General features: G+C 37.3%; 1 protein-coding gene and 1 pseudogene across 1 annotated transcript; both read left to right on the top strand.

Moving 5' to 3' along the window:
• The first annotated feature begins 39075 nt into the window (after positions 1-39075).
• LOC128116990 (hexokinase-2-like) lies at positions 39076-41936 on the top strand. The gene is given in 3 exon segments (XM_052748741.1): positions 39076-40665; positions 40667-40792; positions 40794-41936. Coding segments are annotated over 3 exon segments (2814 nt in total). The 5' UTR covers positions 39076-39120.
• Positions 41937-42183: 247 nt separating this feature from the next.
• LOC128116984 (B-cell CLL/lymphoma 9 protein-like) lies at positions 42184-60966 on the top strand (annotated as a pseudogene).
• Positions 60967-72089: the final 11123 nt, after the last annotated feature.

Raw genomic sequence — 72089 nt, 5'->3', positions numbered from 1 at the left:
GGGCCTCCAATTCCTACTCTTCGCTGAAGCTGTTGAAAGTTGATAGCTTCTGGTGGGGAAAATAATTGTTTTTTAGAATGTGGCCATTGGTAGGTATCTCAAACTTCAGTTGATGACCAACACCCATACACGTATTGGCTGTGGGAACTAGACTTAGTGGGTTACCAAGCCAGTAGGAAATATGAATTTGGGAGAGGAACATGTTGATGTAGAGAATATGGAAGGAGATGAAGAAAGAAATTGGGAATGGATATTATCATATTTCCTTCTATATACATATGAAATTCTCAGTAATAAAGAATGATATTTTTAGAAGTTTGAATCTGAAAGTAGAAAGGATTGAGTTGAGTATCTTCCAATTGTCACTGTAAATTTTGTAAAATTATTCTTTATTTTTTCTTTAAACTATGCATTTTATTCCCAGTACTCTGGGCCTAATAAGATTAGAAACTCATGCCTCATATTTTAATGATGGGATAAATTTTAAATGAACTTTCCAGTATGCTTGTATGAGCTATAGAGCTTTTTCCTAGTATCTACATTCCTATGCAAATATCTGGTTATTTACTAAATGAAAAGAAATAATGTTTAATAGTTGGGAATATAAAGCCTATGGAAGAAAATAAAATATAGCTCTTGATCCCTTACAGGTTAAGGAGATTTTTAGAAACATTATGACCTATATGCCTCATTAAATGGTTCATGTTCACATAAGGAAGAACCTCCAGTATGCCTGGTACCATTAACTGGGCCCCAAAATCAAAAATGGGTAGGTCATAGGGCTTAGGTTAGAGCCTACTACTATTACTTTGCTAAAAGGCCACAACAATAAACTGCCTAAGTAATTATTTTTGTATCCACAAATCAGAGCATTTCTTAAACCTCATCAGAGAAACTTCTTTTTGCAATACATTGTGATTAATACAGAAAACTATTCAATGTGCTGAAAGAAAAAAAACTGGAATACTCTTTTCTAAGTGGGAAATCTTTAACACACCTGTTCCCTCTAACACTTATAAATCATCAGGGAAGAGGTCTAGAAAGAGTGTAAGAACCAAAGGGAGTAGATATCTTAGCAAAATAATATTTGCCAGACAGGACAGTGGAATTGATGACCTCAACTTAGAGCAACTAGGAATAAATGCAAGATTTTCACATGATCACATCAGCCAATATCCTGTCATAAATGAGGGAGGGACTGATGAAGTTCTACCCCTATCTAGAGGTCTGTTTGTACCAAATGACTTTTCTTCAGGGAAGAAAACCCTAAGGGGCTACCCAAGCTCCAGTAGACAGTCCCAGATCTTTGTACATAAAAGCAACACTAAATGAACTCTGTGGGTATTTAAAAATAACACACACACACACACACACATACCTACACACATACACACTGAGAGAGAGAGAGAGAGAGAGAGAGAGAGAGAGAGAGAGAGAGAGAGAGAGAGAGAGAGAGGAATACAAGTTGATGAATCTGGAGGAAAAATAGTAATGGAATAGGGAGGAACTAGAGAGGATGGGATGGGGTAATTTTGATCAAAACATTATATACACGCATAAATATGAAATAAAATATTTTTAAACTTACACAATCTTGCTGGAAGAAATACTCCAATTCTCATTTCATTTAGAATCTTTTGTATGAGGGTTGAAAGTTTATAACAGAGAAAATTCTACTGAAATATTCTATACCTATAAATAACACAAAGGCAAGTTTTATAAACACAAATATATTTACTGAAATTCTGGATCGTCATAAGGGTAGAGGTATTTAGATAAATAGTTCATCTGTTCAGGTTAGTTACTATTATGAAATTAACTGCTTTATAGATTTGGGAACTGATCATGCATGCTCAATACCTACAACAGATTACCTTTTTTATACTTCATATTGACAACTTTAATGTAACACCACTTTAAGTAATTTGTAGCTTATGAACAGATGTTTTACATTATATCTGATTGGATTTGGTGCTCATTAGCATGCTGTAAGTTTTATCATTACCCATTCAAGAAATAATACATATTAACAGAAACTTATTTATCTCCAGAAATATGGGCAAATCACACCTCACCTAACTTCGAATTTGTATTACTGTTGGAAATGGTATACATCTGAGACAGAATGAAAAAGAAATATTTACTGGAACATTACTGAATACAGAATTTTTAGGAGATACTCTTTCAGTAAGGTACTCACACTATGTGGAGAATAAAATATTTTTATTTTCTTCCCATTAAAATTTCCTTTTACTTGTTTTGGTAAACTGCAAAAAACATTTCTCCTTTCTGCTACTTGATCCCCTTTGGTTTTCTTCCTTTTTATGTTGAACTTCATACAAGCTTTGAATTTTAAAAATATAACAGAGCAACCATTCAGAAATAATAGGGCACCCTAAGGTGGAATTCCATCTGTGAGAAAACACCTGCACAACTGCTTTTATACATTTTATATACATCAGTTGCACATCTGGCTGTTAATGCATTGAAGGAGGTTTTAAAATGTACCAATGTCCTCTCACAAAGAAGATACACATTTTAAGTAATTCATTCTTCAACATCAATGTTCGTGGACAGTTTGTATCATTATCATAGAAGATATTTCTCCTGTTTTTTCTTGTATTAATTAGATTTTCATCTTGTCTGTAAGGTATTACTTAACACTTAAAATTTTCACCTATCATACCCAAATTTCTAATGTATTCTATACCAGCTGACAAATATATTCAAACTGTGAGAGAATATTTTTGTTAAAGGGTTTCTTAATGTAAGTGTATACATATATATGCATATATATTTGTTTATGTTCATATACATATACAGATACATGTAAAGAGAGACATATATATTTATATAGACATAGATATATGTCTCAATATCTTTCTAGAAATATTACTATATTATAGAGGTACTAATTACTATAAAACCTCACCTTTTCTAACAGGCCACAATTGCTCCTATCTAACATTAATAATTTTTCTTTTAGTTTTCTATAATTTTACCTCTGTTGATATCTTTCTCAATTTTTTCAGTTGCTTTCCCATTCATAAGCCTATATTTTGAAATATCTAAAATTTCCCCCTGTGTATCAATTTCTTTATCTCAATCTATAATTTGAATTTGCCATTATCTTTCCTCTCTTTTCATGGCTCACTTAATAATGAGATGCTGTTTACCTATGAAAACATCCTAGCATAAAAACAGTCCCACAGAATTAATAAAACATCCAACAAAATTCTATATAGATGACTGAACATCATCATTATAATAAACTCATGAAATAGCAATGAAACTTGGATCATGGAACTTTCTGAGATTTTTTTGATCAAATAAAATGTTGTGATCATTTGAATAGTAACTGCCCCCATAGGCTCAAATATGTGAATGCTTGTTCAGTAGAGAGTGGTGCTATATGATAGATATCATGAGGTGTGGCCCTGGGGGTGGGCTTTGGGGTTGCAAAGACTCAAGTCAAGCCCAGTGTATCTCTCTCCTACTGCTGTATGATGATTCAGATGTAGAACTCTCAATTTCTCCAGCACCATGGTGTCTGCCTGTGTACTACCATGCTTCCAGCCATGCTGATAATGGACTAAGACTTTGAAACTCTAAGTCATCCCCAATTAAATGTTCTCTTTTGTAAAAGTTCCTGTGGCCATGGTGTCTTTTCAAAGAAATATAGTACTGATTAAGATAGATATATACATAAAATTCATAATGAAAAAAATCAATAATTTTACCAAAGAGAAGTATTTAAAAATAGATAAGCAGAATAAGAGGCCCAATAACAATTATTATGTGGAAAAATACAAACCTTAATCAGCTTATCAAGTCATACAAAATAAAGAATAATGAAGAATTATTAAGAATATGCCTTATGAGAATTTCAATATTAAGGTCATTAGTGGAATGAAAATTCAAATACTGTGAGCTAACAGAAGCAACCTTTCTTTCTACAAGTAATTTTTCCAGCTATATTGTTAAAATGACGAAAAACTGGCCCTATTAACTTCTTTCTAATTTTGATAAGATTTAGTGTTTGTAGTGTTATTTCGTTCACAGCATGGCAACTGCATTTATACTGATATACAGAAGACAGTATTTTGAGTTTTATACTTCCAGTTTTGTATTGGTATTACATTCAAAATACATGAAAATATCTTTCAGTAAAATATGTTTTTCACTAATACTTTACTGTCATGTTCCTTTACTTTAACAAATATACAAATATTTGTTAGGTTCAACATAACTTGTTTTGAAAAACAGGACTCTGGAAAATATGGTGCATTTAATGCTATGTAAATTTTATTTATTTATTTATTCATTTATTCATTCATTTATTTATTTATTTATTTATTTTGGTTTTTCGAGACAGGGTTTCTCTGTGTAGCTTGGGCCTTTCCTGGTTCTCGCTCTGTAGACCAGGCTGGCCTCAAACTCACAGAGTTCCGCTGGCCTCTGCCTCCCGAGTGCTGGGATTAAAGGTGTGCGCCACCACCGCCCGGCCGCTATGTAAATTTTAAATGTGAGAGTTTCCCATGTGATGCTGATATAACTTAGATAAATTCTTTAAGAAATTTTGATTTCAGACATTCTTTGAAATGAGGATAGTAATACCTACTTTGTGATTGTGGAGATAATTCAATTAAATAGTATTACATTTTTGTTTGGCAACTAAAATAGCATCAATATGCAATAAGCATTCCAAAATAACTGAGTATAATTATTGATTAGATATTTTTATTTCATGCTGTGAATGAGGTTCACACTTCAATAGGGACTGCAAAATGTATGTGATGGCCAAGTACATAAAGAAATACAAGCATGTTGCAAATCTTTGCAGAACTACAATAAGAGTTCAACTATTTCAAGTGATAAATAGGCCTAGAAAGAAACTTAAACTTGATTAGTCTAATGCTGAATAACTGGATATAAGATTGGAAACAAGGGCTGAGACAAATGGCTCCACAGAATTTGTGGTAGTAATGGATGTGCTAGCAGGAGTTATGAACAATGGCCCAATTGCATTGTTATTGTGTGGAAATGTGTCTAGTGAAGTCAAGCATTGTAGTCCAAGCACACACATATATTTTTATCACACTCTTCATTTTATCAAGAAACTATTATGATGCAAGTTTGTCCCTGAGTCATAATAAAATGTGAGCCTTAGAGAGATTTAAAGATAATTTATTTTACACAGGGTGGTGGTGGTGCACACTTTTAATCCCAGTACTCGGGAGGCAGAGGCAGATGGATCTCTGTGAGTTTAAGGCCAGACAGGGCAACAGAGTGAGCTCCAGGAAAGGTGCAAAGCTACACAGAGAAACTCTGTCTCAAAAAACCAAAATAATAATAATAATTTATTTTCTTCTCTCTAAAGTATATAACAGAAAATTTCATATGAAGTGTTTTAATTTAATTAAGTGTTTAGATTACAGATACTGTATTAGGAAATTTGAAATCACATCCTTTCTTTGATAATCATCAAGCATCTTGAAATACCACATGATGCTTTTATTTCTGTTTCTTTTATCCACACCATATTTATACCTTTTACAAATGTGGATGGTTTTAGATCAAATTGCTTTGTAATGTTGAACTAATTTTTATTAAACCCACTAATATTATACCACTACCTTCTAAATTGATGTGCACATAAAAATATTATAGATTTAATTTAGATAAGTTTGTAGCCATTGAGAAAAAGAAAACATCGTTTGATAAAAGCCTCACATGTGGAAATTGCACAAATATACACACATACACACAACAAATAAATGTGACAAAATTTTGGGTTTTCTTAACATTCCACATCTATAGTATTTCTACCTTTTTAATTAAGCTAAAACATATGTATTTTAATGTTTTAATATCTTAAAGTTTGAAATTTGTGAGAGGAAAGATAAATTTGAAAGTTAAGAGATACTGGAAGTTATCAAAATTAAGGAACTGCATAGCTTCATATAGCTGAGAAAATTCTTGTTCATTCAACTACCAACCTAATTTCAATAATGACACTTTAAATATGAAATCATTTTGAGGAAGAAAGATTCAAAGGTTAAGGAATCTGTGTAACATGTGCAATATGAGGCAGTGAAATAGAACAGAAAGGAACTGGATTGAAGAGGCTACTGTATTATAATGAATATCTTTTATTCTCTTTATCCTTCAAATTCTGGAAGTAAAATGAATGACTATGTGCTGAAAGTAGGGGCTGGGGAGATATAGGTCTTTAATTCTAGAACTCAAGAGGCAGAAGGAGGCCAATTTCTATGACTTCATGGCCAGCCTAGGCTATATATAGCAAGGTATATATGATATGTGTATATAGGCATTATATATAATATCTGATATATATACAAATCAGTGTCTCACATGTGTGTCATATAATGCTTTTTAATTTTTAAATTTGTACTTTTCTTCTTGTGAGGGTAACAAAATAGCCATTAATCATGAAAGGATAGATGATATTTTCTTCATGGAAACATTGACTTTGACAATTGTCATAATAACCAAATATTAGTTTTCTTTTGGTGAATATGTTACCCATATGAAGTTAAACAAATGTTTTTATTGATACAAAGTTGCACTCATTTTTTGAAACAATTGAAAATGTATTGTTGAATAACTTGTGTAAACTAAACCTCTGTGTTATGGCATATCTGAGCATCACAGAAGAATAAACAAGAGGAGCAGAGAACAATGCTATGAAAAAAATTCCTTTAAAAGTATTCAAAAGACACAACACATTTTCATTAGTTAATTAGTGTGTGTAAATGTTGCTATTATGAACCACAAATTGCAAACTAGACAGGAATTTTTTCTCTAAAGAAGGATTACATGTTCTAGAAAATAGAGCTAAGTAAAGGCTAATATCTTTATCACTTGCTTTTAAAACATTTATACTCTAGCAGCATGTAATTAACCTTTTTTGGCTTATGCAAAGCAGATTTCCAGTTGGAATTTTTTTAATTATTATGTTAATACCTTGCATCTGTAGGTGGTTGCATCGTTATATTTTATATTATTTTAAATATGTTCTATGCATAGATTTTAGTTTGGGGGTGGTTTAAAACTGTTATAGAGAAAAATACATTTGAAGAAATGTAATTGTAATTCACATAAATTGCTAAGGGGAATTATTTTGTTTTCTCATGTCAAATGTCTATTATTCAGGAGAAGAGAGACATGGGAAATCATTAAGATCTGTAGGTAACCTATAACCTATTTAGTAGTTTAAACCATTTTTCTTGCCCACATACTTTTTTTCCATTTATCCACCAGAAACAGACAAATAATTTACTGTTAAGGATTAACCTATTTCAAATTAACATAAGTTTTTTATGAATAATATGATTAGGCAGTGTTACGATTTGAATATGAAACTTTCCACAATTTCATGCATTGAAAATTTGATTCCCAATGATAGCAATTTATTTTGTTTCCTGCCCTTTCCCATCTGTCACTCTCTCTACATTTTTCCTGTCACAATATGACTAACCTTGCTCTGCCATGTGCCTTGGCCCTGCTTTTCTGCCTCACTCTGGCCTAGAAATAGTCAGCTGACCACAGAGTGAAACAACTGCCAGACAAAATCTATCCTCTCTTAAGGTGTTTTTATCAGAATTTTATCATAGCCATGAAAATCTGACTAGTACATCCATTATAATCTGGATCTATTATAGTCATATATTTTCACTGGGTACACTAAAATGAGAATACTCCAAAGCTGTGGATATTGCGCTGTATGCTGTGAATGCCTTGCTCTGACTGGTTAATAAATAAAGTGCAGATTGGCCAGTAGCCAGGGAGGAAGTATAGGCAGGACAAAGAGAAAGGAGAATTCTGGGAACAGGAAGGCTGAGTCAGGAGTTGCCAGTCAGACACAGAGGAAGCAAGATTTAAATAAAGATACCAATAAGCCATGAGCCACATGGCAAGGTATAGATTTATAAAAATGAGTTAAAGATGCAAGAAACCTGAGCCATTAGGCTATACAATTTTAATTAATATAAGCCTCTGTGTGTTTCTTTTGGTCTGAGTGGCTGCTGGCTCCGGGCAGGACTGGAGAAAACTCTAGGTACACTCCAAGTTGTGTAAATACAAATTTTCTGTTGTGTACCATGTATATAACATATTTAAGCTGTTCAACTGTTATGTCTTAAGGCTTCTCCTAATAATATCAGTTGAGATAAATATTCCAGGTATCCTTATAGCCTCACATATTCAGATAATAAACCTACTGTCACTTTGAAGAAGACATAGATTGACATAAAGTCTATCTTACTTGCTATGAAAGGTAAATAATGAAAGATATTAATAAAGTAAATAACATGTCAGAAACAGATGACATTGATTTCTCTTGTACTACTAAATAAATTTTAAACATCCCATATACTATTCCAGACATAAATGGAGAAAAAATATTCCAAATGTGTGAGAAAAATCCTATTTGAATATATACTGTCTACATGACCAATGCCAGGTCAATGATACCAATGACAGAAACATGTGAAACCATAACTTGCAGAAAGTATGTAATGTGGTCTCTTCATTACAGAAGACTACAGCCTCACACTGCTGCCCTACCTCTCAACTGAGAGTAGCTAAGCCTCCTCTTGATTTTTGAAATTTATAATAAATTTGCTGGGTTTCCAGGCTGCTGCTGGTGCTTTTTGCCCAAGAATACAACCCATGTGATCTCAGCTTTATGATAATTATGTCTGTCATTATATCACCCTAGTTAGGTCAAATCCAAAGCTCGACAGATCAGGTACCAATGAGCTTTATGACTATAGCATAAATTAGATATAAAATCATGACAAAAAATGGCAGAGAAAAATTGATGCCGACTCTAAATTATGAATTTGAACAAAAATTTTAAACAGTGTAAAAGCTGTATTGGACCAGTAATAAATAAAAATGATAAAGTGCAAATTATGTTTATTTTAGGAACATAAAATGAATTTACACTTACCAGCAAATTCATCAGGTTGGAAAACTTAAATATGTATACTTTTTCATACAACAACTAAATTTGAGTAATAATTTTAAACCTTAATGTACAACACCATAATCATAAATACTGAAACTCTGGAAAAAGACAAATCTCTAAAATCCCAGATTAAAAATTAGAAATCTAAGTGTTAAAAAAACAAATTTAAAAGCTGAGCTGTTGTGGTGCATGACATTAATTCCAGCACACAGGAGGCAGAGGTAGGTAGATCACTGTGAATTTGAGGCCACCCTGGTCTACAGAGAGAATTCCAGGACAGCCTGAGCTGTTACCCAGAGAAACCCTGTCTTAAAAAAAAAAACAAATAAATAAATAAATAAATAAAATAAAAAGGAACACAATAAATTTTAAAAATTAGAATATATATATATATATATATATATATATATATATATATATATATATATATATATCATTAGTGGAGAATTTATTAACAATGATATAGAGCCATGTCAGAACAGTTCACATGTAACCATTAACAGCAAAATATTTTTATAGCTTGAAATGCTCAATATACTGATAGTTATCTTAATTAAAGAGACATTATCAATTTTACAAAGAAATGCCTAAAAAAGCAAAATGTGTGAACACATATCACTATGATTGTGAACCTCGCCTGTAAATTAATCACTGTCATGCATAAAAATGTTCTGATGAAAAATCTGGCATTTGATAGCGTGGATCAATACTTTAGTGGTTACACAACATGCAATCACTTCAATATACAAGACCTCAAGAAATTTCATCTTTCATAAATACAGAGAAACATAACAAACATCTTCATTGATTAATATAATTTTGCCATTTTTTATTCATTCCCAGAGCCAATGCAGAGAAATGAAACATTTATTATGAAGACTGTACTATTTATTGTATGGCTAATTTCTTTCTTATATTTTAACTTTCTACCAAATTATAGCTTTAAGAGGATAGAAAAGCAAGAATGGTTATTTTATCATCTGGATATAAGCATGCACTATATCAGTGTTCTGATTTGGGGCTGTTACGATCTGAGTGTTAATTATCAACTTGGCATAATTTAGAATCACTATGAGACAAGAATTGACTTGAGTGTAGTGGATTATCTTGATCAAATTAATTGAGTTAGAAAGACCTAATCACTTGGTGTGGCTCTCTGAAGGTACCAGTGTGTCTTGCCCACAATATAAACACTAATAGACAAGCTAACATGGAAGGGAAAATCTAATGGTGGACAAAGGACTACATGAAATTAAGAACTGCTGAAAGTGGGAGAAATAGTCTTTCTCAGGAATGAATCCCCACAATTGAATATCCAATAACAAGTGATCACTGAAATCACATACACACCAGTAAAACTAAACATACTGAGCAAGTTGTATTTGTGTATTTAGGCATGTGTTTATATACGTTTCACAGTAACAATTATAGAAAAAGAGGCCTGTATTTTGAGAAGAAGCTTTGGAAGTACATGCTATGCATTGGAGGAAGGAAAAGGAGGAGCATAAAAGTTGTTATAATTAATTAAAAATATTAAAATGTTATATACATATTTGCATATTGTATTTGCCAGGCTTTTCATTGCTGTTATAAAATACCATGAAGAATAGCAAGTTGGAGTGAGGGGAGAATTTATTTCACTTATATTTCTAGGTAACAGTCCATCACTGATAGAAGTCAGGGCAGAAATTCAAACAGTACAGGAATCTGGAGTCAACAGCTGATGCATAGAACACAGAGGAGTGCTACTAACTGACTTTCTTCCTATAGCTTATATTTCATGTTTTTTTATAGTTCCCAGAACCAACAGACAAGGGGTGGCACCAGCCACCACAAGCAGGTCCCATCTTTATCAATCATCAATCAAGATGCACAACAGGCTTGCACACAGGCCAATCTCATATGGGCATTTTCTGAACTGAAATTTTCTTTATCAAAATGACTCTAGCTTGTGTTGAGTTGACATAAAACTAGCCAACATGAATGCATAGGCACGCGCACACATACACACACACACACACACACACACACACACACACACACACACACACACACACACTCAGGATTAATGAATTAGGAAAATGTTTGTTTAAAAGACCCATAGAAAAAGTATATTTTATTACTATACAACAGATAATTTGAGGCAATGAGAGAATATAGTTGTGGCTCAGAGCTGTGATTCCAGCACTTTAAATGCTAAATCAGGAAAATTTCACACGAGTTCAATGAAATTCTGCCTGTGTACTAAATTTCAGGTTGGCTGAATGCCCCCTCACTTAGAACTAGCTTCATGGTATTAGAAGGAGGGAGGAAATCAACAGTCCTTCTCAGCCATGCTGCCTTTGAATTACATCAATTATTAGCAAGGCACGATAACTTTAAAGTTACAGTAGTGGCCCACATACCTTGGTGATTACCCACAGCTCTCTAATTATACTTAAGACCAGCTAAACACTAGGAAAATCATTACTGGTATTGGAAACCTAGCTAACTACCCAGTGCTAGTGTAGGCATGGGTATTTGGAAAGAGCCTACAACCACTACTTTACTAAACCAGGATAATCCTTAACAACAATATTTTACCCACACATAAATTTATTCTTCATTTCTCATCAAGGAAACTTCTCATTTCAACAGATGGGGATCACTACAGAAAACCACAGCCAACTAAAATACAGACTCATGGTGCCTAGTCTCAGCTGAAACATTATGAAATACTCCCACAGTTAAGGCTCAGGAAACATTGCAGAAAAAGGAGTGGAAAAATTGTAAGAGCCAGAGGATCAGGGAGTTTACTGTGAGATTGTGTCTCCTAGTAATGTCAGAAGTTATACCCATTAAAACTCAATAACATGAAGGCCAAAATATGAGCTGAATGAGGACATCATGAATGACCTTGCCAAATTGTACAAGGCAAAGGTCATGGGAATTCAATCCTACACAAAGAAGAATAAATAGGCAACTAAAGAAAGCTGATACTATAAGAGGTAGGTAGTCTTTCCCAGGGAAAAACATATCAATTAATTGTTCAGTGCCAAATGGCCAGTGCTGAAAACGTACACAAAATAACATTTACAGATAAAGCAGGTTGTATTTAGGAATATGTATGTATATGCATAGACATATATGCATAAAATAACAGTTAATGAAAAAAGAGGTGGTGAATTTCAAGGAGATAAGGAAGAGATATATGGCAGGTTTTGAATGGAGGAAAAGGAAGGGATAAATATAACCACATTATAATCTCAAAAATATAAAAGAAAAATAAAAAAGAAACACAAAGAGGCAAATACACTACATCAAATATAAAAAAAATGAAATCAAATACTTCAGATTGGTAATTAATGAAAAAAACAAAGATTTTACAGAGAAAATTGTAAAAGATTTCTGAAAAAATATAGGTATACCATATTCACAATTTGTAAGACTCAGTATTCCAATGTGGGTAAATTATCCCAAATTGTTTTTCAGATTACATTAATTCCAAATTCTATTTAATTTTGTTATGAAATATAGAAACTTATTGAAATAAATGTTTCAGCACTTTAGATCTGTGTTAACACAATCAGGTGTAAAAAGTTTTAGGAGTTAAATAAATAATGTATCAAACTATATCTCAGAAAACCAGCAAAATTTCAAAACTAAGAAATTGAGAAAATTTGTCTACAAGATACCAAATATGTTCTCAAAAGTATAACATTAATAATATGGATATTACAGCTTATTTGTAGAGAAGAAAAATAAATGCGAAAGTAGTTCATGTAAACATTTCATTAATTTGTTTTTAGAGAATTTTATCCATTTACACATACAAACCTATCTCTCTCACCTCAACCTCCTTACCATCTTTGACTACCCATGTTTCTTTACAGAAATAAGTCTTTCACCTTCATGTCTTTAGTTTGCTTTTTGATGGATGAACATAAATGGGATATCTGGGAGGCCACGGGTTTCAAAATATCTGTTGGAGTTTGGTTCTCAACTAGATACAGTGGCTATTGCTTCCCATGAATCTACCAGTAGCCACTAAATTTGGAGTAAGGAAAGGGTTTCATAAGTTCCCCCTTTCCTTATCCTATTGTTGGTAGGAATGATCTTGTGTTGGCTAATTGTAGAAAAAACTACAGTTGTTGGAGTTAATAGTTCTAACGGTTGTATTGAGGCTTGATAATATTCTTTTGTCCTTCACCATATCTTACTGCTTTCATATACTTTCTGTCTTTCTGCAATGTTCATTAAGTCTTATAATCAGGGGTATATGTGACTTGTTTATGGCAGGGCCCACAACTTCTGTTTATTCTCTGAATCTTGGGCAGTCACAAGTGTCTTCATTCACCACTGTTCATTGTAGGGAAAGGTTTCTTTATTTAAGAATGAGAGTAACTTTTGTATGACTTTGATGATAAATGTTTAGAAGACAGTTTGACACTATTTCGGTTTAGTTAAACATTAATAATAACTTTCCCAACTGGGTATAGACCTTCCATAGACTTGAGATGTTAGCCAACTGAGGCCTACACTACAAATCCTTACCTGTGGAGTGGGCCTCAAATACAGTCATAGTCCATCTGCTATTGCACAGTTGGGCATGTCTTGGCTGTGAGATTCAATTTCTGGTTCATTGGTTTTACCACGGAGCAATACTAATAATGCCTTCTCTTCCTCGCCTGAACTTTCAGCACCATTCAGTAGTTGGATGGCTAGTGATGAGGAAGTTACAGTTTACAACTCAGTGCCCACATGCTTTTGTTTTGCTTAAAAATTAAGATCTGTAACATGATTGTATCCTTTGGTACTGGTAGGGAAGATAATTGCCAAGAACTTATTTTATTTTGGGGACTTTTGAGGGGTCCTTGGCCCTCTAATGGGACTGGAAACTATGCTCAATAACTCACTGTTTCTGAGAGCAGAGTAATCCAGTCATATGGTATAATGGCCTTTGATAACAGTTTTGTATATTTTAATATACATTTAATTAAAATATGATTCCATCACTTCTTCCTTCCTTTTACTTCTGCCAACTCTTTCAATGCTCTCTACTCTCAAAATGATGACTACTTCTTCTTTGATTATTATTGTTAGATGGATAGGTAGATAGAAAGACTAATAGAAATCCTGCTGAGTCCATTTTTGTTATTTCTGTGTAAATGGTTTTAGGGATGACCACTTTATACTAGATAGACAATTGGAGACTCATCTCTGGGAAAGGCTAATTATCCCTCTCTCAAAAGTCATTACTTGTTTATAGCTCTTTGTAATAGGATGGGAAACTATAATATTTTTCTCCCTTATGCCTTAGCTTGTCCATTTATATTGTGACTATACTGGTCTTGCTTATGCAGACATTTCTAGGAAAGACAGTCTCACGAAGAATTCCTAACATTCTGACTCTTTAAATCTTTCCAACCTTGCTTCATTGATGCCTCATTTTTACTTCAGCCATGTTCCTTGAACCATAGATACAGGAGCTGCTGGGCAGATTTATCCAAGGGAACAGTGGTCCTTGTGATTACCTAATTGTTGTATTGTATCCAGTTGTGTTTCTGTGTAATGGTACTAATTTTCTGTGAAAAGAAGGTCTCTTGATGAAGGTTGATAGCTACATATACCTTTGTATATGAGGATAAAATTTATAATGCAGTTAGAAATTATGTTGGTCTGGCAATTGATTTGTAGTAGATTTATTTTACTATAATCAATAAAAATGCACTCCCTGGATAGTTGGCTAGGTTTCTAGTCTGAACTATGGTTTCTCTCCTGTTGAGTGAGCCTTAAATCCAAATAAATTATAGCTCTTGGTTATTCCAAATATATGAGTGCCACTTATTGCTCCTTTATAGATATCTTGTCAAACTGGTCATTCTTGTGGTTTAGAGGTATCCCAGCTCAGTAGGACTATTAATTGCAACTCTCTCTTGGCTGCTGGTATAAACTTTTATGTTACTACAAAAACTAGACTTCAAGAAGGAGAGTTTCAGATTAGATCTAATTCTATATTGATCTTTTAACAGTTGGAGTTCTGTATTGGTTTAAATGTAATTGACCCCCATAATCTCATAGGAAGTGGCACTATTAGGAGATGTGGCTTTGAGGTCTTATATATGATCAAGATACTGCCTCCTGTCCCAGACCACTTCCTGTTCCTCATAAAATGTAGACCTCTGAGCTATTTCTCCAGCACAATGTCTGCCTGTCTGAGACCATGTCCCACCATAATGATAATGGACTGAAACTCTGAAGTATAAGCAAGACTCCCCAATTAAATGCCTTCCTTTATAAAGGGTGCCCTTGTCATGGTGTCTCTTCACATTAATGAAAATTCTAACTTAAATAGATGTTGGTACCAGGGACTGGATTATTGCTGTGATATGTCTGACCATTTTTTGGAGGAATTTGGACTTTGGAACTTGGATATAAAAACACTGGAGTGCTTTAAACACTACATAACGTGACATACCAGTATGGGCATGGAAGACAGGGGTACTAAGAGTTATTTTTACTGTTGGGGGCTTACTCAAGAGGCTTGAAAAAAGGAAATGTTAGTATGTTGCCTAGAAATTGTTCTTGTGATATTTCAGTGAAGAAAGTGGCTGCCTTTTGCCATTATCTGAAGGGTCTGCCTGAGGCTTAAGAGAAGGGATTTGGATTAATTCCATAGGTAGAGAAAGTCTCAAAACACCCTAGCATATATTCTATTTAGTGGTTATCAGTGTTAACTCTAATGAAGACATATTAATGAAATGAAGAGGAGCAAGCTGAGCAAGGAAAAATATTTGAGGGAAAAAAAGACTCAGGAAGTAGAATTGAGCTAAGTTCTGTGTTCAAGGAGATAAACAGATTAAGAAATGGAATAAAAGGAGTGGAGAACTCAGGGAAAGATCCAACACGTTGTGAAATTTAATTAAAGAAAAGTTCAGAAATGGGTGTGATAGTGCATGCCTTTAATCCCAGGACTGGGAAGGCATAGGTTGGCACATCTCTGAGTTTGAGAGCAGCCTGATCTAGATATTTAGTTTCAGGACAGCCAAGCTTAGGCAGTCAAAGACAGAAACCTTGTAAAGATGTAATTGTCTAGGGTGCTATGTTCTAGCCCCAGTAACAAAGAATACTTAGCAGCATTGGGCACATGGTTCTGGAGTTACCGATAGAAGTAAGGGATTATAGAATTTGCCCCTAAAGAAAGCTGCTGAGGCCTGGCATGTGTCAGTGATGTCCCTGAATTGAGGCCTAGAGAGGACACTGTGCGAAGCTCTGAAGTTGAAGCCTGGAATGCCTTGTAGACTCAAAGATGTATGAGCTGTCAGTGTTGTGAGATACCTGCTGAGGAGAGCTTTTAACAGGGAATAGAACCAGCTCAAGAGATGGAAATGTGTTGCAGTCAACAAAACTGAATGTAGTTCAAGATCTGAAGAGCATTGTGAGATCAGACATGGAGATGAAGAGTTTGGAGGATTTTTTTTTTTGATCTTTCTTTGGTCAAGTATTTCCTTATTATGCTCCCTTCTCTGCATTTTGGAATGGTAATGTATTTCCTATGTCATTATATGTTGGAAGTATGTGATCTGCTTTTTGATTCTAATTTTTACAACTGATTTCAGTTAAGAGATTTCATGAGTCTCAGAAGAAAGTTGGAATTTTGTTGAGACTGTGAATGCATCTTGCATTGTGATATCACCCCAGGTTTATGGGGGTCAGGGAGTGCAATGTGGTGGTTTGAATGTAATTGGCCCCCATAATCTCATAGGGATTGACACCATTAGGAGGTGTGACTTTGTTGGAGTAGGTAAGGCCTTACTGGAGGAAGTGTCACTGTGGAGGCAGGTTTTGAGATATCTTATGCTGAGGATACCACCCAGTGTCTCAGTTGACTTCCTGTTGCCTGCAAGATGTTGGACTTTCAGCTACCTTTTCAGCACCACATCTACCTGCACATCATGCTCCATGCTGTGATGATAAAAGACTTAACCTCTGAAAGTATAAGCTAGTCACCCTAAGTAAATGTTTTTTTCTTATGAGAGTTGCTATGGTCATAGTGTCTCTTCACACCAATAGAAACCCTAGCTAAGACATGTTCCCTGACTGTTTTTTTTCCCTCAATTCCCCCTTCAAACCACCTATATCCTGGTATTACCCTCTCAAGACTCTTCTCCTGGTGTCCCATTATATTTTTTTCTTATTTTTGAGGTCACTCATTGCTACATATTCACATCCGAAGATTTAGAACTAAGAAACATGAATTGGAGATAACATCTGGCACTTGTATTTCTGTATCTGTAATACCTCACCAGGTAAATAAAATAAAAAACATAATATTATCTAGCTCTACTCATTTACTTGAAAATTTCCTGATTTCCTTTTTTTCTATACAGTTGAATATTATTCCATGATGTATATATACATCATTTTACTTATCCATTTATCAGTTGAACGACATTAGGTTGTTGCTATTTCCTGGGTATTGTGCATAACATGACAATCAACATTGGTGAGCAAGAATATCTGGAATAAGATGTCAAATCCCCTGTATATAAACCACGGAGTGGTATAGCTGAGTCATATGGTAGAGATTTTTTTTTTGAGGATTCTCCACACTAATTTCCACAGCGACTATACCACCTTGCTGTCCCATCAACAGTGAATGAGTATTCCTCTTTCCCCATGAAATCATCAGCATTTATTGTAAGTTGTTTTGTTGATGTTAGCCATTCAGATTGTGGTGAGATGAACTCTCAATGTTGTTTTAATTGGTTCACAATTAATACAGATGAGGAAGACGTTTTTTGAGATATTTCTTTGCCATTTTAACTTCTATTGAGAATTTGCTATTTGTTTTCCTAACCCCATGTTTAACTGGGACATTTGTTTCTGTGACACTTTTTTGAGTTCTTCATGTATCTTGGATATTAATCCTTTGTTAAATGTATAGCTGAAAGAGTCCCTCCCAATTTGTGGACTTCTTCTTTCACACAATTGATTGTTCCTTTACTTGTAAGTAAACATTTTAGTTTTATGAGTTCCCAGTCGATGGCTCCCACTATAACGTCAATTGTAGGCCTCAGTTTTTATGCAAATAGAGTCATATTCAGAACATTCTTTCCTACATCTACATCTTGTCGAGTACTGTTTATGTTTTTGTCTAGTAAATTTAGCAATACAACTTTCAAATCGAGGGCCTTCGTCCACTTGGAGCTTATTTTTACACAGTGAGTGATATGGGTCTCATTTCATTTTTCTACAAGAGGTCATATAGTTTCCCTAGAAAAATTTGAAGAAGATTTCTTTTCTCCAGTGTATATTTTTTTGCCTTTTTGTTAAATGTCAGATAGTTGTAGTTTCAAGTACTCATTTTTGGATCTTCTGTTTAATTCTATTGGACTCTGTGTCTGTTTATGTGCCAGAATCATGTTACTCTACGACTGCAATCCTGTAATATACCTAGAAGTATGCAATGTCAACTGTTAAGCAGTAAAAGGGTAGCTTTGTTGGGTCTGGGCTAATGTATGCCACCAAGCAATTATGCCATGCAACAGATCTAATGTAAGAAGTTTATTGGGGGAGATAGGGGAAAGTGAAAGTCTGTCTCAGTGTGGGGTCATAAGAGAGAGACAGAGAAAGATAGATGAACTATGAGACTAGAATACAGAGAGAGAGAGAGAGAGAGAGAGAGAGAGAGAGAGAGAGAGAGAGAGAGAGAGAGATGAAAAGAGGGACCTTTGAGTAACAATGGCAATATGCTTCACCTGTAGGTGGCAAGTGATAATGTAAGCTGCTGGTGCTGAGTAACTGAAAGGTAGGCTGTTGGAGCACCTGATTTACAACATCAACAACTCCAGCATTATTCTATTTGCTGAGTATTGCTTTAGCTACCTGAGATCTTTTTCGGTCCTAAAAGAATTTGAAGACTTTTTTGTCTATTTCTGTGATTAGTACTATGGAGATTTTAACTAGGATAGTATTGACATTGTAAATGGCTTTTGGTCAGTGGTCATTGATTCTTTCTACTTTCTAGTTGTCTGAATTTTCTATTGGACTATGTACGGTCTTTTTGCTTTTCAATTACACTTTATTTTCATTTATGTTCTCTTTAACTTTTGTTTTTTATTGAATTTTGTGTTCATGTTTTAGAACATATTTTTGATTCCACTCAAAAATGTATTTGTACTTCTTGGATACAATTTAGGTATTTATCTTTTAGGAGATCATTGAAGCCTTTATGCCTTCTTTAATTTCATTGATAAAAGGTGTTATTTTTATTTCAAATTCTGTATCATCAGTTTCATATCTGATGCTCTCCTTAGAAAATATTTCTAGCCGGGCGGTGGTGGCACACGCCTTTAATCCCAGCACTCGGGAGGCAGAGCCAGGCGGATCTCTGTGAGTTCGAGGCCAGCCTGGGCTACCAAGTGAGTTCCAGGAAAAGGCGCAAAGCTACACAGAGAAACCCTGTCTCGAAAAAACCAAAAAAAAAAAAAAAAAAAAAAAAAAAAGAAAATATTTCTATATGTGGAAGATATGCTATCTTGGACATCCATGTTTTGTTATTATTCTTATAATTTACCTGTGTTGATTTCTATCCTTGGTGTGTTTGATTTGAGGGGTAACCAAAAACCAGAGTCTAGATGGCACAGAGAATTCCCTGCCTTAGAATAGACCAGTGTAGGAAATGAATGCCTTGAAAACGCCAGTCAGACTATTGGATGACCATTACAACTGAATCAAGTAAAACTGCTCCCAAACCACCTGTCTGGAGCTGGGCCTCTAGATCTGGAGATGGTAGCAGTCGAAGGAAAGGATGTGAGAGAAAAGGAGCATCTTACTCATCAAAAGTGGCCCTTGAACAAAGCAGATTCAAAGGTCACGTACATCTCATACCTGTGGTTGTGAGATGGGAAGAGGTGGGGAGAAATATGGGAAAGAGAAAAAGCTCTCTACTAGGTAAATAAAGCTAATTCTTGAGCCATGGATCTGGAACTAGGATGGTAGGTGTGCACATGGCCACTGGGGGAGGTGTTAGAAAAGGAGGGTTGAGACTGTAGAAAAGCAGTTTACCTAACACAATTGGCTGGGAACACAGAAGGTTCCTGGAGCTAGGCTTGAGTTGGGGTGGGGAAGTGGGTAATGGAAAAGGGAAGGGACAACTTACTGAACAAATATGAATTATGAACAAAGAACAGTTTTTTTAATTTTTAATTGATGATAACAGCAATCTTCCATATGGCTTTTTATTTTTTTCTCTCCTTATTATATTTATTTTTCTTTTTTTAACTAAGAAATTTTCTGTTCATTTTACATACCAACCACAGTTTCCCCCACTCCTCCCTCCTCCTGCTCCCCAGCCTTCCTCCCTAATCAACCCCCTATTCCCACCTCCTTCAAGGCATGGACTCCCATTTGGAGTCAGCAGAGCCTGGTACATTTAGTTGAGGTAGGTATAAGCCTCTCTCCCTGAACTAAGACAGTGTAAGCTGTCCCAAAATAGGCACTGGGCTCCAAAAACCCTGCTCATGAAGTAGGAACAGATCCTGATTGTAGCTAGAGTTTTCCTGCCTTGCCCACAGTCAGGACAAATCTTTGTCACCTGCCAGTCCCACAGCCGCTCAGACCCAACCAAGTGAACACAGAGACTTATATTGGTTACAAACTGCATGGCCATGCCAGGCTTCTTGCTAACTGTTCTTATAGCTTAAATTAATCCATTTCCATAAATCTATACCTTGCCACGTGGCTCATGGCTTACCTGCATCTTCACATGCTGCTTGTCATGGCTGCGGCTGGCAGTGACTCTTTCTGCCTTCCTGTTCTTTCTTTTCTCCTCTATGTTAGTCCTGCCTATACTTCCTGCCTAACCGCTGGCCAATCAGTGTTTTATTTATTGACCAATCAGAGCAATTTGACATACAGACCACCCCACAGCACCTGATCCCACTGCCAGGGTCTCCTTAAGCAGGTCAAGCTTAACAACTGTTTTGCCTATGCAGAGGGACTAGTCCATGGAAGCTCCAAAGTTATGTGTCCACAGTTCACAACTTCCAACTAGTTTAATCTAGTTGTCTCTGTACAATTCCCCATCATGATCTTGATGTCCCTTTCTCATAGAATCTGTCTTCTCTCTCATCAACTGACCTTCTGGAGCTTGGCCTGGTTCTTGGTTGTGGATCTCTTCATCTGCTTCCATCAGTCACTGGATGAAGGCTCTATGATGACAGTTAGGGTATTTACCATTCTGATTTCCAGAGTAGGCCAGGTCAGGCACCTTCTCCACTCTTGCTAGTAGTCTAAGGTGGAGTCATCCTTGTGGATTCCTGGAAATTTTCCTAGCACCCTGTTTCTCCCTGTTCCCTGATGTCTCCCTCTATCATGGTATCTCTTTCCTTATTCTCCTACTCTGACCCTGTTCCAGCTCAACCACCATGTTCCCTTATGTTCTCATCCTTCATCCTCTACCCTCCATTGGTCCCCCTCATCCCCAGTTTACTCATGGAAGTTTCATTTATTTCCCCTTCCCAGGGTCAATGCATGTGTCACTCATAGGGTTCTCCTTGTTATCTAACTTCTCTGGAGCTGTGGGTTGTAGTCTGGTTATTCTTTGCTTTACATCTACTATCCACTTATGAGTGAGTACATACCATGTTTGTCCTTCTGAGTCTGGGTTACCTCACTCAGGATGATATTCTCTAGTTCCATTCATTTGCCTGCAAATTTCATGATGTTATTGTTTTTTTACTGCTGCATAGTACATCATTGTGTATATGTGCCACATTTTCTTTATCCATTCCTTGGTTGAGGGGCATCTAGATTGTTTCCAGGTCCTGGCTATTATGAATAATCCTGCTATGAACATAGTTGAGCATATGTCCTTGTGGTATGATTGAATATTCCTTGGGTATATGCCGAAGAGTGGTATAGCTGCGTCTTGAGGAAAATTGATTTTCAGTTTTCTGAGAAACTGCCATACTGATTTCCAAAGTGGCTGTATAAGTTTGCACGCCCATCATGAGTGGAGGAGAGTACCCTTTGCTCCACATCCTCTCCAACATAAGCTGACATTTTTTTTTGTTTGTTTTTTTGTTTTTTTTTTATCGTAGTCATTCTGACCGGTGTAAGGTGGTATCTCAGAGTCATTTTGATTTGCATTTCCCTGATGACTAAGGATGTTGAACACTTCCTTAAATGTCTTTCAACCATTTGAGATTCTTCTGCTGAGAATTCTCTGTTCAGCTCTGTAGCCCATTTCTAAATTGTATTGTTTGGTATTTTGATGTCTAGTTTCTTGAATTCTTTATATATTTTGGGGTTCAGACCTCTGTCAGATGTGGGGTTGGTGAAGATATTTTCCTATTCTGCAGCCTGTCGTTTTGTCTTATTGACCATATCCTTTGCCCTACAAAAGCTTCTCAGTTTTAGGATGCACAGGAGACTACTTCCTAAATATAACACCAGTAGCACAGATGCTGAGACCATATGGCTTTTTAATAACTCTCTGTCCCAGTCAAGCCTCCTTCCTTTACTGTGCCCAAATTTCCACCATCCTACTGCCACCATCCCTGCTTCTATCTTTCTAAATCTTTCTACCCACAGTATTCTCTTTATGTCTTTTCATCCTTTTAGTATTTCATGAATCATTATGGTGTTTGTTAAATTGAGCAAGAAATGATTATAAGGTTGCATTGCAAAGTCATGAACAAGGATTAAAATATTTCAAAATGAAATATAACTAATTTTCTAAAGAAGAACTAAATTGAATTATGGAAAACATTCAGTTAAATTGCAAAAGGAGAGGAAAAAAAACCCTGAAAATCAAATGTTGAGTCACAAAGGTAACCAGGAATGTTAAACATGGAGGGACCTCTCTTCAAAGGGTAATTAACCGTTTTCTTGCCTAGAAGGTTCAGAGTGGATTTGTTAATGCCCTGCTGATCTATCTGCTGTGGTGGAGGCAGGTTTCACCCAACTTTTCCTATAGAGGCAGAACTACTGCTAAATTTCCCAGGATGTTTATCTCAGACTCTCCCTCCCTAGAACTTTATCTTTAGGTCTCAGTTAAACCCATCCTTATGGGGGATGTCACATGTACTTTATATTTATAGCCTTCTGAACTCCATGCTGTCTCATTCAGAGACCATACTGGATTCTAGACATTTTATCTATAGAAATTATTCTCATGGTCATAGGTACTTTATAAAGGTACTTTATAAAGGACTATCTAAGTAGTCACAACTTAAGCTTTATTGTGCACCTGTATTTGGAATGATTGTTTCCCAAAAACCTGGAAGTGGAATGATTGTTGCCTAGAAACTTTTCCCCAAATTATACTGTGTTGTAAACATGTTGACATTAGATCACCTAGCCTTAGACCCTCTGATGTCTGATTCATGTGGGGGAAGTCATTCAGAACTGAGTTTTCATTCTCATCTCTTCAAGAATTTGATCCACTTCCTTGAAACATCCAGGATCTGCCTCAATCAAAGAAAAGAAAATACTGTATAGAAATAATGAGTAATAAGATGGATATATATCATTCTAATGATATCAAAATTTCCATTACATTTCAGAAATTTAATTAGGCAAATTATTATCCCCCTTTCTGTTACTGATTTTGTTAATTTGGATATTCTCTCTCTGCCTTTTAGTTAGTTTGGATAGGTGATATTATATCTTGTTGATTTTTTCAAAGAATCAACTCTTTTTTTCATTGATTCTTTGTATTACTCTCTATGTTTCTATTTTATTGATTTCAGTCCTCAATTTGATTTTTTCCTGCATTATACTCCTCTTTGATATGTTTGTTTCTTTTTGTTCCAGATCTTTCAGATATGCTATGAGGTTACAAGTATGAGATTTTCTTTTTTTTTTAATGAGGACACAAATTCCTATGATCTTCATCTTTGCACCTCTTAATTTTACATATGTTGTACATTAAATTTTCCTTTAATTCTAGGGCATTTTTTCTTCTTTCTCTGGACCCAGTGATGATTCAGTACTGAGTTGTTTTTATGTGCCTTTAGGTTTTCTCTTGTTTCTGTTGTTGTGGAACTCCAGCTTTAATCATTAATCGTCTGTAAGGTTACAGGGGATTGCTTCACTTCAATTTTTGAGTCTGTTGACACTTGATTTGTGACAGAATAAATGGTCACTTTTGGAGAAGGTTCCATGAGGTGCTGAGAAGAAGGTATATTCTTTTATGTTTGGGTTAAATGTTCTGAAGCTATACGTTAGGTCCATTTGTTGTTGTTTTCTCTTTTTTATTTTATAATTTAATTTAATTTTACATATCAGCCACGAATTCCCCTGTCTTCCCTCCTCCCGTCCCCCGCCCCGCTCCGCCTTCCCCCCTGCCCAACCCCCATTCCCATCTCCTCCAGGGCAAAGACTCCCCTGAGGATTCAGCTCAACCTGGTAGATTCAGTCCAGGCAGGTCCAGTGCTCTCCTCTCAGGCTGAGCCAAGTGTCCTTGTATAAGACCCAGGTTCCAATCAGCCAGCTCATGCACTAAGGACAGGTCTAGGTCCCACTGCCTGGGTGCCTCCCAAACAGTTCAAGCTAATCAACTGTCTCATTTATCCAGAGGGCCTGATCCAGCTGGGGACTTCTCAGCTATTGGTTCATAGTTCATGTGTTTCCATTAGTTTGGCTATTTGTCCCTGTGCTTTTTAAATCTTGGTCTCAACAATTCTCGCTCATACAATCCCTACTCTTTCTCGCCAATTGGACTCCTGGAGCTGCACCTGGGGCCTGGCCGCGGATCTCTGCATCCACTTCCCTCAGTCGTTGGATGAGATTTCTAGCATGACAGTTAGGGTGTTTGGCCATCCTATCAACAGAGTAGGACAGTTCAGGCTGTCTCTCGACCATTGCCAGTAGTCTGTTGTGGAGGTATCTTTGTGAATTTCTGGGGACCTCTCTAGCACTTTGCTTCTTCCTATTCCCATGGGGTCTTCATTTATCATGGTTTCTTTTTCCTTGTTTTCCCTCTCTGTTCTTGATCCAGCTGGGATCTCCCGCTCCCCTAAGCTCTCTTTCCCTCCACCCTTCCCCTTCATTACCCACACTCACGTGCAGGTTACTCATGTAGATCTCATCCATTTCTCTGTCATTGGGTGATCCCTGTGTCTTTCTTGGGGTCCTATTTTCTAGGTAGCCTCCCTGGAGTTGTGAGTAGCAGTCTAATCATCTTTGTTTTACATCTAGTATCCTCCTATGAGTGAGTACATACCATGTTTGTCTTTCTGAGTCTGGGTTACCTCACTCAGGATGATTTTTTCTACATCCATCCATTTGCCTGCAAACCTCATGATGTCATTGTTTTTCTCTGCTGAGAAGTACTCCATTGTGTATATGTACCACATTTTATTTATCCATTCTTCAGTTGAAGGGCATCTAGGTTGTTTCCAGATTCTGGCTATTACAAACAATGCTGATATGAACATAGCTGAGCATGTTCCCTTGTAGTATGATTGAGCATTTCTTGGGTATATGTCCAAGAGTGGTATAGCTGGGTCTTGAGGGAGATTGATTCCCAATAATCTAAGAAGCGCCATGTTGATTTCCAAAATGGCTGTACAATCTTGCATTCCCACCAGCAGTGGAGGAGAGTACCCCTTGTTCCACATCCTGTCCAGCATAAGGTGTCTTCAGTGTTTTTGATCTAAGGCCATTCTGACAGGTGTAAGGTGGTATCTCAGAGTCATTTTGATTTGCATTTCCCTGATGATTAGGGATGTTGAGCAATTTCTTAAATGTCTTTCAGCCATTTGAGCTTCCTCTGTTGCGAATTCTCTGTTTAGTTCTATATCCCATTTCTTAATTGGACTGTTGGGCATTTTGATGTCTAATTTCTTGAGTTCTTTATATATTCTGGATATCAGTCCTCTGTCAGATGTGGGGTTGGTGAAGACCTTTTCCCATTCTGTGTGCTGTCACTTTGTCTTGTTGACTGTGTCCTTTGCTCTACAAAAGCTTCTCAGTTTCAAGAGGTCCCATTGATTGATTGTTTCTCTCAGTGTCTGCGCTACTGGTGTTGTATTTAGGAAGTGGTCTCCTATGCCAATGCATTCAACACTACTTCCTACTTTCTTTTCTATCAGGTTCAGAGTAACTGGATTTATGTTGAGGTCTTTGATCCACTTGGACTTACATTTTATGCATGGTGACAGATATGGATCTATTTGCAGCCTTCTACACGTTGACATCCAGTTATGCCAGCACCACTTGTCGAAGATGCTTTCTTTTTTCCATTGTACACTTTTGGCTTCTTTGTCAAAAATTATGTGTTCATAGTTGTGCGGATTATTGTCAGGGTCTTCAATTAGATTCCATTGGTCCACATGTCGGTTTTTATGCCAGCATCAAGCTATTTTTTATTACTGTAGCTCTTAATAGAGCTTGCGGTCAGGGATCGTGGTGCCTCCACAGGTTGTTTAATTGTACAGGAATCTTTTGGCTATTCTGGGTTTTTTGTTTTTCCATATGAAGTTGAGTATTGTTCCTTCCAGGTCTGTGAAGAATTGTGTTGGTATTTTGATGGGGATTGCATTAAATCTTTAGATTGCTTTTGGTAAGATTGCCATTTTTACTATGTTAATCCTGCCTATCCATTTGAATCATATCACCTGTTAGCTGTATCATTTCTGTTCCGTTCTTATCTGGATGACCTGTGCATTGGTGGGTTTTGGGGAATTGAAGTCTCCCACAATTAATGTGGGAGGTTCAATGTGTGATTTAAACTTTAGTAATGTGTCTTTTATGAATATGGTTGCCCTCGCATTTGGGGCATACACCTAAAGAATCACAATAGTGTCTTGGTGGATTTTTCCTTTAATGAGTATGAAATTCCCTTCTGCACCTCTTTGGATTAATTTTACATTGAAGTTTATTTTGGTAAATATTAGAATATGTATATCAGCTTGCTTCTTAGGTCTATTTGCTTGGAAAATCTTTTTTCAGTGCTTTATTCTGAGGTATCATCTGTTGTTGTTGTTGAGGTGTTTCCTTTTCAAGAACATTATCTTAAATGCAAGCATTATAAATTGTACATTGCATGTGGGATGGGGGTAAAATTTTTGGTAAGAAACTCTAATTATTTTTTTGACCTGACATTGAATAATATATCTAAGTTTATATGATTTAGTACTATAGACTACCATGAATTAGGATTCAATAGTCACCAAACAAATATTACAGCTTATGTATAAAAATGAGCAGTTTAGATTTTTTTGGAACAAAACAAAGTCTAGTGTAGCATACTAAGTTAATGATCTCTGTGATTAGTAAAATAGAACATCCCCAAATACATCATCCAAAGCAAATAGAGAAACTGACAAAACAAACAGCATCACAACTTTTGGGCTTTTTCAATGTGCATAATACATTCCAGAGAAAACATCTATCATAATAAAAGATTAATTCCATCTCTAGTTTTCACATACAGTAGAGAAATATGACAACAATTAGGCTGTGGCTAGTTTGAAGTTAGAAAGCCACCTGCAAAGAAATGAACTAAAGCAGACAGAACTAATGGATGTAGATGTAATTCAGTGGTCTTATTAAACAAGAAACACAGAGCCTATTCAGAGAAGAAAGCCAAGAGGTCAGAGCCAAGAGCCTCACCGTTCCTGATTCAGGGATCCTCCTCAGCCCAGAGAGCTCTCCGAAAGAGAGAGCCCTACTTCCTGTATGTCTCTCTCTATAGTTCTTGTTCTGGCTTCTGATTGGTTGTAAACCCAATCATGTGACTGCCTCGACACTGCCTGTATGTACCGCCCTCCAGGTCCTTAAAGGCATATGCCACCACTGCCATGCACTTGCTATGGCTCTAATAGCTCTGACCCCAGGCAACTTTATTTATTAACATACTACCACATTTCCCCTTTTTTAATTTAATAAAAAGAAAAAAAGGAAAAGGTTATAACTAACAAAAGAAAAACTGCATACAAAAGTACAACAACTATATACAATGTCTAAATAATTTCTAGTCCATTTGTATTTGACAAATTCAGAGAAAATAATTTCATTATTTATCTTATTTTGTTAAGTCCAAAATGTATCTAATTCACTTTCTATCCTAATTAATCTTCAACTATAACTAACTAACTTTCATTTCTTTATATCCTAATAGTTGGTAACAATAACATTCAAGGATCAGAAAATTGCATTGTTAAATGAATGGTATAAGTACAATTAGAAATATACATATAGCATTTTCTAACAATATCAATTCCAATATATATAACTTGTATACAGTATAAAACAATCAAATCCAATGTAAAATACTTAAAACTAGTAATTGTCTTTTTCTTCTTTCTTTGTTTCTCTTTCTTTTTTTTTTTTTACAAGAACCTTAAATCTAATCTCCTTTGGTTAGCCTTTTTCCTAACCCTTGACAACAACTTGTAACCAACCCCCTAAACAATGAAAATTATCCCAGACCCAAAACCCATTAAAGAGATAAAAAAACCACCTGCCCCACACCACCTCTTTGGGAATGTGGGCATCTTTTCTTAAAATTGCTTCCTGCTGGGTATGGGCGAAGTTATCTTTATCCTGAAAGAAAAATTTTAGGTTAATTGTCAAATTCTAGGACAGGTAACCATATCCTTCATTATCCAGTCTGTGTATACTGCCAAAGTTCAGGGTTTATCTCAAGTCCTTATTCAAGTAGTCTTTGAGACTGGATCATCTCAGCTAGTCTTCTCAAAATTACTCTGAGCACCTTGTAGTTCAAAGCTGATCAGTTGTCTCATTTGTCCAGTGTTCTTCAGATTCCTTAACCTTCATTCTCCTAAAAGACAAAAAACAAAAACCTTTCCCCAAGACTAATTTTGGGGATGTTCCTTTTTGGCAAGTTAGTATCTGATTAAATGAAAAGACATGTGTTACTGGTATAAGTTAGTTTAAATTGGATGTTCATGTTGGTTGATGAACTATCACCTCCTCTAATTAAGAGGTTTCTCTTGTTCAAATCGAACCTTTATCAATTTTGATGGTACCCACAACTTATCTTCTCCTGTAGAAACAAAAGCAAAACCTCGTCCCCAACGTAACACATACCCTGGTTTCCATTCTGAGGTCAGCACATCCTTAAAGTATATAGGCTGATTTAATTCTGTAGTTTTTTCTATTATCCAATGTCTCTCTTCAGCTGTTGTTCCTTTCTCATTGGCATTAAGAAAATTCAAAGTTAATAGAGCATTATGCAGTCTGTTTCTGGGGGTCTTTGTTACCCCTTTCTGTTTATTTACCATATCCTTTAGAGTTCTGTTTGAACTTTCTATAACTGCTTGACCTGTAGGATTATGTGGTATGCCTGTAATATGCTTTATATTGTAATAAGCAAAAAACTGTATCATTTTAACAGAGACATATGCTGGAGCATTATCAGTTTTGATTTGTGCAGGTATACCCATGATGGCCATAACTTCTAGCAAATGAGTAATTACAGAATCAGCTTTTTCAGAACTCAAAGCAGTTGCCCACTGAAATCCTGAATAAGTATCGATAGTGTGGTGTACATATTTCAGTTTTCCAAAATCTGCAAAGTGAAACACGTCCATCTGCCAGATTTCATTCCTTTGAGTACCTTTTGGGTTACATCCAGCTGGTAATGGCGTTTGATTGTAGAAGGAACAAGTAGGACATTTCTTTACTATTTCTTTGGCTTGTTGCCAGGTTATGGAAAAATCCTTTTTTAAACCTTTACTATTGACATGATGTTTTTTTATGAAATTCTGAGGCCTCCAGCACATTTCCTATCAATAATTTATCAATCTCATCATTGCCTTGTGCAAGAGGGCCTGGCAGACCAGTATGGGATCGGATGTGAGTTATATATAAAGGATGACTCCTTTTCCTGATTGTATCTTGTAATTTAATAAATAGTGAAGTTAATTCTGAAGCATCAGGGATAAATTCTGCAGTCTCGCTATGTAATACTACTCTTTCAGCATACTGAGAGTCAGTTACTATGTTGAGAGGTTCTGAAAAATCCATTAATACCAACAGAATAGCATACAATTCTGATTTTTGAACTGAATTATAAGGACTTTGAACCACTTTACTTAAATTTTCTGATTTGTAACCTGCCTTTCCTTGTTTGTTGGCATCTGTATAAAATGTACGAACTCCAGATATAGGTTTTTCCTGTACAATTCGAGGCTAGATCCAATCAGCTCACTTTATAAGATCAATTCTATCGCTTTTGGGATATTTGCTGTTAATTTCTCCCAAAAAAATTACTACAAGCTCTTTGCCAAGGTTCACTTTCTGTCCATAATTTTTCAATGTCCTCCTTAGTTAAAAGTACGACAATTTCTGCTGGGTCTATTCCTGCTAATTGACGACGTCTCAATTTTCCTTTCCAAATCAAGTCAGAGATTTTTTCCACATAAGTTTTTAATTTTTTATTTGGTTTATTTGGTAAAAATATCCATTCTAATATAATATCTTCCCTCTGCATTAATATTCCTGTAGGAGAATGCCTAGAAGGTAAAATAACCAAAATGCAATCCAGCTTTGGATCAATACGATCCACGTGTCCTTCATGTACTTTCTTTTCTACCAAGGCCAATTCTTTCTCAGCTTCAGGTGATAATTCTCTTGGACTATTTAAGTCCTTGTCACCTTCTAAGGTTTTGAACAAATTATGCAGTTCATCATTTTTTACCCCAACAATAGTTCTTAGATGAGAAATATCTCCAAATAATCTTTGAAAGTCATTAAGAGTCTGTAGTCTATCTCTCCTAATTTGCACCTTTTGGGGTCTAATTTTTTGTAGCTCTATTTTATATCCTAAATAATTAATAGAATCTCCTCTTTGTATCTTTTCAGGAGCAATTTGTAATCCCCAGAAAGGCAAAATTTTCTTTACTTCTTCAAACTTTCTTTCTAAAGTATCTGCATTTGAGTCAGCTAGTAAAATATCATCCATATAATGATAAATTATAGATTTAGGAAGTTTTTTACGTATCACTTCCAATGGCTGTTGTACAAAATATTGGCACAGAGTTGGGCTATTCAACATTCCCTGTGGGAGGACCCTCCATTGAAATCTTTTAACCGGTTGAGAATTATTATAATAGGCACTGTGAAAGCAAATCTTTCTCTGTCTTTTTCTTGTAAGGGTATTGAAAAGAAACAGTCTTTTAAATAAATAACTATGAGAGGCCATCCTTTTGGTAACAGAGTAGGCAAAGGAATTCCAGATTGTAGAGAGCTCATTGGCTGAATTACTTTGTTAATTGCTCTAAGGTCTGTTACCATTCTCCATTTACCAGATTTCTTTTTAATAACAAATACAGGAGAATTCCAAGGGCTGGTTGATTCCTCAATATGCTGAGCATTTAACTGTTCTTCTACCAGCTCTTCTAAAGCCTGGAGTTTCTCTGTTGTTAAAGGCCATTGCTGGACCCATACAGGCTTGTCTGTCAACCATTTTAAAGGTAGAGCTGTTGATGTCTTTGGAAGATCATCGGTTGTTGTGCCCTGTTCTTGCATAACATGGATGGTTGGTGACCATTCAGAATATCACCTTCTAATATTTCTCTCAGAAACATGTGCTAGTTTATGATTCGTTTCTGAGATTGGAGGGATGTTAATCTGAGTATTCCATTGTTGCAACAAGTCTCGGCCCCACAGGTTCATAGCTATGTTAGCTACATATGGTTTCAATTTTCCTCTCTGTCCTTCTGGACCTATACATTCGAGCCATCTTGCACTCTGTTTCACCTGAGATAATGTCCCAATACCTAACAGTTGAACGTTTACCTCCTGAAGAGGCCAAGTTGGATGCCAAAATTCTGGTGCAATTATGGTAACGTCTGCACCTGTGTCTACCAGACCAGACAACAAAACATCATTTATTTTTATCGATAATTTTGGTCTTTGTTCATTAATAGAAGTTTGCCAAAAAATTTTCTTATTTTTTCTCCTGAATTTTCTATTCTCTCTGTTTCATCATCCTGACCAGCATGACTTATTCCAATAGGCATTTGGTTATTTAATTGCTCTGAGTAGGGGTTTCCTCTACGACTGCAGGAAAGGTTTGAACTGGATTTGCTATTGGGGCCTGCATGAGGCCCCTCTGGGAGTTTCCCGAAGACTGAGGCAAAGGATTACCCTGTCTGTCCCTTGTTGATCTACATTCGTTGATCCAATGTTTTCCCTTACCACACCTTCTGCATACTCCAGAAGGAAGGGGCATTCTGTTGCCATTGTTCCTTGAGGAAACATTGTTTCTAGGAATGACCTGTTTACAGTCCCTTTTCAAATGTCCTTGCCTTCCACATCCAAAACATCTAATATTCCTCAAACCTCTTGAAATTGCTTCTCCTACCCACGTATCATCATGCTCATGAGTTTCAACATTAACCGTGTCTCTAATCCAATCTTCCAAAGGTGCAGATCTTGCCTTTAACGGCCTGATTATTGTTTTGCATGCTGCATTCGCATTCTCAAAGGCCAAAGTTTCAATTATTATCTTACTAGCTTCTGAATCCAGGACCATTCTCTTTACTGCTGAAGCCAGTCTTTGTAAAAAATCTGTGAAAGATTCTTTTGGGCCTTGTACAACCTTTGTAAATGACTCAGTTTTTTTTTCCTGGTTCCTCAACTCTGTCCCATGCATTCAAGGCTGCTGTTCAACATAAAATTAGGGTTTGGACATCATATAAACATTGTGCTTGTGCTGAAGCATATTGACCTTCTCCCATAAGCTGATCCTGGCAGACTTTTATTCCTTTATCCCTCCACTGTTTTTCTATGTTTTTAGCTTCATCCTTGAACCAAGTTAGCCATTAAAGTCTTTGACTGGGTTCCAGAACAGCTTGTGCCAGCTCCTGCCAATCCTGTGGTACAATCCTATTATATGTTGACCAAGAGTTTAACATTTGCTTTACATATAAGGAATGCATGCCATAAGATACTATTGCCTCCTTAAACCTTCGTAAATCCAACATTTCGATTGGAGCCCAAATATTTTGTGTAGTCATTTGATCAGGCAACTGCTGTACGGTTACTGGACAAACTAAGGGTGACTGTGTGAACACAGGCTTTCTTTTTTTTTGTTGTTGTTTTGTTTTTTTTTTTTTAATTTATTTTAATTTATTTTGCAATACAATTCAGTTCTACATATCGGTCACGGATTCCCTTGTTCTCCCCCCTCCCGTCCCCCTCACCTTCCCCCCAACGCCCCCCCCCCATTCCCATCTCCTCCAGGGCAAAGCCTTCCCCACAGACTGAGGTCAACCTGGTAGACTCAGTCCAGGTAGGTCTAGTCCCCTCCTCCCAGGCCGAGCCAAACAATCCTGCATAGGCCCCAGGTTTCAAACAGCCAACTCATGCAATGAGCACAAGATCTGGTCCCACTGCCTGGATGCCTCCCAAACAGATCAAGCCAATCAACTGTCTCACCCATTCGGAGGGCCTGATCCAGTGTGGACCCCTCAGCCATTGGTTCATAGTTCATGTGTTTCCATTCATTTGGCTATTTGTCCCTGTGCTTTATCCAACCTTGGTCTCAACAATTCTCGCTCATATAAACCCTCCTCATTCTCGTTAATTGGACTCCCAGAGATCCACCCAGGGCCTAGTCATGGATCTCTGCATCCAGATCCCTCAGTAGTTGGATGAGGTTTCTAGCACAACAATTAGGGTGTTTGGCCATCCCATCACCAGAGTAGGTCAGTTCGGGCTGTCTCTCGACCATTGCCGGCAGTCTGTTGTGTGGGTATCTTTGTGGATTTCTGTGGGCCTCTCTAGCACTTTGCTTCTTCCTGTTCTCATGTGGTCTTCATTTACCATGGTCTCCTATTCCTTGTTCTCCCTCTCTGTTGTTGATCCAGCTGGGATCTCCCGCTCCCCCAAGCTCTCTTTCCCTCGACCCTCGCCTTTCATTACCCCCACTCATGTCCAGGCTGTTCATGTAGATCTCTGTAACCCTGTGATCCAATCTTGAAGCAACTTCACTGTTAGTTTCTTCTATCTGAGTTTTTACAGGTGTATCAAGTTTTTCTAAAGCTGTCACCCTGGCACTTAAATTGACTATCTTCTTAAATAGTAAAATAAGAATAAATATAGTAATAAAATGCATAATTCTATCAACATTAATCTTCTCATATAGCTGTTCCATTGTTAGACTAAAATTGCAAACAAAGCCCAATTTTCTTCCAATGAACACAGAAAACCCTTTTTTTTTAAATGTGGAAAATAATTTCTCTGTTAAATAGCTTCCTTTAAAATATTGGATAACTAAGTCCTTGTAGAACAGTACAAATCCGAGGGAATTTCAAAACAGCCACCTTGTGTCCGAGGTGTGAATCCATCTCGGCAGTTAAACGTTTTTTAACAGATTCTTGTCACGTTGGGCGCCAAATGTAGATGTAATTCAGTGGTCTTATTAAACAAGAAACACAGAGCCGATTCAGAGAAGAAAGCCAAGAGGTCAGAGCCAAGAGCCTCACCCTTCCTGATTCAGGGATCCTCCTCAGCCCAGAGAGCTCTCCGAAAGAGAGAGCCCTACTTCCTGTGTGTCTCTCTCTATAGTCCTTGTTCTGGCTTCTGATTGGTTGTAAACCCAATCATGTGACTGCCTCGTCACTGCCTGTATGTACCGCCCTCCAGGTCCTTAAAGGCATATGCCACCACTGCCACGCATTTGCTATGGCTCTAATAGCTCTGACCCCAGGCAACTTTATTAACATACCACCACAAATGGAAATGCCTGAAGCAATATCAAAGCAAAACAAAGAGTAGACCCTCTCTCGGCCAGTTCAAGGTTTGCTTTACATGTTGTCAGTAGACATGTTATCTTTTCCTCAACATTTTTTGTTTGTTTTATTCTTACTGTTTAAATAAACTAATGGCAAACAGAAGAAAGCTCATGTATGAAGTTTGGATTTTTAGATCAAATGAAACATGATTACTCATTTAAATTAATACATTTTCATGATTCACAAAATTTATCTAATTTTCTTCACTAAAATCATAAAGAGTAATATTCGCCACTCATTTAGTTTTGTACAAATAGCATGTCTTGACTTCAGCTAAATATTTAACACTTGATTTTTTTATGTGTAGATTTTGTTTTTAGGTTTGGATTTTTCAACTTCTCCTTACATGTTTATTATATAAAATAAATAGACTCTCCATCAAACTTTTGTTAAGACAAATTTTTGCAGTTTCAATCTTAGGATAGTCTAAAAATTGTGGAAACTTTATTAGTTTTCAAGATTAGATTTTATAAAAATGATTAGAAATGAAATATTAAAGAAAACTTCAGATAATGCACACCAGTGAGAAAAAGAGACATAATTATTTTAATTCATTGAGATATTCAAAACTATCAAAGCTTTTACCAATTTTCAAGATAATATGTCATCAATATGTAATTAAGTAGTATTTTTCCTGAAATTTTATTGAATTTTCATGCACTGAGCTTATAATACTAATGCTAAACTTGCATAAAATTCAAATATCATTAACATGTTTTCATGTGAAAAGTATTTCTGAATTCATTCATCAGAGATCCTTCTCTAAAATAAAATATCCCCTAAAGGTAGAAAGCAATTTATATTTTAATGATTTTCTAATATTTTTTGCACAAAGATAATAAAAATAGTGCTTTTCAAAAACACTGAGAATTCTACCTAAAATTAAAAATGAATAAAATGTGGTTTTAATAGATTCCATTTACAAACCTAAGCAATTATTGGAAGTCATCTGAATCTTTTTTCTAGACTATATATTTATATTAAAAACTTCAATTTCTGTAGTCATTCATAATTTTTTATTTGTGTTTAAGAAAATTAACAAATGCACCTATGTCAGTATGTATTATACTATATATAATTATACATACATGTGCATATTATGTATAATATATCTATTTAAGCATAGCATTAGAAGCAAGTTGACTAATCAACTTGGTGAAAGAAAAATTGATACGTACTTAGTCACTGTGTTGTAAGAATATAGAAGGCACCGAATTGGTAGTAACCAAGTCTTCATCATTTTTTTGGTCAATCCTAATCATAAAGCTACATAGAAGCAACTGGCCATTAGTCAACCACATACAAAGAGAAACTTCATCAATGTGAAGATTCCTGAGTGCTAGAGAAATGGCTGAGTCTGTAAAAGGCTTGCATTGAAATAACAAGGATTTGAATTTGGTTTCCCAGCATCCACATAAAATCTGTGAAGAGGCACATTCTTATTATGAGTATTAGGGAGGCAGAGATAGGAAAATCGCTGGAACTCCCCAGTCAACCAATCTAGACCAATTATTAAGCTCCAGGTTCAGTGAGAGTTTGTCTCAAATAATTTGGAGAGTAATAGAGGAAGATAAATACCAAGTGCCTGTGTTAGCCCCTACCTGCACATACACTCACCCTGTCACATACACACAGACACATGCTACTGCATCCATGATTCAGTGGACATTAGGGCTTTATTACCAGAAAATAGGTACAAAATTTATTCAAGTTATCAAAATGGTTCTTGACATTTTATAAAGTGTACAAATTATATTTTGATATACAACATATTAAACTTAAACTTTAAATGTATATAAGCTCTTATAATTACCATTAGTTCTATGAGGCAGACATTATTATACATTAGAAAATGAAGCTCAGATAGATTTAGAAAGCCATTGAAGGTCAAGAAAGCAATTTTGAATATTGCTTTCATAGCTTTTTTTTTACAATGTTATTAGTATCTTTCCTGTGTAAAGCCATTTATAAATAAAATTTGATTAGAAAGTTACTTAATGTTTAGGAGAAAAAAATCATATATCATTCTATTGGATAAGGTGTTTATTTTGAATCATGGAAATTGAGACACATTCTGATTAACTGTGTATCTGATACTATCACAACCTAAAATGCATCTGGAAATCAAATGCACAAACTTAGGAAAGCATATTTAATACTTAATTAATATACTTCCTTTTGGATTGACTTCTACAAAATGAAAATTAAGTGCAAAGAAGAACTGTTATACTTGATTAATATATATGAATTTTATATTTAAAGGAAGAATATTTTAACAATACATAAATGTTTAAATTAAGAGCTGAATCCAAAGAATAATAGTAATAGGAATAGGAGATATTCTGTACTACTTTAGTTATGATTTGAACATTTCTGATTTATCTAGGAACACAATTTTTAAATGATTTTAAAATGTATATGTTAATTTTTGTAGAGCATTTAAATTAAAAGAAATCACCAAAACAAGATGACATGAAAATTTACAGATAAAAATTTGTAGGATATATAGATATTTATACTGGCTGAAAATTTCTAGGGGTAAGGGGCCTGGCATGGTTTTCCATGCCTTTAGTTAGATCTCTCTGTTTTCAAGACTAAAATGATCTACATAGCGAGTTCTAGGCCCGATAAGGGTTGCAGAGTGAGACTATGTCTCACAAACAAAATCCAGAAAGGAAAAGAAAATCATAGGGATGGCATTATTTATGGACAATATAGAGAACATTTTGAAATGTGTAGATGACAAATGTTTCTTCTAATGATTTATTTATTCACGTTCATTGAAGATCAAATTAAAAGCCCTCCTATAATATGGATTATTTTTACACCCTACACACACACACACACACACACACACACACACACACATGCATAAATAAATCATCTGCTATCAAAATATGCAAAAAAACATAGCGTATCTTTGTGTCTGGATTATTTCACTTAATTTCTAATTCTATCCATTTCTTACAAATATTATGGTTTCATTTTTCTTTATGGTTGAATAAAATTCCATTGTATGAATATATCACATTTTCTTTGTCCATTAATGTATTGACAGACATGACATATACCAAATTCACTCTAAGTCAAGCCACCCATGTAATTTCATTTTCATATTCATTGCTGCACTCTTCACAATAGCTAAGAAATGGAACCAAACCAACCTATTTGAATTGCTGCTTGTAGGGAAGAAAAGGACAATGGCGTTTTCTGAGGTTATAGTACTTGAAGAAAATTTTCACAATAGATAATCAATATAAAAATAGGTGACATAGTTTAGGTTAAGCAGATCACTTATTTGTTCAGGATTAAATGAAAATACTAGACTAGCTAAATATGCTACCCCTAAATATTGCCAGGTTGATTTTCCATGTCCATTATCTACAGTCATATCTCTTTTTACCAGGATCTCATATACTCTCAAGTTTTAACTACCTCCTTTGAGTACTTATAACTGGTCCAAAATATTATTTTGCCTCAAATATCTTTATGACTTAAAACATAGCAACAAAAATAATCTGTGGTTATTTGCCTATGAATGTCTTCCAGAGGCTCAGGAATTCTAGGAGGTACTGCTTTGCTGAAGGTATGATGATGCAACTCCTGGCGTGTTCCTGGCATGCGCGTTTGACCAGCAGTATGGCGGGAATGAGTCGTCTGCCAGCGACACATTACGCTGTGTGGAAGATTTAGTCTTTACTAGTATTAAAAAAGAGAGAGAGAGAGGTTTCTGGGCTACATGCTACTTTGATAGAAGCATAGACCCACTATTTCTGAGACTTGATGGCTCCCAGAGCTGGCGGAAAATGTACCTCCTCCATGTTGGGAAGTTAAAGAGGGCAGAGCCAGCAACCACAGCGCCATTTCAGTCTTAGAATGCTGCAGTTTAAAGCAATAGGTTCACAATACCACTGATTCATGATCATGGTATCTCTCCTGCCAGGCTATGTGGTGTTACCCAGCTTGGGAGATCCAAGGGCGGGAGCATCATGCCAGTGACCCTGAGAAGCGCTATCATAGGAGTGGAGCAGTACTGTCATTCTTACCAAGTTGAGCCTTAGTGACTCTGTGGCTGAAGTTAGTGACTGGACTCTGGACAACTATACCCATCTCTAGGAGTGAGACTTAGACACTTTCTAGTAGTTGTGACTTAAAGAAAAAAAAAAAAAAAAGAAAAGGAAACCTGTTTCTGGAGACTCGAGGCCCCAAGATGGTGAGCCATCGTGGTTAACCTTCTTTGTGTGGCTCCTAGAGTCCTCGATCCCAGCTGGACACCTGGGCCTGCGTACAAAGCGCAGCTTTGCGCTCCTTGGCTAGTGCTCGAGGCTCGGTTTCTCTACCCGGGCCCCATCTCGTCGCAGCAGGATGATCGCCTCGCATATGATCACCTGCTTATTCACCGAGCTCAACCAAAACCAAGTGCAGAAGGTTGACCAATATCTGTACCACATGCGTCTCTCAGATGAGACCCTTCTGGAGATTTCTAGGCGGTTCCGGAAGGAGATGGAGAAAGGACTAGGAGCCACCACGCACCCTACTGCAGCTGTGAAAATGCTGCCCACCTTCGTGAGGTCAACTCCGAATGGGACAGAACATGGAGAGTTCCTGGCTTTGGACCTTGGAGGAACCAACTTCCGTGTGCTTCGAGTACGGGTGACAGATAATGGCCTCCAGAAGGTGGAGATGGAGAACCAGATCTATGCCATCCCTGAGAACATCATGAGGGGCAGTGAAACCCAGCTGTTTGACCACATTGCCGAGTGCCTGGCCAACTTCATGGACAAGCTGCAAATCAAAGCGAAGAAGCTCCCACTGGGCTTCACCTTCTCATTCCCCTGCCACCAGACGAAACTAGATGAGAGTTTCTTGATCTCATGGACCAAAGGGTTCAAGTCCAGTGGTGTGGAAGGCACAGATGTGGTGGATCTGATCCTGAAGGCTATCCGGCACAGAGGGGACTTTGACATTGACATTGTGGCCATGGTGAATGACACAGTTGGGACCATGATGACCTGTGGTTATAATGATCAGAACTGTGAGATTGGTCTGATTGTGGGTACTGGCAGTTATGCCTGCTATGTGGAGGAGATGCGTCACATTGACATGGTAGAGGGTGACGAGGGACGGATGTGCATCAACATGGAGTGGGGAGCCTTTGGGGACGATGGTACCCTCAATGACATCCGCAACAAGTTTGATCGAGAAATCGACATGAGCTCACTGAACCCTGGGAAACAGCTGTTTGAGAAGATGATCAGCGGGATGTACATGGGGGAGCTGGTCAGGCTCATCCTGGTGAAGATGGCTAAGGAAGAGCTGTTATTTCAGGGGAAGCTCAGCCCAGAACTCCTTACCACTGGCTCTTTCGAAAACAAAGATGTATCAGATATCGAAGAGGAGAAGGAAGGACTACAGAAGGCCTACCAGGTCCTGGTGCGTCTGGGTCTGAATCCGTTGCAGGAGGACTGTGTGGCCACACACCGAATCTGCCAGATTGTGTCCACGCACTCGGCCAGCCTGTGCGCAGCCACCCTGGCCGCGGTGCTGTGTCGAATCAAGGAGAACAAGGGCGAGGAGTGTCTTCACTCCACCATCGGTGTCAATGGCTCTGTCTACAAGAAACATCCCCATTTTGCCAAGCGTCTTCACAAGGCCGTGAGGAGGCTGGTGCCCGACTGTGACGTTCGCTTCCTCCGGTCTGAGGATGGCAGCAGAAAAGGGGTTGCTATGGTGACAGCGGTGGCTTACCGGCTGGCTGACCAACACCTGGCCTGCCAGAAGACCCTGGAGTCCCTGAAACTGAGCCACGAGCAGCTGCTGGAAGTCAAAAGGAGGATGAAGGTAGAAATGGAGCAAGGTCTGAGCAAGGAGACACATGCTGTAGCCCCTGTGAAGATGCTGCCCACTTATGTATGTGTGTGTCACCCCAGATGGTACAGAGAAAGGAGACATTCTGATCTTGGATCTTGGAGGAACAAATTTCCGGGTCCTGCTGGTGCGTTTGCGTAACGGGAAGCAGAGGGGTGTGGAGCATAGTTGGAACTATGATGATGCATAAGATCTACTCCATCCCGCAGGATGTCATGCACAGCACTGGGGAAGAGCTCTTTGACCACATCATCCAGTGCATCGCGGGCTTCCTTGAGTACATGGGCATGAAGGGCATGTCTCTGCCGCTGGGTTTCACCTTCTCCTTCCCTTGCCAGCAGAACAGCCTGGACCAGAGCATCCTCCTCAAGTGGACAAAGGGTTTCAAGGCATCTGGCTGTGAGGGCAAGAACGTGGTCACCTTGCTCAAAGAGGTGATTCACCGGCGAGAGGAGTTTGACCTGGATGTAGTTGCTGTGGTGAATGACACAGTTGGGACTATGATGACTTGTGGCTATGAAGACCCTAACTGTGAAGTCGGCCTCATTGTTGGTACTGGAAGCAATGCCTGCTATATGGAAGAGATGCGAAATGTGGAGCTGGTAGATGGAGAGGAGGGACAGATGCGTGTCAACATGGAGTGGGGGGCCTTTGGGAACAACGGCTGCCTGGATGACTTCCGCACAGAGTTTGATGTTGCTGTGGATGAGCTCTCTCTCAACCCTGGCAAACAGAGATTTTAGAAGATGATCAGCGGCATGTACTTGAGCGAGATTGTGCGCAACATCCTCATCGATTTCACTAAGAGAGGGCTGCTCTTCCGTGACTGCATCTCCGAGCGCCTCAAGACAAGGGGGATCTTTGAGACCAAGTTCCTGTCTCAGATCAAAAGTGATTGCCTGGCCCTGCTGCAGGTCCGTGCCATCCTGCGCCACCTGGGGCTGGAGAGCACCTGTGATGACAGCATCATTGTGAAGGATGTGTGCACCGTGGTCACCCGGCGTGTGGCCCAGCTCTGTGGTGCAGGCATGGCTGCTGTGGTGGACAAGATAAGAGAAAACCGAGGACTGGACAGCCTCAAAGTGACAGTGGGTGTGGATGGGACTCTCTACAAGCTTCATCCTCACTTTGCCAAAGTCATGCATGAGACAGTGAAAGATCTGGCTCCCAAGTGTGATAAGTCCTTCCTGGAATCTGAGGACGGCAGCGGGAAGGGCGCGGCTCTTATCACTGCGGTGGCCCGCCACATCCGGGCAGAGTTGGAGCCGGAGACCAGACAGGACTTCTGTTTCATGGCCACTTCCCCGCTTTAAATGACGAGGATGAACCCCTTGGCATTTCCTCGGCGGAGGACCCTGTGAGACTGAGATTTTTGTCTCTTTATGTTCACCTTAGAGTTTGACACCCAATCCTTGGCCTTCCCAATAATCAGAATTACGGAATTGTTCATCCCTCCTCCATTTTACTTCCTGTACAATCCTATGGGATGGAGAGAGTCATGATTGCCTCGTTTTGGATCTGAATGTGACATTTGTAGGTGGAGAACATCTCCCTGAGAGGATGTTTGCCTCTGACATTGGGAAGGAGGAGGAGGAGGAGTACAGGGACATCACGTGGGTGGCCGTATCTCTGACCTCTCTTCAACTCAACCATAAGCATCTCCCTGCCAGTTCTAACACTTGCTGTCCTGGAATAGAGAAGCCAAACCAAAGCCAAGCGTTGACACCTCCTTCAAGTGTTTGTGGCTTTACCTCACATGGCATCATCCATGAAAAACAGACCTTGGTCGAGGGTCGGGTAGGGTGGTGGCTTTTGGTAGCTTTTTAATGTTTTTTTCCTCCCCCAGCTGTCTCTGTCTACCCTGCAAGACTCCCGAAAGTTGCTTGCACCCTTCTCCCATTTCTCAGGTAGTATTATATCCTTCTGAGGTCTTTGATGTGGTTGAAGACTAGATAGTTATAATTTCCTCAGTTATGATAAAAGATGTGTTAGATACAAAACCTTAGACTCACAAATATAAGATAGATAGGATATCTTCTTTAATATTGTAACTGTAATTCTTGCTTAATAATTGTTTTGTTGTATGTAATTTTACTATGTTAAAGTTAAAACCTTCCTTTTTGAAAAAGAAGAAAAGGGGAAGTGCTGTGGATATCGCTCTGTATAAACAAACACTGATTGGCCAATATCCAGACAGGAAGTATAGGCAGGACTAACAGAGAGGAGAATTGAGGGAACAAAAAAGCAGAGAGAGAGACTGCCTGGAGCCGCTGCCAGGACAAGTAAGATGTAAGGTACCAGTAAGCCACAAGCCACATGGCAAAGTATAGATTAATAGAAATGGGCTAAATATAAGAGTAAGAGCTAGACAATGATAGGCCTGAGCTAATGGCCAAGCAGTTTAAATAATGTAGGCGTCTGTGTGTTTATTTTATGAGTGGGCTCCGGGATTGGCAGGAATTGGTGGGACCCGGAGAGAAAAGCTCTCCAGCTATAGCTGTGGACTTCCTTTAAGATTGAAAAGGCTCTCCATATTTCTAGTGATATGAGCCTTAAGCTTTCTGCATCTGCAGTCATGCAAGCTGCTTCTTGTCATGCCTCTGCCCTACCATCATGGGCTCTAATGGCATTGGAACCATACACTCTAATAAACTCTTTCTTTTTTAAATATTATTTATTATTTTATTTATTGACCATCGTTTCCACTCCCTACCTCTCCTCCCTGTCTCTCACTCCCACTTTCTCTCTGCACTCTGATCCATTCCTCCTCTGTTCTATCCAGTGAAGGATATGCCTCCCATTTAAATCAATAAAAACCTGACATATCAAGTTTCAGTAAGGATAAGCACCTCCCCTTGTATTAAGGCTGGGCAGGGCAAACCAGTATGACATATAGAGTTCCAAAATAGAGCAAAAGAATCAAAGACAGTCCCTGTTCCCACTGTTAGGAGTCCCACAAGAAGACCAACTACAAAACTATCACATATATGGAGAGGTATGAGGTCAGTCCCATACAGGCTCCCTGGTTGTTGCTTCAATATCTGTGAGCTCCTATAAGCCCAGGTTATTCAATTCTGTGTGTTTTCTTGTGATATCCTTGATCCTTCTGGCACTTACATTCCTTCCTCCTCCTCTTCAGCAGAATTCACTGAGCTGGAATTGGCGTCCAACGTGGTGGCAAGAGTTTCCACCTAAAAACTGAGAAAAAAAGATTCTAAAACGGAGCTAAAAACAGCTTCCTAATTGTCTCCCTCAAATGAGCGGCAGCTGCCGGTTTGAGCTACTTGTGAGTTTCTGGTGTGCGAGTGCAACCTGCAGTATGGCAGGAATGAGGCCTCTGCAAGTGGCACATTAAGCTGCATGGTGGATTTAGCCTTTGCTAGTACAAAACAAAAAAAGAGGTTTCTGGACTACACGATGCTTGGATATAAGCATAGACCCACGATAGTTCCCAGAGCTGGTGGTAAACATAGCCATGATGGGAAGCTGAGGTGGGCGGAGCCAGCAGCCACAGCTGCTGCAGTTTAAAGCAATAGATTCACAATAAGGCAGATTCAGATGTAATAGTTTACAATGTGTGTAAAAGATATGTAGGCTTGAAAGAGACAAAAAAGGTGATATATACAGCTATATAAACAAATACATTGTTTAAAAAAATAAAGTCTTTAAATAGACAGTAAAATTAATATAGAAAATAAGCCACATAAAGATGAATATTACACAGAGAATCTGGATTGTGTTGTCTTTGGGATTCTTAACTGCAGAGAGATATTTAATTGTAAAGGAAGCTGAGTTAAACCAATATGTATATTTTAAAGATACCTTGACTTCAAAATTTGGATATAAGGATATGTTGCTTTGGAAAAGAGTCTCTTTTGTTTCCACAGAAAGCCAGAGGCTATGGATTTGTTCCAGATTAAGATACATCAGGTTTGACCAGCCAAGACCCCCTGAAAGGTCTCCAATGACACCATGGCCCAAATGATCCAACATCCAGAATGGTTTCAAGGCATCTGGTTCAAACAATACAGCCTCATGGACTATTCCATAATTCTAAAATTTTCTTTGTGTCCCCATAAAATACAGCACCCACCTCCAGCAGGAAGTAGTAAGAGAAGCTACGCCCAAATTCCCAAATTATATGTAATTTTACTTTAAGGTTAAAACCTTCCTTTTTGAAAAAAAAAGGGGGCGGGAAGTGCTATGGGATGGTCTGTATGTCAAATGTGTTGCTGATTGGTCAATAAATAAAATACTGATTGGCCATTGGCTAGGCAGGAAGTATAGGCAGGACAAGGAGGAGAATAAAGCTGGGAAGTGGAAGTCTGAATCAGAGAGACACTGCCAGCCACCACGACGACAAACAGCATGTGAAGATGCTGGTAAGCCACGAGCCATGTGGCAAGGTATAGATTAATGGAAATGGACTAATTTAAGCTGTAAGAACAGTTAGCAAGAAGTCTGCCATGGCCATACAGTACTGTGGGATGGTCTGTATGTCAAATGTGTTGCTGATTGGTCAATGAATAAATCACTGATTGGTCAGTGGCCAGGCAGGAAGTATAGGCGGGACTAACAGAGAGGAGAATGGAGAGAACAGGAAGCTGGGTGAGAGAGACACTGCCAGCCGCCATCAGGACAAGGAAGATGTAAAGTACCGGTAAGCCACAAGCCACGTGGCAAGGTATAGATTAATAGAAATGGATTAATTTAAGCTGTAAGAACAGTTAGCAAGAAGCCTGCCACGGCCATACAGTTTGTAACCAATATAAATCTCTGTGTTTATTTGGTTGGGTCTGAATGGCTGTGGGACTGGCGAGTGTCAGAGATTTGTCTTGACTGTGGGCCAGGCAGGAAAACTCTAGCTACAATACAGTTTTTTTTTTCTTTTGTTTTTTCGAGACAGGGTTTCTCTGTGTAGCTTTGCACCTTTCCTGGAACTCACTTGGTAGCCCAGGCTGGCCTCGAACTCATAGAGATCCGCTTGCCTCTGCCTCCCAAGTGCTGGGATTAAAGGCGTGCGCCACCACCGCCCGGCCAGTTTGTAACCAATATTAAGTCTCTGTGTTTACTTGGTCGGGTCTGAGTGGCTGTGGGACTGGCAGGTGAGAGAGATTTGTCCTGACTGTGGGCCAGGCAGGAAAACTCTAGCTACACTGGGCGTAATGTTTGACTTTGGATCTCTGCATCTCTTGCCATCAGTTGCTGGATGAAGCCTCTCTGATGACAATTGGAATAGAAATCTATGAGCATAGCAGAATATGATTAAACATCATTACATTGACATTTTTTTTTTCTCCAGCTGTGTGTGGTTCTAATCCTAGGTCTCTGGGCCAACCAGAATCTGTGTCCTGGCACTCCAGGCAGTATCAGTGGTGGGCACACTCTCTTGGCATAGGTCTCCTCCTGGACCAGTCATTGATTGGCCACTCCCACAATCTCTGTGTCACCCTTAGCACAGCACATCCTTTAGGTTGAAGGTTATGTGACTTGGTTGGTTTCCAATCCCTCTTCTGAAAGTTTTGCCTTGTCACAGGAAATAGGGAGTTCAGGCTCTGTCATCTCTGTTACTAGGAGTCTTAGCTGGGATCATCCTTGTTGATTTCTGAGAGTTTGCCTTGCACCACATTTCTACCTGAACCTGAAAGGCATGCCCCTCTTTCTAGTATTCTCTCCCATCATCCCCATCTGATCTCTCATTTTCCCATCCCTACTCACCCTAGTTCAAACATAAAATCTCTTCCACTTCCACTTACCAGGGAAATCCTAATGTCACCTCCTAAGCCTTCCTTGTTACCTAGCCTCTCTAGCAATAAATGAAAGGATAACCATGCTACCATCCACAGGCACAAACTCTTTTATAAATTTCCTTGGCCATGGTGATTGATCACAGCAACAAAAAAGTTACTAATACAAAAGTATTTAGAATATTAAGATTATTTTAATTTTATACAGTGTATATTCATTCTATAAAGTGATTATGACATTTCAATTTAGTAGTAGAAGATATGTTGAACTTACAAGTGCTTAATTCAATAAAAGGTGAAATTATTCCGACATGACATGTAGAGTCTTTCCATATACTGTGCAGCAATTTACTCCAAATTAAAACATCATCCCCCAGAGAGAGGAGAGAGGTTCATAAGATTCAGGAAGTAACAGAAACTCACAAAGCTAAAACTATTGAAAGATTTACAAACCCCTGTTCATGCTCATATAACTAGTAACAACTGCTGGAAAGGAGGATCCTTTGGAACATAATGAGCTGCTACAAGTCACACAGAATTCCCTGTGCATTCAGCTTTTGAGACTAATCACCCATGCTGACATGGGCTTTTTGATGACACAGCTGCCTTTGCATTACTCATGTTTCTGTAAATATTCCCTCACTCACACTCCTGTAATACCAATGAACTCAGTTGTTCACTATGAATTGAGTCATTCCTTTGGTTTCCCATCAGTGTTCCATCTCATTTGAATAGAAAGTATTTCATATCTCCTGAGGGAAAGTCTTGCAACAGCACATAAACATATTTGTGTATTTGTATGTTTATATTCCTACTTAATTAGATAACTTCAAACAGTTTTCAAATGTGCTTAAGACTTTGCTAAAATTTTCTCATTAAAATATTCATGATAGAATATAAATATAAACAACATCTTACATGTAATATTCAGAATATGATTTTTCAGAAGGAAAATTTCTTTTAATAGCAAAAATAAAATTTTCATTAAGAACTATTATTCTTGTACAAAGTGGTGATTGTTTAAAAAAACAAGTTCTACAGTAATGATTATGAAGTAGTGAAAACTAAAATTTTACTACATTTTATAAATATTTACCCCTCAGTCAATTATTAAAACAAATATATTAGTGATAATTGAATTTGATTAATAGATTAAATTATAACATAGTTCAAAAAGAAAAACAAAAACAACAAACAGAACTATGAAAATGAAGACCTATGACAAGCGTCACCAAAACAGTATGAGGAAATTATTGAATACCATTTCACTGTGCAATAACTACATTTTTAATGAAAGGTTAGATATAGTAGAGTCTTTAAATAGTAAAGCAAGAGGGATGAAGTTCTATGTGCTCTTGCAAAAGACCTAGATTTTGTTACCAGTACCCATATATTTCATAGCCATCTGTAATTTTAGTTTCAGGATTTTGTTTTCTTCTGCTCACACCAAGTACCAGGCACCAGCACATAAACAAAAAATATACATCTTTAAATTAAAAAATAGGAAGCAAAAACAGGTGTCAAAATAGAATCTCAATGAAATGTTGTTTAAGGGAGATAGATAAGAAATGGGTGAGCAGTATGAGTGATATCAAAACAATGATTTATTTAGAATTTATATTTTGAACAACTAATTATTTTTAATAAAAAGCTATTTAACAATACACTAATTAGTATAGATCAATATAGTAAGGCACTATTGCTATAGACAACACATACATAGTTCATTGTACATGGAGAAGTTGAGCTGGTGCATAACTAGAGACTGCACTCTTACTGAGCAATGTTCATAGCACTAGAAGTTACTCTGCACCTTACCAGAAGAGAAAAACGTAAACAGCAACCCAACTAGAAAACCTTCAATCTATAGTTATGTCATGCCTGCAAGATACACTGAAACAATAGAGGCACAAAAAACTTGGGAGTAACCAATTATTATCTGATTGGATTTAAGGCCCAGACTATGATATGAAACCTGTTGTAAGCCTTGCATCTTTGATGGAAAGGTATCCTGACAGCTGGAAGCCCAGAAATGCCACAAAGTCACACTACACAACAAACCTCACATAAGAGATTTATTGGGAGGGAAAAAAAAAAAAAACACGGAGGGTGGCTGCCTCTGTCCGAGCAAGAAAAAGCAGCAAACTGAACAGGATAGAGGGCTTATACAGAGCTTCCTGGGAAGGGGGTGGAACTTTTTAGGGTGAAACTTTCTAGGGTGGAGATTGGTGGGATTTCATGTCCAGAGATTGGGATTCTCCTCTGTAGGGTAGGGCCAGGGTTCAGCAGTTAGGTCAGTTAGAGTATTCTGTGGGTGGAACATGGCAGTTAGAGGTCCTTGGAGGAGGGGCCTGGCCACAATAGTGGCTGGAGGAGCTTACTTGTCTTATATCAACTTGATCAAGCTAGAGTCATCAGAGAGGAAGGACCCTCAATTAAGAAAATGCCTCTAAGATCTAGCTGAAAGCAGGCCTGTAAGACATTTTCTTAATTACTTATTAATAGTAAAGGTCTTAACATTTTTTAGGTTATGTCTCTCCTGGGTTAGTGTTCCCAGGTTCTGTAAGAAAGCAGCTGTGCAAGGTATGGAGAACAAATCAGTAAGTCAAACTATCCCATGGTTTTTGTATCAGCTGCTGCCCCCAGATTCCTGGCCTGCTTCAGGTCCTGTCTGGACTGACTTTGTTATGAACAGCACTGTGGAAACAAAAGCCAAATAAACCCTTTCCTCATAAGTTGCTTTTTATTGTCGTGTTTCATCACAGCAATAGGAACACTAACTAAGAAAGAACCCATTCTCAATAACCCTAGGTTGGCCAAGAACCTGAGAAAAGGTAGGTCAGGGACCTAGGGGAAAACAAAATAAATACTGTTCTAAAGGAACTTAATAAAATAACTCCAATGACATTCTTCTGTACTCATAGATCAGTGCCTTATTCACCTATCATAAGAAAAGTTTCCTACTGCAGTAATTGGGAACAAATACAGGGACCCACAACTGGACAATGTGCAAAAAGTAAGACCTTGAAACACTCGGTCCTAAGTGGGAAGTGTCTATCAAATACCACCCCGCCCCCCTCGGACTTGGGAATCCTTAACAAGAGTGGGCAGAAGGATTGTAAGAGCCATAGGGAATTGAGGACACCAGTGAAACAAGGCCCTGTAAACACAGCAAGACCGATGCACATATGAACAAACGGACTCTAGGAGCATCCACAGGACCTGCACAGGTCTGTGACAGATACGTCTCAGCACTGAGAGAGGGTATGGACACAAGCCCCCATCCTTCACCCAGAAGCTTTCTCCACGTGATGACTCCTCACAAATAACAAAAAAAAAGTTTTCACCAATAGTCTCACTGCATATACAAACCACTTTTAAGGCCAGAGTCAATGCCCAGCAGTAGATAACCAACATACACAGTACTCTACGGTGTCTTTGGAGGTTCTTTTCTCATGATGTTTTGTCAGCATTTTTTTTTACCATAAATGTCCTTGTTTATATACTATGTCTTATGATTTTGTGTTTTTATGGGATTCTTATATGTAAAAACCTGTGTGTCTCTGTGTCTACATATGTTTTTCTTCCTATTTCCTTTGTCTTATTCTAGTTTGTTACCTTTATGTTTTATCTTATTTTATTTCATTTTTTAGATGCCTGTTAGGTTTTTTTTTGAGGGGCAATACAGAAAGGATAGTGATTCATATGTGAGGCAAAGCAGGGAGGATGTGGGAGGTGTTTATGGAAGGGGAATGGTAGTCATAATATACTGTATGAAAGAGTCTATTTTCAATGAAACAGAAAAATATCTTTTAGTTATTAATATCTGGCAAGGAGTTAAGCAAATTTCTGTGCTGTTGTGAAATATGGCAGCATGCAGAGGGGCAAGTAAACTCAATAATATTTTGGAGATTTTTTCATCATATAATGCTTTGTTTGTACATTTTGCTTAACAATATTTGTCTTTTGTTTATCTATCATAGTTTCTGGTTTTGTTTTTATAGTTTGTGTGTGTGTATGTGTGTGTGTGTGTCTGTGTATGTGTGTGCATGTGAGTGTATGTGTGTGTGTGTCTGTGTGTCTGTGTGTGTCTGTGTGTGTGTTTCTCATGCTTTTCCCGCTTCCGGCTTTGTTAGTCTGTTGGCTTTGTTCTACTTTGTTCATGGTTGTTGCCATTGGTTCTTGGCCCATTTGTTTTCTAAAGAGAGAGAAAGATAGTGTAGAGTTGGATTTGTGGGGAGGTGGGGATGGTCTGGGAGGAGATGAGGGTGGGAAACAACTATGATCAAAATATAGTGTATGAAAATTATTATTTTGAGTAAAAATCAAGATACAATATACAAATGTACTAAATAAAAAATATACTACAAATTATGCTCCTCAATGAGTTATATAACTAATACATGAGGATTAGTACTGTGACAAAAATGAATTATATTTTATTTTGTTAAGATGCTGTAAAAAAAGAAAATATATTATATGTACTGAATAAATTCAATGCCAATTGTGGTGATGCACAGCTTTCATCCCAGTACTCAGGAGGCAGATCCAGGTGAATCTCTGTGAGGTTTGGCCAAGTATAATCTACATGGTGAATTATAGACCAGCTAGGGTTACAAAGTGAGACCCTGTCTCAGGAAAACAAAAACAGTATTTCCAATAATCACAGTCTATTTATGGGAGGAAGAGATTTCAAGCGTTACAATGTTCCAGTTTCTTTAAATCAAATATGTGTCTTTCTTAACAATAATCTCTTTCTTGCCGGTAATGAGAGATGAGACTATGTCTTCTTGTCATTCTTAAAATTTCAGTGGCTAGTATGTTTTTCAGAACAAAATTTGTTTTTAAACTATAAGCATTGTCCTTCTTAAGGAATTATATTCAGAACTTTCTTTATTTGTTAAAGCTGCTATAGCAAAATATCCTCAGTTGGGGTATTTGTAAATAACTCAAATTTATTTCGAAGACCAAGCTTCCAGTAGATTTGATAACTGCCAAAGTCTTGATCTCTGCAATCAGAAAAAGGTTCCAACATATGAATCTGGAAGGAATATCAACATTCAAAATATAGTAATGAGACATAATGTTTTTAAAAATATTAATACTGTCATATAAACGATTTCGTCATGTGAAAGTTCAATACAGTTGGCTGACATGGAGAAGCTGTGAAGTTGCCGTGTACTATTTAATCAAACATTTTTTTTCTGCTAGCTTAGTAAATTCATTTTTGTTTGATTTTTAATTTTATTGGTTGGATCAATCTTTGATGGCAATATATTATACATAAACTTCACTGCAATGAAGCAATGAATTAATGACATATTTGTTTTTTTCTGTTTTTATATATAAGTGATATATATTTTTCTAATTGTAAGTTAACACTATTATTGAAGTATATTAATGTAAAACAAAATGAATCATTTGCTATCCTTAGTGTGTCTTTGGTAAGAAATATTGACAGTTTTAAATGAGTGCTCATTACCATGACTTTTACAATCTATTTGGTCAGATTATTAAAAATATCATTCAATTGTTAGTAGTAGTTATCTAGCAAATACCACTCTGACAAAAATGTGATAATTCTCTAAAAGTGGATAGTTATTGAGTATAAAGAATGCCAAAATTAATGAAATAAAACATGCATGTCCAAAGTAAAATGAGTTTTATATTTAAATTAAAGATATTTGCAGAATATATAGTATTAAAAATTCTCATAACTTTGGGACTGAGCAGTGGTGGAACATGATAGTAGGAAAAATGTTTAGCAAAAAAAGCTCTTTACCTTCTGATATCCAGAAACAGCAGGAAAGACAAAGAGCTAGTTACAAACTATACACATATTTATTTATAGTTATTTAATTTAATAAAATCATTTCCTTAGTACATGAAACTTTTATAAAGACACTACTGATGAATATATGAATATTTGATTTTCTTATAATATTTTCTCACCCTAAACATATCTAAAAAGAATCTCCCAGTCACTCAATGAGCATGGTCTTTGTGTAAAGTAAACAATTGACTATTTACTAACTAAAATTTAAATGGTATACTCTCCATAATAAATTGTTATCTTGGTGTAGAACTTTTTGGAGCTGGTTTGTGTACCCTCTACATTACAAGGAATTGGATTTCAGGAATCTGGAGTAAAATTTTTCCTGATTCAGGGATTTCACTTAAGAATAAAAGAAAAATCCCTGGTCTTCTGAATGTAGTTTCTATAAACACTGGGGGAAGTCTCTTTCCTCTTTATCCTTCATTTTGCTACCTATCTTTTTTTTTTGTTGTTGTTTTGGTTTTTCAACACAGGATTTCTCCGTGTAGCCTTGGCTGTCCTGGAACTCACTCTGTTGACCAGGCTGGCCTTTGACTCACAGAGGTCCACCTGCCTCTGCTTCCTTAGTGCTGGGATTAAAAGCATGCATCACCACCTCCAGGTCTATCTTAATTCTAATATCAGTTTGTTAGCTCTAGAACTAGAGAATTCTCTGTATGAAGCAAAATTTACTTGAGGAATCCAATTTTTAATTCATAAAATATTTGAACATTTTTATTCATTATTTGTGAAGGGGGCAGTGTCACAACAACCATGTTGGGGACACAGAATATGTTAGCTGAGTTAGTACTCTCCTTTTACCTCTATGTGTGTTCCACGAATTTAATTCAGATCACCAGGCTCTCATGGCAAATGCACTTACATGATGATCCATCAGCCTGGCACAAGAAAACATTCCTTTTAAGCAAAGTTACTTTAGGTCATCTTCTTTTTTTGGTAGTACCTAATAATGTTAGTATTTATCTTCCAACAGAAGAAAATGAATTTTACCTTTCCAAGTCTCAATCACTGATGTTTAGGAAGTGAATGTAGAGCGCAGAAAAACCGAACCTTTCAGTGAAAATACACATGAGCCACATACAATGGACGATAGTCAAAGAAGAGTAAGGGGTTCAAAACGTGTGTCCCTCCTTCACTGAGAAAAAGAAAGTGTTGTAGAGGCAATTTTCAAAGGAAAAGTAAGTCATTTCTATGGTGGATATATACCCTTATTATAAACCATGTTCTAAGACAGAATGATTGTTGGCTCTGTGTGTAACATTTGGTTTTCAGTTTTCCCTCCTATAGTGAATTCAGTTTTCTCAGGTAAACTAAAATTCTTTAAGAAAAATAATGAGATGTCTTAGCAGATAAAAGAGCTTTTCACCAAGCTGAACAACCTATGCTCAATCCCCAGTACCCCCCATGGTAGAAGGAGATACTGACTTCTTAAAGTTGTCTTCTGAACTCCACAGAACCATACCACGGAAAGAAAGAACAAGGCAAAGTTTTTGCAAATGGTAGGAAGATTGGGTCAAGTCAGAAGAGTAGGAAAAGAAGGGACAAGCATGAATGGAGGAACTCAGGACGAAAATGAGATCGAAAGCAAAAGAGCTTAGTTAGGGCTGTGAGATGAAAGAAGAGAAGGGACAGAGAGGGGCTAAGCATGAGAGCAGAAAAGAATGTGTAGAGAGAGAACTGACTCAGAAGTGTAGAGAAACTCACACACAAAAAAGAAATACATAGATAAATAAATTCAACAATGATTACATATGGACATATATTAAGACATTACACACAAAAGTAAAACATTTTAAACATGATAATGTGGATAAAAATTCCATGCATACAAGTTGGCCTCTAAATCGTCTTTATAGACGATGTCAAAATTCACTTTATAGATACATTTGAAATACTGGAAAAAAACAATTTCTTTACCTCACTGACTCTTAAAATGAAGTCATCATTTCTGTTCTTCTACCTATCATTATTCAGAGGCAGGGTAGATTTTTTATGATAATCACTCTTCTATATTTTATTAATAAGTTGGCCTTTAATTTTTATAGATACACATGAGACAGCTACCTGAAATGTTATTTTTACCAAAACATCTATTAACATGTAACCTTTTGTCTATCTCGGTTTAATTTAGGTTTATTTGGCCAGGAATCTGTCATTTCTTCACCTTTGGTTCTATTTTAGACTTTGATCTGCATATGGGGTAATTTTCTTTTCAACATAAAACAGATGCAAATCTAAGTTGCTGTTTTAGAACTTAATTGTTATTTGCTTCCTCTGAGTTTTCATCTGAGGCTTCAACTGTAAGCATGTGTCTTCCTCAGAATCTTAGTTAAAACACAATTTATGAAAGTAAGGCATATAGACCCTACAGCCATTTTTATGATGATTGTTGTTGAATCAGTAATGGGGTTTTGATATAAGAAAAGCTATTTTTTCCTTGAGCCCCACAACACAAATTTCTTTCAAAATGAAAGTGAACTAAGATTTTCTTCTATAAATTTTATATTAGTAATATGTAAATTTTCTCTCATATGTTTTATATTTTTGTTAATTTCATTTGTGTATAGCAAACTATGATCATATCCAACACTGATTGTAATTAATGTCTTATAAATAAGAGTTTTCTATTATTTGATGATTTAATTTTCATGTATTTCCTATAATGACTTGGTTATCAGTTTCAATGTTCCATTTTCAGGGTGCATTAGGGCAGAAAATAACCAGAAGCAGTCTTTCATGCAGGCCACAGTAAAGAGACATATCTCTTGGCTGCAGGCTGTGGGCTTGAACTGCCCAGTGTGCCATAAGCTAAGCTGCACTTCAGTTTAAGAACTCATGCCAGACAAAAAAGGTTCCAGATACACAGTAAAGCAGGTTCAGATGGAAAAGTCCTCGAAACAAGTTACAGTGTTTAACAGTGTGCACAGGCTTAAGAAAAAGAGTATTGATAGTCATAAAAATAGTTTAAAAATAATAAAACAAATTCTTTAAAAAGAAAGGTAAGATATTAAAATAAAAAATAAGTAATGTAGACATGAGAAATGCACAGAAAGTCTGGATCCTTTTTGGTCTTGTATTGAATCTAAAGTTTTTGATTGCTGATAAGCAAACAATAGCTGATGAGAGACACTGGATTATAAAACTACTAAGGTAAACCAGTCTATACATTTCAAAAACATCTTAATTTCAAAATGGAATTAAAGAAATATGTTACACTGGGGAAGAGGTTATGCTTTTTGCTCACAGAAAATGAAAACTGTGGATTCTTTCAATATTAATAGAGATCTGATTTGATTATGGGAGAACTCCTGAGTATCTTGGCTACAGACATGGAGGAGGAACCAATGAAGACTACAGGATGTGTGACATGTAAGCTGATCCGTATGCATGGGAAAAGCTTGAAGACCAGATGAGATATGAGAAATCTTTGTTGCCTACAGAGTCATCATGACTTACTATCACATGGCATCCTTTCATATGGCATAGATAGAGATTTATATTATAGTTTGCTTATACAGTACAAAAGGACTTATAAAGTTTATAGATGCCTTTATCTGCTCGAACAGAGAAAAACAACAACAAAATATTTAACTGACTTGTGCATATCACACATTCCACACTTGTGTTAATGCAGATAAGTAGGTTACCTTTAAAGGATTGTGTGTTTTCAGAGCAAGGTGACCAAACACCAATAAATACTGGTAGCCCAGGTGATCCAGCTTCTCAGAGTGCCTCTGTTGCAGTTTCCTCACAGTTCTGCATCCAGAACATCTTCAGAAATGCTGGCTGAGATGAGATGGTCCAGCCTCATAGTCTACTACACTCAGAACTTCAGATAAGATTTGCATTATCCCATCACACTGAGACTGGACAAGAGCTAGCTCCTGCAGAACTTGACCATTATCTTAAATTTTCGAGTGATGCCTAAAGATATCAACACCCCCAGACAGGAGGAAACAGTCTAGAGAATACAATGCCCACAATCCCAAGGGGGGAATGATGGGTGGTTTTTGTTCATTCAATGGGAGATGGATGCTTGTCATCATTTTGGAGGGTTGGTTACCAGTTGTTATTGGTCACAGTCAGGAAGAAAGTTAAACAAAGGAGATTAGATTCAAGGAACCCTTTCAAAAGAGCAAAAGGGGGATGTAATATATAGAATTCATTAGCTAAAGCATAGATTGTTGAGTCTACTTTTGAACAACTACTAGTATCAAATGTTTTACATTGGTATGGATTTTGGTATATTGATACAAATTTAAGTTTTTTTGTTATACTGAATGTATGTTTCTACTCTCATTTGAGGTATTGTGTTAATTTAGCTCATTTAAAAATGTAATGTATAATTAAAAATGCAGGTTAGTAGTTAGTCATCTATAATAACCTCACTTGTAATCATACTGGATATGTTTTCAAATTTAAACAGATATATTATAAATAGATAAATGGTCTTCAATCACCTTCTAAGACTACAGTATTTGGCATTTAAGATATTTTAATAACACAAGGCTTTTTATGACAGTGAGACACATTTGCTCATGGCAGAAGCAATTTACTTCCAAAAAGGATGATGGGCATCAAAAAACCTCCATATGGAATTTGCTTTCTTTATGGCAAAAGCGAGCCATTTAGGCAAGAACCTGCCCTTTCCTCAACTGTGTACAGTGTGCTGTCCAAACTGGACAAGCAAGACACAAAATAAAGTGACTGCCAAACATTGCTAAGACAAAGTAGGACAGTCCTTCAAAATCCCTGCTTTACAAAAAAGTCCATCAGATATTTTAGGCTTGTAGTTCAAATATGGATGCTCTAAAGTTGCAAAGGAATCTTGGGTGACTGTACAGGAAAGAAAGAAATTTCTGTAGTTTGGGAAGTTGTTTGCTCTGCACTTCCTGTTTACTCAGGTAATGTTATGTCTTCTTGGGTCTCTGATAGAATTGAAAAGAACATAATTCGAGCTACATTTTCTTTGTTACCAAGTTCAGAAAAGAAACTGACAAAGGAGGCATAAAATGAGTGGGGCTGAGAGACACAAAAGCTTAAATTGTTTATCTAGGAGCATGTTTTGAGGTCTGAAGATAGTTTTGAAATGGTAATGCATGTTATGATAGAAAATGTTTTATGTATAAAAGTTTGGACTAAGATAGGATAGATAATATAGTAATTTATACAAATTTGTCAAATTCAAATGGATTGGTCACTGTGAATGTAATTCATACCTGATACTTGTTCTTGTTGTATAAAGCTTTACTTTGTTAGAGTGAAAACTTTGCCTTTTTATTTAGTCAAAGAGAAGGAAATGTGGAATGACCTTTTTGTACACTGTGAAGAAGTGCCACTCTGATTGGTTTAATAAAGAGCTGATTGTCCAATAACTAGGGAGGATTTCTAGGCACAGAGGATGCTGGGGAAAAAGATGGGTGATGTCAGGAGGAGATGTGGAGAAAGCATGACATGTAGAAGATGAGGTAAGAAAAAATGAACCATGTGGCAGCATGTAAATTAATAGTAATGGGTTAATTTAAGTTATAAGAGTTAGCTAGAAATAAACCTAAGATATCAGCCAAGTTTTCATAATTAGTATCCGTGTACTTATTTGGGAACTGGCAGGTTGGACAGAGAAATCTGCCTATAGCAAGTCATTTTACATGCCTATGAAAGATAATCTTTAGCAGGTTAATCTCTTGACATTCCAATGAGGACTATTAGATTATTTTAATTGAGGAGGTAAAAATCCATCCTAAATATGAATAATACTATTCCCTAGACTGGCACCTTGATCTTAATAGAAAAAAAAATAAAGCTAGTTGAATGCCAACATTCTTCTCTCTCTTTTACCCAAGAGAACATCCAATGTGATCTAGTGCTTCAAGCTCCTTCCCCAGTATTTACTGACCATATTGGAATCTACCCATCATCTATATGCCAGAATAAACCTTTTTCTCTCCTAAATTGTTTCATTTAGAATACTTTGTCTTAACCATAAATAAAATTAATACATTCTCATGACTCCAATTTCATCCCCTTCTCCCTTCACTCTTCAAACACTGATATTTTTACTACCTGTATACTTTGGCCTTTATAGAAAGTCATATTTTTGAAATCACATGACAGGCAGAATTTTCTGATAGACTTCAAATATTAGTTCACATATAGTTATGGTTCCTGCATTTATTTTAATCAGTTAGAAGCTTTTTTTTTGCAGGCAAATATTCTCTCATATGGATGAATTGCAGTTTAACAATCGACCTCTTCCAAATTGCTAATGTTATAAACTAGTTTGTGCATGCTATTGTGTGCACAGTTTTTCACCTCTTTTGACATGTCTAGAAAATATTAATTTTGTAAAAAAAAAACAAATTAACAATGTGAATATCATTTTTGATTATTTGCAGTAGCAATAAGAAAAAAAAAAAAAACCTCTGTTCTACCAGACACAAGCCAAGTAAATAGGAGGTTAAGTACACACTACTTTTGTATTAATTTCTATGTTCCTTTTTATATAAATGTGGAATATATTTCATTTACTGAGTATTCATCTCTGCATTTTCTTTGATGTTGTAATCCCAAGTCCTGGATTTCACATTCATGCTGTTGTGCCCAGTAGCTTCCTTTTTTTTTTTTTCTCTTGAAGACTAGGTCTTACTATGTAGTCCTGACCAGCCAGGAACTTGCTATGTAAATGAGGCTGTCTTCAAACTCACAGAGATCTCCCTAAGTCAGCCTCTGCCTCCAAGTGCTAGGATCATACATGCACATATTTGTAGGGAATATGGAAGCCAGAGGACAATGTTGTATTTTTTTCTATTGCTCTCTACTTTATGTTTTTTTGCTTGTTTGTTTGTTTGTTTCTTTCTTTTTAGAAACTATATATTTATTTTTCTGACACCACAGCCCCGGCAAGTAGTTTTGTACCAAATTTTATGAAGATTACACAGAGCATTTCACGCATGGGAAGAGGGAGGAAAGGGAAGGAACACAAAATTTAAAACAAAAACAAAATCCTGAATAGCTTTTAGCATTGGTTCCATTCCCACATTAATAAAATTCACTTGGGAATTCCGAAGAAAAGGAGAACAAGAAAGAAGGTCGGCAAGGAAGAGCACAACGGGGAGGAGAAGGCTGAGGGAAGAGAGGCGGAGGGCATCCGAGGAAGAGGCCAGGCCTCCCTAGAGTGTTCCCCCAGAGAACCCCGGTATTGCAGCTGCCAAGGGAAGAGGAGATGGGGGAGAAGGGGGGAAGCCTAGGGTCACCAGCAGGGTCACAGGGAAGGAAACACATTTGACCACGGAACTGGAGGAATAGAGAGGAGTTGAGAGAACCGTGAGGGTGAGTTTGTATACCCGGAGGCCGTGTTGAAGAGCACGTGAACTGAAAAACAGATGGCCCAAACATAAATATTTTTAAAAAGAAAATTTGCCGCCCCCTCCCTCGCTGAACGTAGCTCACTTTTTTGTGCTTTTCAGTAATACTCTGCTTTGAGGTCGTAGTTTGGTTTTTCTATACACTGGAGTTGAAAGAAAATAGTCCAAAGTCTGAAGATGGATTCTCCATTTAAAATAAACAGCACAGTACTCCTGTTCTCCCTTGCCCCAAAGACTAAAGTCTCCAGCTGGTTCGCCCAACTTGCCATCAATGAATAATATGCCAGGAATGGGAATTAATACACAGAATCTTCGAATTTCAGGTCCAAACCCCTTGGTTCTGATTCCAACCCACAGCCCATAGGAATGATCCAGCCACTTTCTCACTCCAATCTGATGCCCTCTCCTAATGCCATGGGACCCGGCATACCTCCTCATGAGGTCCCAATGGGGCCTAGCTTGATGTCACACAATCCTATCATGGGGCATGGGTCCCTGGGGCCTCTAGTGGTAGGTACCTCAAGGACAGATGGGCTTTCCCCAGGGCTTCCCTCCAGTACAGCCTCCTCCTCAGCAGGTTCCATTCCCTCACAGTGGTCCCACTGGGGGACAAGGCAACTTCCCAGGAGGGATAGGATTCCCAGGAGAAGGCCCACTTGGTCGCCCTAGCAACCTGCCCCAAAGTACAGCAGATGCAGCACTTTGAAAGCCTAGAGGCCCAGGGGCTCCTGACTCCTTCACTGTCCTGGAGAACAGCATGCCTTAGGTGTTTACAGACCCAAATCTGCAGGAGGTAATCTGACATAGAGCCACCAGAATACCTGAGTTTGATCTCTCCAGCATTATTCCTTCAGAGAAACCCAGCCAGACACTGCAGTATTTGCCTCAAGGGGAAGTCCCAGGCCACAAATAGCCCACAGGGTCCTGGACCTGGGTTTTCACACTCGCAGGGGATGATGAGCGATCAAGAATGGGACTAGCATTACCTGGCATGGGAGGCCCTGGATCAGTAGGAACTCCAGACGTTCCTCTTGGTACATCTCCATCCATGCCAGGCCACAAGCCAATGAGACCACCAGCCTTTCTCCAACAAGGCATGATGGGACCTCATAACCGGATAATGTCACCAGCACAATGTACAATGACCGGCCAGGCTACCCCAAAGACCAGTCCAGCTGCTGCTGTGGGCATGATTCTTGGCAAGGACTGGGGGCCCACTGGGCTCTATACCTAGCCTGTGGGTTCTCCAGGCATGATGATGTCGTGTAGGGCATGACAGGACCCCAACAGAACACTATGATTCTGCCACAGATGAGGCCTCAGGGCATGGCTGCTGATGTGGGGCATGGGTGGATTTAGCCAAGAACCTGGCAACCTAGGAAACATGATGTTTTAAGCTGCTATGATTGGATGTGCCCATCCTTGTTGACATGAGATTCCAAGTCCCGTGAGCTGCTCTGATGAAGTTCCAGCAGGTCTCACTGTTGGGCACGGACTAGGAGAAGAGTAACCCGGGCCTGCTTGTGGGGAAGAGGGAACCGAGAATGTATGGATTAACCGGAAAACAAATTATTCATTTAATCAACAGGTGTTTTTCTTTCTTTTCTGTTTTTGACTTTTCATTTTGACTTTATTTCTCTCTCTCTCTCTCTCTCTCTCTCTCTCTCTCTCTCTCTCTCTCTCTCTCTTTCTGTACTGTACTATATTGTAAAAGGAATTTTAGCAGAGTCTCTGCCTTATGTTTTTAAGAAAAATTCTTTCACTGAACCTGGAGCTCACCAATATGGAAAGACTAAAAGGAAAGCCTGAGGATATCCCCCTGACTTCATTTTCCCTTGCTAGGATAATAAGCATATACAAGTGCACAAGATTTTTTTGTGTGAATTTTGGAGATCTGAACTCAGATTGTGTACTTGTATATTAACTACTCTAGCTATAAAACTATTTCCACAACTACCCATAGACAACTTTTAAGTTGGACTGGTTGATTTATGAATGTTGAATTTTAAGAGATTTTTGTAGATTTAGAATAGTAATCCGTTATCAGATGTATTTTGGAAATATCTTCGCACAACCTGTGATTTGTCTTTTCATGTCAATAAATTTTATTTTGGTAGAACAGAAGTTGTAAAGACTCTCTAGTATTTTGTCTAGAAATCCAATACCATTATTTTCTTATAATATTATTAGGCTTTTACATTTCATACATAGCTCTATAATCCATTTCAGATAATTTTATTAATTATATAACACCTGTGTCTAGATTATATTTGTAGGTGAATGGCCAGTTGTTGAAATGACATTTAAAGAAATATGATTCTTGTACCAGTGTATTGTTGCTAAGCCAATTTTGCCATAGTTCGGTTAATCATATTACTGTATTTAATTATATTGACCTATTTGTCTACTCTTTCATCAATACCATATTCTCAGCTATAATACAGCATTACAGTAATTCTTGAAGATAGGTAGCAAATATACTCAACCTTAGACTTTCCTTCAAAGTTATATTGATCATTATAAATCTTTTGACACATCATATAAACACATTAATCAGTCCATTACTATGCAAAAAACAGCACTCTAAGATTTCAATCTGAATAGAATTGCATCTGTAGATCAATTTTTACACAGCTGTGGTCTTGAGATTATTGAATCTTCCTATCCATGCACATGGAATATATCTCCAGTTATTTAATTTTTGCTTTGATGTTTGTTTTCCTTAAATTGATATTACAAATACTGTATTAAATTTATATCTAAGTATATAAGTTGTGTGAGTGATTGTACAAGACATGCTCTATTTTTTATTTGAAATTCTCTGTCCTCATTGTTGCAATATAGAAAAAAATATTGATTTTATATATAATATTGTTTTTAGTAACATTTATGTTACAGGAGACAATACTCTGTACCTTTCAGATTTTCTATTCATTTTTCTCCGAAAGGAATTGGTGTTTTTTACATTGATTGTTAAATTTGTTGGCCAAGTCAGTGTTACCATTCTTTTAATGTTCATAATATATGCAGTGATATTACTTATTTTCTTGAATTTGATAGCTATCAATATTTTTATTTCTTCTGCTTGCATTTACTTTCATTCCTGTACCAATTTCTTGATTTTTAATGCATCAAGTTGTGCTTTAATTATAGTATTTTATTATTTTTCTACTTTCAACTGTGTATACATGAATGGGTATGTATGCATTATGTGGGTTGGTGTATAAGCCTGTACATATCCACATGAGAGGTGGAGAAGGATGTCACGTGTCTTACTGTATTTCTCTCTGCTTTTTCCTTTGTCACAGTGTCTCTCAGTAAACTGAAGCTAGACTGTTAGTTAGCAGCTGCTAGAAATCTTTCAAATTCCAGTGATCCAAAGTGTTGCCATATTTTTTTTACGTGTAGATTCTGGCACAAAGTTTCCTGACTTAAAATATATTTCTCTCTGAAAAAGTCAGAGTCAATGTCATCTCTTTACTTCTGAACAATATCTTAGAATATAGAATTCTAGCATGGTAGGTTCTTCTGTTTATAATTTCTCAATGTTTATATATTTCAATTATTTTTTTCAAGTTTCTTGAGATGATTCCAAGTACAATAAGCAATTTTTTTTGTCATTCATAGAGTTGTAATCAGTCTGGTTCCTTTCATGATTGTTTTCTTTTGCATGGATATCATAATTTGAAAATGACATGACACTCCAGAAATTTTATGCTTATACACATATATAATTGAGATATAGTTCAAAATATGCTTGTGTCTTTATATTGAGAACTCACAAACATTGACTTTTGTGTTATTTCCTAAACATTATTATAAACCTATAATTACAGAATGACTGTCATATATTAATTATAGGTAGTTATCTAGGGATGCCTTGTAATACATAGAAGATTATGCATACTTCTTGTGCAAATAATGAATGAGATCATTTTCAAATTGGATGTATGTGTTACAAAATACTTTATTTCCTTCCTGCTATCAGAACCCTTTTTAAGATGTTACTCCAGTGTTTTTGCTTTTATATTCCATATTGTATTTTAACTTTTATTTTAATTTACATATTTTTTTTGTTTTCTAAGACAGAGTTTTTCTGTGTAGCATTGACTGTCCTGAAACTCCCTCTGTAGACTAGAACTTACGTAAATCTGCCTGACTTTGCCTCCAGTGCTTTGATTATTGATGTATACAATCACTGCCAGATCAATAGAGGTCATTAAAGAGGAGATGGAAAAATTCCATAATGAAATTGAGAAAAAAACAAACAAAAAATGGAGAAAATCAATATGTCACTTAAAATGCAAATAAAGCCAAGAAAAAAATAAACAGACATGTGAAGGAAAATGTTTAGGACTTGAAAATGGAAATAGAAGCAATAAAGAATACACACAAATGGAAGGAATTCTGGAAATGGAAAATCTGGGAGAGCATACAGGAGCTACAGATGCAATCATCACCAAGAGATTGAAAAATCTCACGTGTTAAAATATGATAAAAGAAATAGATTAATCAGTCAAAGAAAATGTTAAATCTAAAAAAACATATTCCTAACCATAAACATCCAGGGAATCTGGGACCCTATAAAAAGACCTAATCTAAAAATGACAGGAATAGAGGGAAGAGAATAATCCCAGTTCAAAGGCCCAGAATATATATTCAACAAAATCACAGAAGAAAAATTTCCTAACTTAAAGAAGGACATGTCTCTAAAGGTACAAGAAGTTTAAATAACACCAGAGGGTTTGGACCAGAAAACAACGTCCTCATACCAAATAATAATAAATATACTAAACATACAGAACAAAGAAAGACTATTAAAACTTGCAAAGGGAAAATATTAAGTAATATATAAAGGCAGACCCATTAGAATTATACCCATCTTTGCAATGGAGACTCTAAAGGTCCTAGATAGATGTCTTGCAGACTTTGTGAGACCACAGATGCCAGCCCAGAGAACTGTGCCCAGGAAAACTTTCAATCAGCATAGATGAAGAAAACAAGATATTTCCTGACAAAGTGCAATTTTAACAATATCTATCCACAAATTCAGACCTACAAAAGATACTATAAGGAAAATTTCAATGCAAGCAGGTTAGTTAACTACATCCACTAAAAGACAGGCAATAAATAATCTCACACCCTCAGAAAGAAAAGAAGGGAAACACACACAAACACTACCAAAACAAACAACAAAATGACAGTAATTAACAATAATTGTACATTAATAATTCTCTATATCAGTGAACACAATTCCCCAATAAAAAGACAAAAGGCTAACAGTGGATACAGAAACAGGATGCATCCTTCATCTGCATGCAAGAAACACAGCTCAGCACTAAAAAGAGATGATACTTCAGAGTAAAGGGTTAGAAAAAGACTTTCCAAGAAAATGGATCTAAGAAGCAAACTGGTGTAGCTATGCTAATATCTACAAGATAAACTTCCAGGTGTACATGGGAGGGTTGGTTGGGTATGAGCATGAAAGGAGGAGGGATCAGGTGGTAGGAGGAAGGAGGGATAGCATAGTTGAAAATAATATTGGAACCAGGGGTGCTGTGGGATGTTCTGTATGGCAAATGTGTTGCTGATTAGTCAATAAATAAAACACTGATTGGCCATTGGCTAGGCAGGAAGTGTAGGCGGGACAAGGAGGAGAATAAAGCTGGGAAGTGGAAGGCTGAGTCAGAGAGACACTGTCAGCCACCACGATGAGAAACAGCATATGAAGATGCCGGTAAGCCACGAGCCATATGGCAAGGTATAGAGTAATGGAAATGGATTAATTTAAGCTGTAAGAACAGTTAGCAAGAAGCCTGCCACGGCCATACAGTTTGTAACCAATATAAGTCTCTGTGTTTACTTGGTCGGGTCTGAGGGGCTGTGGGACTGGCAGGTGAGAGAGATTTGTCCTGACTGTGGGCCAGGCAGGAAAACTCCAGCTACAAATAATGTAGATGTATCCAACCTTCTTATTAAATAAGAAACACAGAACCAATGCAAAGAAGAAAGCCAAGAGGTCAGAGCTAAGAGCTAAAACCTTACCCTTCGTCCTGCGGTGGTCCTACCTCTCTGAACCAGAGCTACCCCTGTGTAAAAGTCTTTATATAGAGTTCCTGTCCTGCCTTCTCATTGGTTGTAAACCCAACCACATGACCGCCTCCTCACGGCCTGTCTGTATAGGTCTCCAGGTTTTCCATGATTGGTATTAAGATTAAAGGCATGTGTATCCAATAATGGCTGTATCCCTGAACACACAGAGACTTACCCAGGTCTGCCAACCAAGTGCTGGAATTACAAGCGTATGCTACCACTGCCCTGCTTTCCTATGGCTTGCTTATAGCTCTGACCCCCAGGCAACTTTATTTATTAACATACAAATAACATTTTAATACAAATAAAATATCACCATATTTCCCCTTTTCTATTTTAATAAAAAGGAAAAAAAAGAGGTTTCTGGGCTACATGCTGCGTGGATAAAAGCATAGACCCACGATAGCTCCCAGAGCCGGCGGTAAAGTACCACGGCCATGTTGGGAAGCTGAGGTGGGTGGAGCCAGCAGCCATAGCTGCTGCAGTTTAAGTTAATAGATTCACAATAAGACAGATTCAGATGTAATAGTTTACAATGTGTGTAAAATATATGTAGGCTTGAAAGAGACAAAAAAGGTGATATATACAGTTATATAAACAAATACATAGTTAAAAAAATAAAGTCTTTAAAGAGACAGTAAAGTTAATATAAAAAATAAGCCACGTAAAGATGAATATTACACAGAGTATCTGGATTGTGTTGTCTTTGGGATTCTTAACTGCAGAGAGATATTTGATTGCAAAGGAAGCTGAGTTAAACCAATATGTATACTTTAAAGATACCTTAACTTCAAAATTTGGATGTAAGGATATGTTGCTTTGGAAAGGAGACTCTGCTTTTGTTCCCACAGAAAGCCAGAGGCTATGGATTTGTTCCAGATTAAGATACATCAGGTTTGACCAGCCAAGACTCCCTGAAAGGTCTCTGATGACACCATGGCCCAGAATGGTTTCAAGGCAACTGGCTCAGATGATACAGCCTCACGGACTACTCCATGATCCTAAAATTTTCTTTGTGTCCCCATAAGATACAGCGCCCCCCTCCAGCAGGAAGTAGTAAGAGAAGGTATGCCCAAATTCCCAAATTATATGTAATTTTACTTTGTTAAGGTTAAAACCTTCTTTTTGAAAAAAAAAAGAGGGAAGTGCTGTGGGATGTTCTGTATGGCAAATGTGTTGCTGATTAGTCAATAAATAAAACACTGATTGGCCATTGGCTAGGCAGGAAGTGTAGGCGGGACAAGGAGGAGAATAAAGCTGGGAAGTGGAAGGCTGAGTCAGAGAGACACTGTCAGCCACCACGATGAGAAACAGCATATGAAGATGCCGGTAAGCCACGAGCCATATGGCAAGGTATAGAGTAATGGAAATGGATTAATTTAAGCTGTAAGAACAGTTAGCAAGAAGCCTGCCACGGCCATACAGTTTGTAACCAATATAAGTCTCTGTGTTTACTTGGTCGGGTCTGAGGGACTGTGGGACTGGCAGGTGAGAGAGATTTGTCCTGACTGTGGGCCAGGCAGAAAAACTTAAGCTACACAGGGGCATCTCAGGGACAAGCTGGAAACCTAGTGCAATGGAAACTCCCAAGAATCTATGAGGGTGACCCTATCTAGGACTCCTAGCAATAGGATATATAGAGCATGCAATGGCCATCTCCTATGACCTGGCAAGGGTTACAGTGGAGAGATTGGGACTCACCCCCTGCCACCTAACATTTGACCTACAAATTACCCTGCCTACAATTTGAGCTTGGGTAAAGGTGGCATAGAAATAATAAGAGTAGCTAACCAATGACCAGCTCAACTTGAGACCCACACCATGAGAGAAAGCCCACCCCGTCATTGCATGAAGGGCCAGGACCCAGAGGCTGGACAGCACTGAGACCTACAATAGCACCAAACATTACTGGGAAAAATAAACCAATGAAATTATTCTTAGTGATATGCTGCTATACTCGTAACTTATTGCCTAGCCTAATTGTCACCATAGAGGCTTCACCCAGCATCTGATGAGAAGAGATGAAGAGGCCCATAGTGAAACATTAGGCAGAGCCCAGGAAATCTTTTGGAACATCTGTAGGAAGGATGTGGGAGTCAAAGGGTCAAGGAAACCACAAGAATACCTACAGAATCGACTAACCTGTGCAGATAGTTACTAACTGAGACTGAACCACCAAACAGAGTTTACATGGGATTCACATAGGCCCTCTGTACATCGTTCAGAGTTGTGTCACTTGGTCTTCTTGTGGAACTCCTAATAGCGGGAGAAGGGGCTATCTCTGAGACTGTTACCTGCCTGTGGGACACTTCCCTCCTACTGGGTAGCCTCATCCTACCTCAATAGGAGAGGTGGTGCCAGGTCTTACTGCAACTTGTTATGCTATGGCTGCCTGATGTATATGGGAAGATTGGCCTTTTCTAAAGAGAAAGTAGGAGAAGTGAATGGGAGGGGGAACATGTTTAGGGGGAGAGACTAGAAGTCAAGCAGGGAGGGAGGGAGGGAGGGATTTGAAACTGTGATTGGGCTGGAAAATACATTAAAAATGATTGAAACATTTTTGGTGGATTTTTCCTATATTATGAAATGTCCATCATCATCCCTGTTGATTAATTTTTTTTGATATTTATTTTATACATAATAGAATGGCTATACAAGCTTCTTTCTAAAGTCTATGTACTTGAAAAATCTTTTTACAGTCCTTTTCTCTGAGGTAATGTCTATCTTTGATATTGAAGTGTATTTCTTGTATGCAGCAGAAGGAAGGATCCTGTTTTTATATCTATTCTGTTAGTCTGTATCTTATTAATGGGTAATTGAATCCCCTGATATTGAGAGATATCAAAGACCAAGTATTAATTCCTGTTTTAATTTTATTTATTTAATTTTTTGATGTTCTTTTTGATGGTGGTAGTGTTTTGTGGAATACTACTTTACTAGGCAAAGATGTTTTATATTTGTTTATGCTGCATTTGTTCAATGATGTAAGGATGTATTACATTTGTTTATGCTGTATTTGTTTAACAATGTGAAAATGTTAGCCAGGCGGTAGTAGCACACTCCTTTAATCCAGTACCCAGGAGGCAGAGGCAGGTGGATCTCTGTGAGTTCGAGGCCAGCCTGGGCCAAAGAGTGAGTTCCAGGAAACGCCAAAGCTACACAGAGAAACCCTGTCTCGAAAAAACAAAAACAAACAAACAAACAAACCAATGTGAATATGTGTTGCTTTGCTTGCCTAAAGCACCTAACTGGTCTAATAAAAAGGTGAATGGTCAATAGTTAGGCAGTAGAGGGATAGACATGCCTGGCAGGAAGAGAGAATATATAGGAGGGGGAATATAGGTCCGTGAGTAGAGAAGGAGAGAAGGGAGAATAAGGGAGACAGAGAGGGAGATGTCCAAGGCCAGCCTGGCATCCACCAGACAGCCAGATATGGAGTTGGATATACACAATGAAAGAAAGGTAAAAAGTCCTGATGAGAAACATACATTAATAGGAACAGGTTAAATTAAGTTATAAGAGCAAATGTGACAAGCATAAGTTAATAATAATAAGCATTCATGAGTAATAATGAGTCTCCATTTCATGATTTGGGAGTTGGTTGCTGTCCCCCCAAAATGCCTGCTGCATTGTTGTATCTGTGTGTGTGAGTGTGTGTTTTCTTTCTTTTGTTTGAGCTTGTATGAGATTATTTATTTCCTGTTCTTTCACGGTATAGTTAACCTCCTTGGGTTGGTGTTTTTCTTCTAGTACATTCTGTGAGGCTCAATTTGTGGTTATCTATTGTTTAAATTTGGCTTTGTCATGAAGCATTTCAGTTTCTCAATCTATGGTGGCTGAAAATTATGCTGGAATTAGTCAGGGCTGGCAACTTTGGTCATATAGAGTCTGGAGGACATATGTCAAAGCTCTTCTTGCTTCTATAGTCTCCATGGACAAGACAAGTGTAATTCTAATATGTATTCATTTTTATGTTACTTACCCTTTTTTTTCTTGCAGCTTTTATATTCTTTTTTGTTCTGAATGTTTAGTGTTTTGGTTATTATGTGACAAGGAGCCTCTCTTTTCTGGTCCAAACTATTTCATGTTCTTTAAGCTTCCTGTACCTTTATAATCATGTCCTTCAGGTTAGTAAATTTTTTTCCTATCATTTTGTTGAAAATATTTCCTGGGCCTTCAATCTGGGACTCTTCTTCTTCTATTCTTATATTCTTAGGTTTTGTCTTTTCATAGTGTCTCAGATTTCCTGGATATTTTGTGTCAGGACATTTTTAGATTTAACATTTTCTTTGCACAATGTATCAATGCACTATATATCTATTTCTTCTATTGCATCTTCAACACCTGAGATTCTATCTTCCATCTCCTGTATTTTGTTTTTGATTTTTTGTCTGTAGTTTCTTTTTGCTTTCCTAAATTTTTCATTCCCTCAATTCCATTTGTTTGTGTTTTATGTATTGTTTCTCTTTCCATTTTCACGTCTTTCAGGTTTTTTTTTCATTTCCTTTAACTGATTGTTTTCTCTTGGCTTTCCCTAAGTTATTTCTTCATTTCTTTGAATTGCTTGTTTGTGTTTTCTTGGATTTCTTCATGGCATTTATTCATTTCCCCTTTTAGAATCTCAATTATCTTCATAATGTTGGTTCTATGGTTATTTCTTTTGCTTCTGCTATGGTAGAATATTCAGGACTTTCTGTAGTAGGGATGCTGAGTTCTGGTGGTGACATTTTGTCTTGGCTATTGGCGATTGTGTTCTTTTGCTGCCCTATAAGCATATGGGTTTGGGGTGATTATAGATGTAGGTGCTGATTTCTGAGTCTTGCTTTGTTTGATGTGTGTTGTTCCTTGGTTTCTGTTACCTTTGATATTTTGGTCAGAGTGGTCTGTAATTTTGCATGTAGTCTCCACTTATGTTTGGGACTGGACTTCTGGTAGGCTATAGGGTCCCAGGCAGAGCAGGGAGTCTGCCCCAGTTGGAGACTGGGGTATGGCAGGTTACAGGTCTGGGGATAGGGTATGAAGACAAGGAGTGAGTGAGAGAGAGGCAGGGTATGGAGGACAGGCAGCCTGACTGGACTTCAAGCAGTCTGTGTTGTTCTGGTAAAGCTTAGAATCTCTAGTGCAGAAGGAGGCCTAGAAAAAGTCCACTGGGAGGTTATAGGACTGGGATAGAGTGGGTAGACACTGAGAGAGTGACAGAGTAGAGGATTTTGGCAGGAGAGCAGTCTAACTGGCCATTTCTTCAAATTTTATTTGTAAAATTTAAGTGACTGGAGATAAATCTTAAAATGTGATGCCACAAGGGGATTGCTCTCCCTTGAGTTTTTGCATCTTTATCTTGTCTGCTCTGAGCCTTCAGGTGTTTGCCAATGACAGGTCATGTTTTTTTTTTTTTGTCTTAGCAAAGTTTGCAACACTGGTTTCTGCTACCAAGGCTGCTCTCGTGAACCATTATGATTCCTATCTGTATCGCTATTCATTGAGCAGTGGCTTTTCTTGTGACCTCATCTCTCTTCAGGATAAAAAAAAATGATTATTGATTTCTCATGGTTTTTTTTCAATGTCTTTGGCATCTTCTGGGACCCTTATATAAAGAACCAGGTTCTAGGAGTTTGGCAGTTGTTTTTTGTAAGGGACTTTCAGTATATGTCTCAATTGTATGGTTTTTCTTTGGTCATGGTGATGTTTTGAACCATTATTTCTTAGAAAATAATCTCTGTTTGTATCAAAGGTGAAAAATGAGAATCAATTAATTTATAAGCTTTTCATTAGGGTACCTGTATGTAATCATATTTTGTGAGATGAAGCAGGAGTATCTTGAGTTTAAACTCAACCTGCAATAGATAACAAGACTACAAACTACCACATGCTTCCCACAAACAAAAACAACACACAAATATTTCTTCAAATTATTGGTCTCATTCCTAGACTTAATAATTTTATATTATGCCAAATAAAAGTGAGCAAGCAGTGTTTTATATATAAAGAATCATTTATATAGTATATGCATGTTTTCTATTAGACTTTATAATGTTTAAAATATGAATAGCATTTAGACTAAAATCCAAAGTCTTGGGTTTCAGAAAAATACTAATATCCAACAAAAAAATGGGAATAACCTAAAATGGCTACATTTTGCTACATTAGTAATAATAATGAATAAGTAAATGTGATTGAATGTTTCAAATAAGGTTAAGTGTTATTTTTACTTGTGATGTCATTGAGTACTTCATAAATGAATTATATCAGCTCATCTATTTGATAACTTTTCTTGTTATTGACATAGTATTTAACTTATATTCAAATGATATGTTTTCATAAAAGACATTCAAATTAATGAAAGTCTATTGAAGCAATAGAGTAAATTTGGCAAATGTACTTATGAATATAGGCACATTAATTGGACCTCTGTTACAATATGATATA

This window comes from Peromyscus californicus, unplaced genomic scaffold (genome assembly GCF_007827085.1).
Source record: "Peromyscus californicus insignis strain IS unplaced genomic scaffold, ASM782708v3 Scaffold_10__1_contigs__length_136768540, whole genome shotgun sequence".
Lineage (NCBI taxonomy): Eukaryota > Metazoa > Chordata > Mammalia > Rodentia > Cricetidae > Peromyscus > Peromyscus californicus.
This window is presented reverse-complemented; position numbering and strand designations above follow the sequence as displayed.